At 63.9% G+C, this 58,580-nt stretch overlaps 7 protein-coding genes across 8 annotated transcripts; 4 read left to right on the forward strand and 3 right to left on the reverse strand.

Moving 5' to 3' along the window:
- Positions 1 to 10,049: 10,049 nt before the first annotated feature.
- Positions 10,050 to 15,967, forward strand: FOSL1 (FOS like 1, AP-1 transcription factor subunit). The gene is made up of 4 exons (XM_062195809.1): positions 10,050 to 10,241; positions 12,620 to 12,817; positions 14,233 to 14,340; positions 14,625 to 15,967. The coding sequence occupies exons 1-4, from the start codon at positions 10,140 to 10,142 to the stop codon at positions 15,075 to 15,077; spliced, it is 861 nt and encodes a 286-aa protein (XP_062051793.1). The 5' UTR covers positions 10,050 to 10,139; the 3' UTR covers positions 15,078 to 15,967.
- Positions 15,968 to 15,993: 26 nt separating this feature from the next.
- Positions 15,994 to 17,068, reverse strand: CCDC85B (coiled-coil domain containing 85B). The gene has a single exon (XM_062195810.1). The coding sequence runs from the start codon at positions 16,987 to 16,989 to the stop codon at positions 16,381 to 16,383; it is 609 nt and encodes a 202-aa protein (XP_062051794.1). The 5' UTR covers positions 16,990 to 17,068; the 3' UTR covers positions 15,994 to 16,380.
- Positions 17,069 to 18,251: 1,183 nt separating this feature from the next.
- FIBP (FGF1 intracellular binding protein) lies at positions 18,252 to 21,390 on the forward strand. The gene is made up of 10 exons (XM_062197761.1): positions 18,252 to 18,385; positions 18,472 to 18,670; positions 18,772 to 18,898; positions 19,596 to 19,696; positions 19,977 to 20,110; positions 20,346 to 20,454; positions 20,530 to 20,593; positions 20,779 to 20,865; positions 20,946 to 21,043; positions 21,280 to 21,390. The coding sequence occupies exons 1-10, from the start codon at positions 18,301 to 18,303 to the stop codon at positions 21,347 to 21,349; spliced, it is 1,074 nt and encodes a 357-aa protein (XP_062053745.1). The 5' UTR covers positions 18,252 to 18,300; the 3' UTR covers positions 21,350 to 21,390.
- A 103-nt stretch (positions 21,391 to 21,493) lies between these two features.
- On the reverse strand, positions 21,494 to 25,061 carry CTSW (cathepsin W). Its single transcript, XM_062197762.1, has 10 exons — positions 24,975 to 25,061; positions 24,681 to 24,765; positions 23,253 to 23,366; positions 22,733 to 22,887; positions 22,538 to 22,640; positions 22,361 to 22,441; positions 22,161 to 22,286; positions 22,011 to 22,075; positions 21,731 to 21,940; positions 21,494 to 21,663 (listed from the first exon to the last, which is right to left on the reverse strand). The coding sequence occupies exons 1-10, from the start codon at positions 25,059 to 25,061 to the stop codon at positions 21,553 to 21,555; spliced, it is 1,137 nt and encodes a 378-aa protein (XP_062053746.1). The 3' UTR covers positions 21,494 to 21,552.
- A 4,587-nt stretch (positions 25,062 to 29,648) lies between these two features.
- EFEMP2 (EGF containing fibulin extracellular matrix protein 2) lies at positions 29,649 to 35,962 on the forward strand. Of its 2 annotated transcripts, none has more exons than XM_062195812.1 (11): positions 29,649 to 29,732; positions 30,021 to 30,138; positions 30,355 to 30,403; positions 30,883 to 31,089; positions 31,538 to 31,660; positions 31,987 to 32,103; positions 32,187 to 32,339; positions 33,616 to 33,735; positions 33,811 to 33,937; positions 34,184 to 34,379; positions 35,466 to 35,962. In XM_062195812.1, exons 2-11 carry the CDS (start codon positions 30,028 to 30,030, stop codon positions 35,625 to 35,627), a joined length of 1,365 nt encoding a protein of 454 aa, XP_062051796.1. In that variant the 5' UTR covers positions 29,649 to 29,732; positions 30,021 to 30,027; the 3' UTR covers positions 35,628 to 35,962. The 2 variants fall into 2 exon arrangements, with proteins under 2 accessions (XP_062051796.1, XP_062051797.1); XM_062195813.1 differs by having other exon boundaries at positions 32,220 to 32,339.
- MUS81 (MUS81 structure-specific endonuclease subunit) lies at positions 35,927 to 40,778 on the reverse strand. The gene is made up of 16 exons (XM_062195811.1): positions 40,478 to 40,778; positions 40,263 to 40,392; positions 39,790 to 39,878; positions 39,273 to 39,371; positions 39,099 to 39,167; positions 38,932 to 39,017; positions 38,409 to 38,546; positions 38,183 to 38,278; positions 37,977 to 38,098; positions 37,797 to 37,894; positions 37,386 to 37,502; positions 37,205 to 37,300; positions 36,927 to 37,055; positions 36,748 to 36,851; positions 36,430 to 36,513; positions 35,927 to 36,321 (listed from the first exon to the last, which is right to left on the reverse strand). Exons 1-16 carry the CDS (start codon positions 40,610 to 40,612, stop codon positions 36,255 to 36,257), a joined length of 1,659 nt encoding a protein of 552 aa, XP_062051795.1. The 5' UTR covers positions 40,613 to 40,778; the 3' UTR covers positions 35,927 to 36,254.
- Positions 40,779 to 43,031: 2,253 nt separating this feature from the next.
- Positions 43,032 to 46,015, forward strand: CFL1 (cofilin 1). Its single transcript, XM_062195814.1, has 4 exons — positions 43,032 to 43,143; positions 44,858 to 45,165; positions 45,249 to 45,325; positions 45,413 to 46,015. Exons 1-4 carry the CDS (start codon positions 43,141 to 43,143, stop codon positions 45,523 to 45,525), a joined length of 501 nt encoding a protein of 166 aa, XP_062051798.1. The 5' UTR covers positions 43,032 to 43,140; the 3' UTR covers positions 45,526 to 46,015.
- Positions 46,016 to 58,580: the final 12,565 nt, after the last annotated feature.

Genomic DNA, 58,580 nt, shown 5'->3' on the forward strand with positions numbered 1-58,580 from the left:
GGCTTCGGCCTGGATCGGCCTCAGCTGTTGGGGCCATTGGAGAGTGAACCAGCAATAGAAGATTCTCTCTCTCTCTCTTGTCTCCCTCCCTCTCTCTGCCACTCTGTCACATAAACACATAGATCCTTAAAACAAACCCAGGCCAGCTGACAGCAGAACTCACACCGGAGACCCACCTGCCCCCCGAGCTGTGCTGACCGCGGCAGATACGGGTCTCCCCACACCTCACAGGTCTCCCTGGAAACCTCTGTTTTTGTTTTTTTTTTTAAGATTCATTTATTTATTTGAAAGGCAGAGTTAGAGAGAGAGAGAGAGAGAGAGAGAGAGAGAGAGAGAGAGGTCTTCCATCTGCTGGTTCACTCCCCAGATGGCTGTATTGGCTGGAGCTGAGCTGATCCAAAGCCAGAAGCCAGGAGCTTCTTCCAGGTCTCCCATGTGTGTGCAGGGGCCCAAGCACTTGGGCCATCCTCCACTGCTTTCCCAGGCCATAGCAGAGAGCTATGGAGCAGCCGGGACTCGAACCAGCATCCATACAGGACGCCAGCACTGTAGGCAGCAACTTTACCTACTTTGCCACAGCGCCGGCCCTGGAAGCCTCTGCTGTTAGGAACCACGGTGTGTGAGCCACTGACCGCCACGGAGAATCTGAGACTCCTCGCGCCCAGTGAGAGGGACTGACCAAAACTCATGTAGCAAAACAGGAGTCCTGGCCAGCGCTGGGCCCGTGACCATGATGCTGGCCCCACCACCTCGGGTGGGAGAGGAGGCTGGCGCAGATGAGCAGTGGGGAGCCCCCTTTCCTGTCTGGACTCAGGGTCCTCCTCGGCCCTGTGGGGTCAGTAGGGTGGTTTGAGGCATAGGCACATGTGGGGATCAGAAGCAGTGCAGCATGGCTGCTGGTGACAGCCGGGTCCGGCAGCATCACTAGCCTGGCCATGGCCCCTGGTCCTTGGTCAGCCCAGGCTCCACCAAACAGATCCTCCACCTGCCCTGCAGGGCCCTGGATGGCCAGGCCAGGAACTCCTTCCATGTCCAGCAGACCCGCCCCCTGCTCCCCAGACTCCAGCCCCTTCCCTGTTCACCACCGCTCACCCCCCTCCCCGCCCACAGCGAGCTCCTCAGCGCACCCGTCCAGCTCCCCGCCCCTGCACACCCCCACCGTGTGCCCCCCGGCCCCCCGCCGAGGATCTGTGTCCACTGGCTGCAGCCCCTCTTGTCTCTCCCAACCTCAAGTCCTCCTCTGCCAGGAAGCCTCCCCGACTCACCCCGTTTGAATCCCCTCCTCCCAGCTGTTTTACCACTGAAATGGTCCAGGAGCGCCCACACAGCGGCAGGGACCCAAGCACTGGGTCACCGTCTGCTGCTTTCCCAGGAGCATTAGCAGGAAGCTGCATTGGAAGCAGAGCAGCCGGGACCCAAACCAGGACTCCAACACGGGGTGCAGGCATCACGCGCGGCGGCTTCACCTGCTACTCCCCTTTGGATTGAGTTGATTGAGATGGAGCTGTGACCAGGAAGTGGCGCCCACCACACAGCCACCAGGGGGAAGCTCACAGGCACAAGCCACAAACGCACAGGCTGTGTGACTCCACCACTGTGAGGTTCTGAAGAAGACAAAACAAACCTAGGGGGCTGGCTGTGGCGTAGCGGGTAACACCTCTGCTTGCAGCGCCGGCATCCCACATGGGCTCTGGTCTGTGTCCCGGCTGCTCCACTGCTGATCCAGCTCCCTGTTGATGGCCCGGGAAGGCAACCGAAGATGGCCCAAGTGCTTGGGCCCCTGCACCCACGTGGGAGACCCGGAAGAAGCTCCTGGCTCCTGGCTTCAGCCTGACTCAGCTCTGGCTGTTACAACCATTTGGGGAGTGAACCAGCAGATGGAAGATTTCTGTCTCTGTGTCTCCCTCTTTCTCTCTGTGATTCTGACTTCCAAATAAATAAATAAATCTTCATAAAAAAAAAAAACAACTATGGTAACAGACATTAGTTAAGCGATTTCCCGGTGGGGACGGGGGATGACGGCAGAGGAGCAGGAGGGAAGTTGGCGGGGGAGGGATAAAACGTTCTGTCTCTTAATTGGAATAGTTCTGCTGGGCTAAACACCAGATCGGTGAGGACATATGGCCAGAACATTCACCACGCGTGAATTCTGGATTTTTTTTTTTTTTAAGACAGGACAGAGAGTTCTGTTATATGCTCTTCTCAGTTTCCATTTAAAAAATTTTTTTTTAAGATTTATTTTATCTATTTGAATGGCAGAGTTACAGAGAGAGCGAGAGAGAGACAGAGAGAGAGAGAGAGAGAGCGAGAGAGAGATCTTCTATCCTTGGTTCATTCCCCAGATGGCCACAATGACCAGGGCTGGCCAGGAGCTCCTTCTGGGTGTCCCATGTGGGTGCAGGGGCCCAAGCACTTCGGCCATCCGCTGCTGTTTCCCAGGCACGTTAGCAGGGAGCTGAATCCAGAAGTGGAGCAGCCAGGACTTCAGCCGGCGCCCATATGAGGTGCTGGTGCTGCGGGCAGCGGCTTAATCCGCTGTGCCACAATGCTGGCCCCACATATTTATGTTTTACTTTATCTGAAAGGCAAAGAGGAAGCTCCCATCTGCAGGTTCACTCCCCCAATGCCTGTAACAGCCTGAGCTGGGCCAGGCGGAGGCTGAGAAGGGGGAACCAGTATGGGTCTTCCACCTGTGTGCAGAGACCCGGGCACCTGCGCCAACACTGCTGCCTCCCAAGGTCTGCAAGCAGGAAGCTGCATCAGAAGCAGAGTGGGAGCCGGCGCTGTGGTGCAGCGGGCTAAGCCTTCGCCTGCAGTGCTGGCATCCCTTATGGGCACCGGTTCGAGTCCCGGCTGCCCCACTTCCAAACCAGCTCTCTGCTACGGCCTGGGAAAGCAGTAGAAGATGGCCCATATGCTTGGGCACCTGCACCTGAGTGGGAGACCGGGAAGAAGCTCCTGGCTCCTGGCTTCAGATTGGCTCAGCTCCGGCTTTTGCAGCCACTTGGGGAGTGAACCAGTGGATGGAAGACCTCTCTCTCTCTCTCTCTCTCTCTCTCTCTCTCTCTCTGTAACTCTGCCTTTCAAATAAATAAACCTTAAAATATATAAGAAATGGAATTAAAGATTTCAAATACAGGGAGGAATTTGAAATATTAAGAAAATAATAAGGAAATGAAAGTGCTAATAACCTGATTTGCCCAGTACAGCTCCGTGCCTATGTGAAATGTTACACTGTCTCCATGGAAGTGTATAAATATTACATGTTAATAAAGATGGCTCAGGTACATTTTATGTTACATTTTACCCAATTAAAAAAAAAAAAAAAAAAAGCCAGGGGCCCTGGTGGAGTTCCTGGCTTCACTTCCTGGGGAGTGAAACAGCTTAGAGAATCTTTCTCCCCTCTCCCCCCACCACTACTCCCTGCTTGTGTTCTCTCTCTCTCTCTCTCTCTCTCTCCATCTTTCAGATCAATCCTAAGCCTTTAAAAATAAGCTTGAATGAGCGTTTGGAACCATGGGAAAGATGCCCCTCGGGTGCCCGCATCCGTACTGGAGGACCTGGGTTCCAGTCCCAGCTCTGTTCTCTGCCCAGCTTCCCGCTAGTGGGCGCCCAGGGGGCAGCAGACGAAGACTCGAGGGTTTGCATCTCTGTCCCCGTGGGCAGACCTGGACTGAGTTCCAGGCCCCAGCTGTTGGGGGCATTTGGGGAGAGAACAAGCAGTGAGAAATATCTCTTTCTCTCTCTGCTTTTCAAGTAAAATTATTAATTAATTCTGAAAAGATGTAATTAAAAGGTAATATTCTAAAGGAAAGAATTTAAATATAAAAGAATTGGATTTTTAAAATAATTTATTTATTTGAAAGGCAAAGCTACAGAGAGAGGGAGAGGGAGAGATCTTCCATCCACTGGCTCACTCACTCTCCAAACAGCTGTACCAGCTGGGGCTGGGCCAGGTTGAAGCCAGGAGCCAGGAGCGTCTTCCCGGTCTCCCACGTCAGTGCAGGTGCCCAAGCACTTGGGCCATCTTCCACTGCTTTCCCAGGAACATTAGCAGGGAGCTAGATTGGAAGTGGAACAGCCAGGACTCGAACCAGCAACTGTATGGGATACAATCATTGAAGGTGGCTTTACCAGCTATGCCACAGTGCTGGTGTCTAAAATAATTTCTTCTCCAGACTTCCTTTTATGGCTGCCAAGCTGGGAAACACAGACACAGACCCTGATGTAGGTATAAATGCACACAGACATGAGGATACCTCAAAAAGCCAAAAAGTTCATGGAAAATGGAATTAAAAAGGTTATTTTGGCAAAGAAATATTTGACATCCATGCATAGTTTTTTATGAATTTTTTTCATCCAAAGCCAGGAGCCAGGCGCTTCTTCTGGATCTCCCAGGAGGGTGCAGGGGCCCAAGCACTTGGGCCATCCTCCACTGCCTTCCCAGGCCATAACAGAGAGCAGGATTGGAAGTGGAACAGCTGGGACTCGAACCGGTGCCCATATGAGATGCCAGTACTGCAGTCAGCAGCTTTACCTGCTACACCACAGTGCTGGCCCTAGGCATGGATTTCAGAATTTTTTTTTTTTAATTTGACAAGTAGTTATAGACAATGAGAGAGAGAGACAGAGAGAAAGGTCTTCCTTCCTTTGGTTCATCCCCCAAATGGCTGCCACGGCCGGTGTTGTGCTGATCTGAAGCCAGGAGCCAGGTGCTTCCTCCTGGTCTCCCATGCGGGTGCAGGACCCAAGCACTTAGGCCATCCTCTACTGCCTTCCCGGGCCACAGCAGAGAGCTGAACTGGAAGAGGAGCAACCGGGACTAGAACCCTGCGCCCATATGGGATGCCGGCGCCACAGGCAGAGGATTAGCCAAGTGAGCCAAGGCGCCGGCCCCTCAACATTTGTTTTGCACCAATGGTAAATTTACCTTTTTGGTCAATTTCTCATGATCTTTTGTTTTTTGAAAGACTCTTCTATCTCCAAAATGTACAATCTTTAACAATTTTTCTGAGCAGGGAGAAAAGAGGTAGTCTCCTGCATAGCCCCAGGGATTACGCGGCTGGATTACCTGCAGGAGGGATTACCTGGCTGCAGTCACTGGGGGCTAGCGGAGGGCGGAGGGGGGAGACGCCTGGGCAGGAGCACTGCCTGCAACAGCCTGGCTGGGGCAGAGAGAGCGAGGGTGCAGCTGGAGGGCGACCCAAGGTGCACCGGGTTTGGGAAGACCTGGATTACCACGTGAGGGATTCAGGGTGCTCTGTTCCTCTGCTGCGTGCCTTAGTTCCCCCGTGCATCCAGTTACTCATCTATAAAATGGGTACAATATTTTTAAAGGATTTATTCATTTATTTGAAAATCAGAGTTACAGAGAGAGAGAGAGAGAGAAAGGTCTTCCATCCGCTGGTTCACTCCCCAAATGGCTGCAACAGCTGGAGCTGGGCCCATCCGAAGCCAGGAGTCTGGAGCTTCCTGTGTCTCCCACGCAGGTACAGGGGCCCAAGCACTTGGGTCATCTTCTACTGCTTCCCCAGGCTGTAGCAGAGAGCTGGATCGGAAGTGGAGCAGCCGGGATTTGAACTGGCACCCATATGGGATGCTGGCACTGCAAGCTGTGGCTTTACCCACTACGCCACGTGCCAGTCCTGAAAATGGGCACAACATTATAATATCTATCTCACAGGGTTGTGCTAGGGTAAATAAATGGCTCTGGGGAAGCGGCTAAGACACCACTCGAGACGTCCACATCCCACGCTGGAGTGCCTGGCTCTGCTCGGATTCCAGCTTCCTACTGCTGTGAACCCAGGGAGGCAGCAGGTTCAAGTTCCTGGGTCTCTGTCACCAGATGAGAGACTCGGCTTGTACTACAACTGTTGGGGACTGAATCAGCAGATGGAAGATTCTCTCTCTCTCTCTCTCCTTTTTCAAATGAATCAATTCATTAAAAAGAAGAAGCCAGACCCCAAAGAGTACTAAATCATAAGGTTCCATTTACATGAAATTGAAGAGGCAAGACTAAGCTGTGATGATAGTGTGAGTGTGGGTGGGGGAGACAGCGGGGGCGGCACAAGGAGCCCTGGAGTCCCGGGAGCCCCCTGTCTTGGCGCCAGTGGTGGGGGCTGGGTGAGGTGACAGGTACGGAACAGGCCGCTGAGCTGAGCAGTGGCTGGGTGCGCTTCACCGTGTGTCACACTTCCGGTTCATCCGCCACCGAAGCCTAGGAGCTGAAACCAGAAACAGGAAAGCACGAGGTCCGTCTTTATGATCTGGGCCCTGTGCGGCTCTGCAGTGCACAAGGTTAAACCTCCGTCTGAGTGTGCGGTTCGAGGCCCGGCCACTCCTCTTCCGATCCAGCTCTCTGCTGTGGCCTGGGAAAGCAGTAGAAGATGGCCCAAGTCCTCGGGCCCCTGCACCTGCGTGGGAGACCCAGAAGAAGCTCCTGGCTCCTGGCTCTGGATCGGCACAGCTCTGACCGTTGTGGCCAGCTGGGGAGTGAACCAGCAGATGGACGACCTCTCTCTCTCTCTCTCTCTCTCTCTCTCTCTCTCTCTCTCTCTGTAACTTTGCCTCTCAAATAAATAAATAAAATCTTTTTAGAAAGAAATGACGCACAGGGGAAAATGCTGGTTCCTTGATTTGGTCAGTACACGCCACTTGTGGGTATGAAACACCACACTGTACCCCACAGACGTGTACAATTATGTGTTAGTTCAAAGAAATAAGAATGTCACATAATAAGAAAAACACATAATGTGCTCATACAAATTTAGCTTTTCACTTTCTTTTGTGAAAATATTTATTTATTTGAAAGGCAGAGTGACAAAGAGAGAAAAAGAAACAGAGAGAGAGAGAGAGAGAGAGAAAGAGATCTTTCATCCACTGGTTCTCTCCCCAAATGGTCACAACAGCCAGTTCTGGGCCAGGCAAAGCCAGAAGCTCGAACTCCATCTGGGTCTCCCACTTGGGTGCAGGGCCCAAGCACTCGAGCTGTCTTCTGCTGCCTTCCTGGGCACTTTAGCAGGGAGCTGGACCAGAAGTGGAGCAGCCGGGACTCGAACCGGTGCTCTGGTATGAGATGCTGGTGTCTCCAGTGGAGGTGTAGCCCACTGAACCACACACCAGCCCCCACATTCAATTTTCCTGCCCTGAAGGCCATTGTCACAAATGTGAAAGGACCGCCTACTGATGGGGGGGGGGGGGATTTGCAACTCAGATACCTGTTAAGGCTTTAGTATCCAGAATACATAAACAACTGATACAACCTCAACACACACACACACACACAAATCCAATTACAAATGGGCAAAGGACATGAGAACACCTCTGTCCAAAACAGACACTGTATCCTTTGAGACCAAGAAGAACGTGGGGAATAAAAAATAAGGGTGAGCAAAGGTTTGGGCAAATTCAAACCTTCACCCGCTGCTGGTGGAAATGTATATCGGGGCAGAGCTTTCTCCAACAGCCTGGCCGATGGTCCCCATGGGACCCGGCAAGTTCACACCCAAGAGCAATGAACACACAGCCACACACAGCTTGCCCCTGGGTCCATGCAGTACCAACGGTCACCACCGCCCACAAGGAGACCCAAGGTCCAGCCGCTGACGAACGCCTAAGTGAACCGTGTGGTGGACGTGGCGGGGAGCATCCCTCAGCCATCCAGAGGGGCCGAGCATGACCCACGCGGTCACACGAGAGCCTTGAGAACAGCTCGCCAGGTGGAAGGAGCCGAGTGCAGCTCTGTTGACGGGAGATGCTCAGGCTCAGATCCAGGCTCCTGGTTCTCCGGGAACGGGAGCCGGGCAAATTGGAGCAATTAACATAGGTACGGGGTGCTTTTCTGGAGCGATAAAGTTTTGAAACAAGAGAGAGGTGGTGGTTGCACAACCCGATGGCCGCTGCAGTGCGGTTAATTGTATGTTATGTCAACTTCACCTCCATTAAGAAAGTAAACTTCAATCTAAAAAGAGAACGGGAACTGGAAAACAAACATCGCCTGCCACGCCCCCGCGGCACCGAGATCCTGCTGGCTGCCCCAGCCTCCCTGGCCCCTGTCGCCTCCCCTCACCTCACTGCAGCCTCAAGAGGTGGGGATTCTCGGGGCTCCCACAGAGAGGGACGGAGCCAGGCCCGCTGGGCAGCCCAGGGTCTCTCAGGCCTCCCCGTGCACCCCTCCTCCCAGCCTCCCAGTGCCCCCACCCCCTCTCCTGGCTCCCCTGGGCAGGAGCTGGTGAGCTCAGGGCACGGGCATGTCTCTGTGGCCAGAGGGGGGAGGAGTGACTGAGGGGCTTGGAATGTGCTGCCTCGCACAGGCCCTCCTTGTGGCTCCACTGACCGTTGGAGCAGGAAGGGACTTTCAGAGTTGTCACGTACACACGCACACACACACACACACACGGAGACCTGAGCCCCTGCTCGGCCAGCTGACCCGTCCACACTCGGTGTGCGTGTGCAGGTGCCTGTGTGTGTGTGTGTGTGACCAGAGTCCCAAGGCTCCCACCCCCGGGCTTTTTAGCCACCTGCCGCGGGTTTCATTGCTGCTGTTTGTCAAACGTTCGTCCTGCGTGGTGCTGAGCCTGTACCTCCAACAGCCCTGAGATGCAGTCATGCTGTTTCCCTGTGAGTGACCCAGGATGAGAACCCAGGGACCCCGTGAGACCCTGCGCCTCTTCGAGGTCGCACAGCCCCGCCCCCCATACACACACACCTGCACTTCTCATTCTGGTAAGGGGCTGTGGCTTCTTTTTCTTTTTAGGGGCAGCCAGGAGTTGAGTAGCACCAGGGTGAGCGAGGGGCGGTGGAGCCAGCTCCTGGATCCCAGACAGAAAATGGTCGCTCCCGCCAGGGTGGCCTCCTGGTTCTGAGCCCTTGAGAGCCCTGGTAGACCCCCGGCTGCTGTTCCCAAGGAAGGCCTGGGAACAGAAGCAGAGCTGCCCGCTGATAAGCCGGGGGCACAGCTGGAGAGCCCAGTCCTCCGGCTTCAGTTCCATGGCACTGACAGCCCCGAGCGCTCGCTCGCTCTCTCTGCCTCAGTCGTCTCATCTCTACAATGGGAGCACACCAGGAATGTGTGTCAGGATGCTCCTCCTGGCACTGACATTTTGCCTCTGCGAAGCCCGAGGGCCTTGGAAAATCCTGGCTGAGCTGGGCTAACGGCCATGGCCACTCAATGACCTCCGTGGGCAGTTCTCGGTCCCCGCTTCCCCCTCGGAACAGCGGGCACGATGGCTGACCCTCTCTTCCAAGCACGCCCGACGCTAGCATGGCAGATCTTGCATAGCGCTCCACGCAAGGCTGGCTCCCCCGCCCAGCCCGCAGCGGGTGCTGCCCGCAAGACACCTGCGTCCCACCGGAGACGCCCACTGCCTGCAGGGGCTCTGGATCCACACTTGCGGTAGCTCCTGCGGTCACCCCCAAATAATGCATTTTGTCTGTGGACCGGTCACAGCGCTAGCTGCTTTGCGGGGGGGTGGTTAGGATACCCCACCACGTCGGCGGCCAGGGCCTGTCATTTACCCCCTGGAGCCTAAGGACAGCAGCGGCAGAGGAGCATCACGTGGCCTCCAGCAAATCGGGAGAGCCAGAATTAGGCACCACGTGTTTTGTTTGTTTTTTTCTTTTTCATCCATTTGGCGGCTTCCAGCGGGTCTCATGCTCTGCATCCCAGCCTCCCCGGCGTGGCAAGGTTGCTACGCGCCCGCTCCGTTCTGTTTCGCCGGCCCAGGTCGAGCGGGCTCGCGGGCGCGGCCGGGAGGGGCGCCGGGTTCCCGGCAGGTGCGCAAGTCCGCGGGGGACTCCTCGGCCGCACCTGGGCGCGGCGAGGAACCCGCACCATGTATGGGCAGCTACGTCAGAGGGGCGGCCCCGGCGGGCGGCTGCCCGGGGGACGCCACGGCGGCCCCTTCCCCCCGGAACGGTGGGCGGCGTCGAGGCGCCCAGGGCGCCCTGGCACGGGGCGGCGCGTCCGGAGAGGTGGAGCCCCGCGGGGACCCGCGCCGCCGCGCACGCCCCGCCCCCGCGGTCCCGGCGGCTCAGCCCCACAACTTTTCATTCATAAAACCAAGAGACTCCGCGAGGTGCGCGTGAGTCAGAACGCAAGCCGCCGACGCGGACCCCGCGGAGCAGCCGCCAGCCAGGGCATGTACCGAGACTTCGGGGAAGCCGGACCGAGCTCCGGGGCCGGCGGCGCGTACGGAGGCCCCGCGCAGCCCCCCGCCGCGGCGCAGGCGGCGGCCCCGCAGGTGAGAGGGAGGCACCCCTGGGGTCCCCGGGGACGGGGTGGGGGCGGCGCCTGGGACCCCGCTGTGGAAGCGGCGAAGCCTGGGGCCGGGACCGCGGGTTCTGCCCATTCTCCGCAGCCCGGGGGCCAGCTGCCCCCCAGGACCCAGAGGGACGCGCGCCCGCCCCCTCGCTCCCTGCCGCCGGCCCTTCGCTCCCGGGAACCTTCCTTCGTACCTGCGCTCCACTGCTCATTTGTGCGTCCCGCCCGCCTCGGAGGGGACGTGGGGCGTCCGGGCTAAGTCCCAGCCCCGGCGGTCAGCAGACGTCTCCCCCTTGGCATCCCGCGCCTGGGAGACGTCGGGAACCCCTGGACGCAGCAGGAAGGCGGGATCTGTCGGTGACCGCCTGTGTGTCCGTCCCCGGCTACCGCGACGTCAGGTTCCAGCCCCCTCCTCTGCGCGGTGCAGCGGGCGCTCCGGGGCAGTGGACCCTCTGGGCTCCCGGTCGCCGGCTGTCCACCCCGTGGCGGAAGGACGCAGACAGAGACTGGGCCAGGTGCCGGGGCGGACGCCAGGGACAGCTCGCGCGCCCCTGCCCTCGGCACCGGACGGCGCCCACTGCCGGCCGGGGGCACTTGGGGAGCTGCAGGTGCCCATTTCCTGTCGAGGGGCGGCGAGCACGTGTCGCCAGGGGAGGGCAGGCGCGGCGTCCGTTCCGCCGAGTCACGGCGGCCGAGTCACGGCGGCTGAGTCACCCGCGGCGCCCCTCCCTTCCTGGCCCCGAGTGGCCCGGGCCCGGACAAACTCCGGAGCTGGGGACGCCGCCGGCAGTGCCGCGGGCCCGGAACTGGGGTCGCTGGGCCGCTGGGCTCGCACTGCGAGGACTTGCCTGGGCTTGCGGGGCGCTTCCCGGCCGACTAGGCGCCCACACCCAGGGCCCGTCCGCAGGGCTGGAACCCAGTTCTTCCAGAACAAGGCGCCCCCATCCCAGCCCAGTCCTCAGATTTCTGGTAGAAAGAGAAGGGTCCCAGTTAGCACTGGAAGCACTGACAGCCAACCAACCTTGTGCAGGGCGCTGGGCACTGGGCATCTCCGTTACCGTATTTCGTGGAATCTAAGACCCCGTGGAGTAAAAGATCCACAATTATTTTGTGTCACTAAGTTGTTTACGTCGGTGTCTGATTTCAGAGCTTATTAGATGGTACTTCCTTTAAAAAAAAAAAAAAAGATTTATTGGGCCGGTGCCGCGGCTCAATAGACTAATCCTCCACCTGCGGCACCGGCACCCCAGGTTCTAGTCCCGGTCGGGGCGCCGGATTCTGTCCCGGTTGCTCCTCTTCCAGTCCAGCTCTCTGCTATGGCCCGGGAGGGCAGTGGAGGATGGCCCAAGTGCTTGGGCCCTGCACCTGCATGGGAGACCAGGAGAAGCACCTGGCTCCTGGCTTCGGATCAGCGCAGTGCACCAGCCACAGCGCGCTGGCTGGAGCGGCCATTGCGGGGGTGAACCAACAGAAGGAAGACCTTTCTCTCTGTCTCTCTCTCACTGTCCACTCTGCCTGTCCAAAAAAAAAAAAAAAAAGATTTATTTATTTACTTGAAAGAGAGTTATAGAGAGGCAGAGGCAAAGAGGTCTTCCATCTGCTGGTTCACTCCCCAAACGGCCACCACACCCAGAGCTGAGCCGATCTGAAGCCAGGAGCTTCCTCTGGGTCTCCCACATGGGTGCAGGGGCCCAAGCACTTGGGCCATCTTCCGCTGCTTTCCCAGGCGAGCCGCTGGGACCGGAACCGGCACCCGTATGGGATGCTGGCACTGCAGGCCGGGACTTTACCCACTATGTCCACAACCACAACGCCGGCTCCTAGACTTCTTAGCATCAATGAAATGCTGCGACCCTCCTCTGTGATAACAGCAAAATGGGAAACTGAGGCACACGGGGATGAAATAGCTCGCTGAGTCCCCTGTCAGTGGCTGAGCTGAGCTGAGCACTGTCTCCTGCCCACCAGGGCCCCAGGCTGCCACACACGTTCCCTCACCCCATTCTCGCAGCCACCCCAGGCGCTCTGGGGCTGTCCTTGTCCCCCCGGGGGGGGGATAGGTACAGGAGGGGCCGAGAGCCCAGCTTCTGGAAATGGAGCCGCCGCTGTGCCAAGCACATGGGTCAGTGTTTGTGGCCGGGAAGGGTGTCGCAGTGAGCAGAGAGGTTGTGTGCCCTGCCCACAGTCACACAGCTCGTGAGCAGGGATTTGCCACCCATCAGTGTCTCTGGTTGCCGAGTCGAGCTCCTTCTGGTCTCCCAGAACCGGCATCTGCACGGAGGGTGGACGACGGGAGAGTCTCTCTGCTTGGACCTCCTTGAGCCACAGACTCACCCTGGCCTTCCGTTCCTTCTCCCCCAGAAGTTCCACCTTGTGCCCGGCATCCACGCTGTGAGTGGCAGCCAGGAGGTGCAGTGGATGGTGCAGCCTCACTTCCTGGGGCCAGGCAGTTACGCCAGGCCTCTCGCCTACCCCCAGTACAGCCCCCAACAGCCCAGGCCAGGAGTCATCCAGGCTCTGGGGCCGCCTCCAGGAGCACGTCGCCGGCCCAGCGAGCAGGTGAGGGGCGCTGGTTCTGGGTGCCCAGGCATGCCAGCATGCCAAAGACATGCTCTGGCCACAAAGGAGAACACAGGCTCAGACCGGGGAAGGAAGGGCCACTGCCCGGGGAAGGAGGTGATGCGCGCTTCTGGGGAGGCCTGCAGAGCAAAAAAGGTCACCTCTGCACCAGGGGAAGCTTCCTGGAGGAGGCGGCGCAGGGTTGCCTGTGTGAGATGAAGGGAGGGATATTCCAGGCACGGGGGCTGGCAGGAGCCAAAGGGGAGGTGGGGGAAGGCTAGAGGGTCTCCATGGGCTGCTGTGCACGGAGAGGGTGGGCTTAGGCAGTGCGGCTGCAGCAGCAGCGGGGGTGGTGGTGGTGGTCCCTTCAGTTCCTCCCTGGGTCTGTTTCCCCGTCTCATTTAACCAAGGAAGTGCAGGCACGGAGGTGTCCGTCACCTGGCCGAGATCACGCAGTAGTGAGAACCGGCCCGGGTCTGCCCAGCTGTGACCACCAGGCCACACGTCTCCCTGGGCACTCAGGGAAGGGTCCAGGTAGAGGGCGCTGAGCTGTCCGCCTCCCCAGAGTCCGCACCCAAATAAAGGAACAGAAGGAGGGGCTTGAACAGACCGGCTCTTTCCTCTCCCTGGGGTGTCTGCTACATGGGACCACGGTGGAGAGAGGGCTGTCCCAGCAAAGCTCGCGCTGCAGCCGGGGTGGAGCTCAGGGTCCTGAGAAAGGTGTGAGACCAGCCAGGAACAGGTGGCCAGAGACAGAAGGGCTGGCCTTTGTCGCCACCTGGAGCAGCAGAAGCAAGCCAGCGGACCCCTCCTGTGGCCCCTTCCTTCAACCCTGTCCTGGGTACTCCCAGGTTGGTGCTGCGAGGGGTCCTCTCGGGGGCGTGGTCTCCACTCACTGGCCTCCCACCCAGTGGCTGGAACCGTACACTAGTCATGTCTCCCCCCCTCCGCTCCTTCGGCCCTGGGCTTCAAGTCCCTGACTTGGAATTGGGGCTGAGCTGCAGAGGTCAGGTCCCCCTGAAACTGCGACTTCTGTGGGGTGCTCAGCCCCTCCTAGCGCTCCAGATCCTTGGGGGACAGACTTGGCAGTCTGAACACCAGGAAGATGGGTGCCCCTTGGAAAGGGAAAAGCCCACCCCAGGGGCTGGGGGCAGGAAGGCGTCCTGTAGCGCGGGGCGCCCAGCTGAGCCCTGTGGGAGCAGGAGTGAGCACCTGAGCTAGGGGAGAGTCGGGAATTGGCCATTGCTACGCAGCACCTGAGTACAGGGAACCAGTATGGGTGCAGTGGTGGTCAAATCAGAGACCGGGGTGGGGGGCTCCACAGGGCCAGGGGCTTACCCCTGCAGGGGGCAAGGTCACAGCAGTGACCCGGGGTCTGTCTCACTGCCACCTTCCCCCCCACCCCCACCCCCCAGATCAGCCCAGAGGAAGAGGAGCGACGCCGAGTGAGGCGGGAGCGGAACAAGCTGGCCGCGGCCAAGTGCAGGAACAGGAGGAAGGAACTGACCGACTTCCTGCAGGCGGTGAGCGCTGACCCCTGTGGGGGGCACCCAGGGTCCCCCTGAGCCTCACGGAGGGAGACCCTGGCTGTCCCTCCCCCGGGACAGTCCTGGGAGCAGCAGCACTGAGCCCAAGCCCAGCCAGCAGTCTCTGTCTGAGCCACCCCAGGCCTCATGGGAGTTGTGCCCATGTTTTCCCAGGGGCTCACGGGAGTTGCAGTCCAGCCGTGCTGGAGCCGCCCCACCCCGGCGGGGCCCACGGGGTCTTCAGCCCTCACCCTCCCGACTCCCCTTTGCCACCTCTCCAGGAGACGGACAAGCTGGAGGACGAGAAGTCCGCGCTGCAGCGGGAGATCGAGGAGCTGCAGAAGCAGAAAGAGCGCCTGGAGCTGGTGCTGGAAGCCCACCGCCCCATCTGCAGAATCCCAGCAGCACAGGACAGCGGCGGCCCAGGCAGCCCAGGCGGCCCACAAGCCCAGGACAGTGGCGACCCAGGCGGCCCAGGCGGCTCCAGCAGCCCGCCCGCCCCCTGCCGCCCTGTCCCTCGCATCTCCCTCTCCCCGGGGCCCCTGCTCGAGCCCGAGGCACTGCACACCCCCACGCTCATGACCACGCCCTCCCTCACTCCCTTCACCCCCAGCCTGGTCTTCACCTACCCCAGCACCCCTGAGCCCTGCTCCTCCGCCCATCGCAAGAGCAGCAGCAGCAGTGGGGATCCGTCCTCGGACCCCCTGGGCTCCCCAACCCTCCTGGCCTTGTGAGGCAGCCCAGCCCCCCTCCTGCAAGGCGCCACCCCAGCCGGCATCTCCTGCCCCGCCAGCCCCCGCCCCGTTCCTGGGTCCAGCTGGCCTGGACCGCCCCCGCCCTTCTCCATCCCTCCAGGTGAAACCGAGCACAATTTGCACTAAATCAGAGACCAAACATCCCCCATCTGTGTCAGAAAAACCCAGAGAGACTTTGTATGGCCCCTAGGGGCCCTGTGGAGCCCTCACCCACCACCCACCACCCACGCTGTCCAGGGAACCTGTCTCCCAGCCTAGAACACTAACTCACCAGCCCCACTGCCAGCAGCGCACGGCCACGGGCCGACCCCTCCGACCCCGCACAGCCCACGAGGTGTGTGCCACCGGCGAGCTCACCTGTGGCCCCCAGCTCTGAGAAGCCTTTAGCCCCCAGGGGATCCAGGCCTCCAGAGGGAGGGGCAGCTGCTATTTATTTTCAAGAAGAGTATTTTTATACAAACCTGCCAACATGGAATAAAAGGCTTGAAGCTCTGGCCCGGGGGGTGTGTCCTTGGGCCCAGAGTCACCAGCCCTGGTCTCTGCCCCACAGACTGGCCCGGTGACCTTGGACAAATGGATACTTCTGGATCCCCACTGTCTTATCTGACGCCGGCGCCTCCGCTCGCCTCATTACTAGGACGGAGAGAACAGGGTGCTCCGGGGTGAAGGTGGGGGGGTTATCGGTCCTTCTCCCCGTGGGAGCCAACAGAGCTGGCGCATGTGCCACGGGGGAGGCACTCTTCCGCCCCCTGCTTCCACCCTCAAGACGCGGCCAAGTGGGTTCCAGGCCCCCAACACCTGCTTCCTGCCCCATTGTCTTGCACAGGAAGGGAGCGGGAGCCACTTCAGGGGCCGGATCCGTCCGGCACTGGACGGGGGGGGGGGGGGGGGGGGGAGGGGGGAAGAGTCCCGCATTCCCACCCCAAACTCGAGTTGGTAGGGGAGTCGGCCACCTTAGTTTTGCAGTCGCGTCGGAAGGGATTAGTACCCGGTCCCGAGCCCCGCAAGTCCCAAACAGACGCTGCCCAGGCGGCGGGCTCCGCTTCCGTCCCGGTTTATTAGCCCCCTCCCCACCCCCAGCCAGCTCCTCCGCTCCGGCCCACCGTCCCCCTGCCGCCCCGCCAGCGAGAGCGAGGGGCCCTTCTCCCTGCCGGGGCTTCTCTGGCCACGCCCGAGGCCCCCGGTGCGCAGCCGGGGCGGCGTCCGGCTCCTGGGGTCAGCAGCAGTCCCGGTGCTCGGCGAAGCCCCCCGGGTGGGCGTCGGCGTGGAGGAAGCGGCGCCCTCAGTCGTCGGGGGAGCAGGCCAGGGGCAGCTGATCGGGGCTGCCCACGCTGCCGGTGCTGGAGCTCCCGTCGCCCAGGTCGCGGGGCCCGCAGGGGGGCAGGGCGAGCTCGGGGGCCGGCCCGGCGCCGGAGCCCCCCGCGCCGCCGGGGCCGCTGCGGGGGCCCCACTCCTCGCCCAGCGCCAGGCACAGCTCCTTCAGCGCCAGGTTCTCCCGCAGCAGCTCCTCCTGGCGGCCCTCCAGCTCGGCCAGCTTCTGCCAGCAGCCGCCCAGGTCCTCGCGCACGGCCCGGGACGCCTGGGTCCCGAAGAGCTGCCACTGGCGCGCGGCGCGGCGCCCGCGCTGGCGCTCCGAGTCCAGGAAGCAGCACAGGTCGCGCAGCTCGCGGTTCTCGGCCTGCAGGCGCCGGTTCAGCTGCTTGAGCTCGCGGATCTCGCCCAGGTGACCCTGCAGCTGCCGGTTCACCTCCTGCATGAGGCGGCCGCGCTGCACCAGCGCCGCGAGGCGCGCCGCCTCCTCCCGCCGCAGACGCCGCACCAGCTCCTCCTTGCCCAGAGCCGCCATCTCCTCGTCCGTCAGCTCCTCCAGGCCGCCGGGCTCGGCCTCCATGGCTGCTCGGGCCGCTGCAGCATCGCCCGCCGGCCGCCGCGGCCCAGGCGCCCCGCGTCGGGCCCGGCTGCGGCTCCCGCTCGGCCGGCGGCGGTCAGCGGCCGAGGCAGCGCAGGCTGCAGCAGCCACCCGGGGGTGCGCACGCGGCGGGGCGCGCGCCTGGGCGGGGCCGCGCTACGTCAGGGGAGCGCAGCCAATCCGGGGCCGCCTCCCCGGAACGGGGCGGGGCCGGGGCCGGCGCTCCGCTCGCCCGCCCACGGCGGCCGGCGGTGCGGCGACCCCGGCGGAGGAGGGGCCCCGGGACCCCCGCCCTCGGAGCGGCGTCCCGGGACCCTCGCCCTCGGAGCGGCGTCCGGGGACCCTCGCCCTTGGAGCCGCCCCGGGACCCTCGCCCTCGGAGCGGCGTCTCGGCCGCTTCTCAGTTCCGAGCTCCGGGTCGCCGCTCCAGCTCGAACCTGCGCTCCGGCGTGTGCTCCCGACTCCCGCGCAACCCCACGCGGGTGGCTTCCCGGTCCCCCCCTGCGCTCGCGGAGCTCGGCTGCCGAGTGCTGGAGACCCCGAGCCTCCGCTCGCTCGCGGGGAGCGCCTCCTGCCCGTGGGTGGGGAGGGGGCGCACAGGGGCTCGCCTGTTGGTCCAATAAACCGTCATTCTGTGCAAGGCCCGTGTAGACTTGGCTTAACCGAGGCGCTGACCCTCCCGGGGGGCGAGAGCCCTGCGGGAGACGGGCCCCGAGGCGCCCCGAGAGGGAACAGCGTGGCGGGGCGCTCTGGCACCGTGAGCGCGGCCTCACGTTGTCGGTTTCTCTTGCACGGCGGGGGCGGGGGTGGGGGTGGACGCTCCCACGGGCCGGCACGGAAGCTGAACCGCGCAGTCACGCTGGGGAAGTCGCATTTAAAGCGACCGCTCAGGCTGCGGCAGGGGATGGAGGCGCCCAGAGCCGGGCCTGGGGCGGCCTGCGTGCGGGGGCGAGGCCTGCGGGGAGCCGGCGGGAGTCGGCGCGGGCGCGGGGAAGCAGGGTCGCGGACACGGGGAGAGTGGGGGGCCGCCAGAACTTTCCAGGGGGCTCCGGGAGGCGCGGGCGGCGGCCTAGGGCTCGCGCGGGGCGGGCCCCTCCGGGCCAGCGTCTGTGAAATCCCGAAGTCGCGGGGGGATCCCCGCACTCGCGCGGCCGCCCCGCGCCCCGCCCGGAACGCCTGCGCGCCGGAAGTGGTCCCCTGCTGGGTTTCCGGGTACCCGGAGCGTCATCGCGGCGCTCCCGGAAGTGGCCCGGCGGGGGCGCGCCCGGCCCGTGCGCCCGCCGGGGCGCCGCCATGACCAGCGAGCTGGACATCTTCGTGGGGAACACGACCCTCATCGACGAGGACGTGTATCGCCTCTGGCTGGACGGCTACTCAGGTCTGCGGGGAGCCCGCCCGGGGCCGTGGTTTGCAGGTCGGGGCCGGCCGGCCGGGCGGGAGCTGATGCCGGCGCCCGCTCCGCAGTGAACGATGCGGTGGCCCTGCGGGTGCGCTCGGGGATCCTGGAGCAGACGGGCGCCACGGCGGCCGTGCTGCAGAGCGACACCATGGACCACTACCGCACCTTCCACATGCTGGAGCGCCTGCTGCACGCGCCGCCCAAGCTGCCGCACCAGCTCATCTTCCAGATCCCGCCCTCGCGGCAGGCGCTGCTCATTGAGAGGTGCGCACCGGGGACCCCGGCAGAAGGGGCGGGACCCCGGCCCTGCGGGCGCCCCTTCTCCTCCTCCCTGGAGGGCTCAGGGTGCCCTCTGCTTACACAAGGTACTACGCCTTCGACGAGGCCTTCGTGCGGGAGGTTCTGGGCAAGAAGCTGTCCAAGGGCACCAAGAAAGACCTGGATGACATCAGCACCAAGACGGGCATCACCCTGAAGAGCTGCCGCAGACAGGTGGGCAGCGCACCCCCATGGCGGGGCGGCCCCCGCCCGGCTTCACACTGGTGTCTTCCGCCCCCTTTGTGGCCAAGCCGTTCCCTACCCTGTGGCCAGGGTGAGCTTACAGAGGCCCAGGTCTGACCTGGGCTCCTGTACCTTGATTCGCACTGCCTCCCGCCCAGCAGCTGCTCGCCTCGGCCTCGGCCTCCGGGCTCTCCTGTCGTCCGGTCCGTGCATGCTTCCCCAGCGCGCTCACCTTGCCCTGCCCTGGAGGCACTGGTCTGGGCCCCTGAACACCAGGGCAAGATTCACAGCCTTTCAGCGGTCCAGGGAGCGCCCTGCTCCTGGGCCTCCGATGCCTCTCTGGTGTCTCCTGTGAGCTCCCCCGTGTTCCTGGGGCTCAGCCGGAGCATCGCCTCTGGCTCCGGCTGCTGAAGCACAGGGAGCGTGGTGTCTCCCGTGGGCTGGAACTCAGAGACAGGAGCGAGGCCGCGCTTGTCCAGGGCCAGACGGTGGAAGCTGATAAGCCTGCCGTGCGTGGATGGGCAACTGACCAACGGAGACAAGTTCACTGAAGGACCAAGGGGCAGAGGGGCAGGGAGGTGGGAGAGGGAGGGGCTCAGGGGGGGGCAGGGAGATGGGAGAGGGAGGGGCTCAGTGAGCGGCTCCTTGGGTGGCACCACCGGCTCAGCCCCCCCCCCCCCCCCCGCAGTTCGACAACTTCAAGCGCGTCTTCAAGGTGGTGGAGGAGATGCGGGGCTCCCTGGCTGACAACATCCAGCAGCACTTCCTGCTCTCCGAGCGCCTGGCCAGGTGAGGGGCCAGCCCTCCCCTCCCGCACACACCTGTGACCTGTGACCTCCTGGCTGTGCTGGGGCGGGGGACGTGCTCCCACTTCCCGTCTGCGCTCTGGGTCAGACTGAGCATGGTTCAGCTGCCCGGGGGCTGTTCTCGGATGTTGTCCCCCACCCCCACCCCCGCCATGGCCTCAGCTCTGCAGGGGAGTGGCCTGGACCAGGTCACACCGAGTTGGGGCAGGGGGGGCTGACGTGGGAGTCCAGTCCCGAGGGCACCTGCCCTGCGCTCCATGCAGGGACTATGCAGCCATTGTCTTCTTTGCCAATAACCGCTTTGAGACGGGGAAGAAGAAGCTGCAGTATCTCAGCTTCGGTGACTTTGCCTTCTGTGCCGAGCTCATGATCCAGAACTGGACCCTCGGAGCTGTCGGTGAGCCCCCCACCTGCTTGGGGCCTGCTGCCCTGCCTGCTGTTGGCCCCGAAGGTCCCCAGGTCCCAGCGCGGTCCTGGGGCCTCCACCCACGCGCAGCTGGCCTGCACGCAGGGGGCCGCTGCCTCCCTCCGCCCTGGGGCGCGTTGCTCCGCCCCTGGGACTCCGAGGCAGGGGTGAGGAAGGCACAGCGTGCTCTCGCCCTCCCCACCCCTCCCTCCTGGGCCTCCCACAGACTCCCAGGTGGATGACATGGACATGGACCTAGACAAGGAGTTTCTCCAGGACTTGAAGGAGCTCAAGGTGCTAGTGGCCGACAAGGACCTCCTGGACCTGCACAAGAGGTGACCCTGGGGCCCCCGGGGGCAGTGCCTGAGGTGGGGCTCTGGGGCCCTGGGCGTGACGCTGTCTGCCTGCAGCCTGGTGTGCACTGCCCTCCGGGGGAAGCTGGGCGTCTTCTCGGAGATGGAAGCCAACTTCAAGGTCTGTGGCCCCATCAGCCTGCGGCGCACTGCTCCTGTCCGAGACGGACCGGCAGGTGGCGCTGCTGCCCACTCTGCCCGCCTGTGAGGGGGGCCTTGGTTGACTGAGGGAGATTTGGAGAGGGGCCTGCCCCTCCCCCAGCTCCCGGGGCAGAGGGCAGAACTCCCCGACCCCCTGCCCCACAGAACCTGTCCCGGGGGCTGGTGAACGTGGCCGCCAAGCTGACCCACAACAAGGACGTCAGGGACCTGTTCGTGGACCTCGTGGAGAAGGTAAGTGGGCCTGCCTGCCGTCCTTCCTCCCCTGGCCTGGCCTGGGCTGCCCGGCGCCAAATACTCCCTTGGGCCTACAGTTCGTGGAACCCTGCCGCTCCGACCACTGGCCGCTAAGTGACGTGCGGGTCTTCCTCAACCAGTATTCGGCGTCTGTCCACTCCCTGGATGGCTTCCGGTGAGAGAGCCTGGCCCTCCTGCCCGGCTGGCCTCGCCCAGGCCCTGTCCTCCTGGGGGTGGAAGTAGTGTGGCTCAGAGTCCCAGCCCCGCCCCCGAGAGGCTGTGTGGCCTTGGGGGGGTTACTTAACCCCTCTGATCCCCGTATGTAAACTAGGGCCATAATGAATCAGTTGAGGCCGACTGCGTCCGGGGTGAGGGGCGCACGTCAGCGGTTCTGTGGCTGTCCCGTCACAGGCACCAGGCCCTCTGGGACCGCTACATGAGCACCCTGCGTGGCTGCCTCCTGCGTCTCTACCATGACTGAGCCCCGTCCGGCGCCAACAATAAAGTTGCCATGAGTTTGCAGACTGCTGTCGCTCGCAGGGAGGAGCTCAGGCTGTGCGCGGTGTGCACCTGCGGGCCAGGGAGCCAGTGCGCTCTGCCCGCCCACTGCACTGCTCTGGTTTTATTGAGGCTTGAAAGGAGGCGGGACCTCGGGCGGGCCGGGGGAGGGGGCAGTCGGCGGGCTCACGGAGGGCAGGAGACCGGGTGCTTCTTCACGGGCCGGTCCACGCGGGCCGAGAGCGGGTACTTGGTGATGCCGCAGGCGTTGCTTCCTCGGTGCAGCCGGAAGTAGCCCTAGGAGGCGGGGCGACATCAGGGCCACGCGGTTCTGCCCTGCCCCCTCCCCAGAGATCACACTCACCTCCTCACCCCAGTCGGGCCCCCAGGAATTCTTCAGGATCCAGTAGGGGATGGAGTGGCGGGGGCGGGGGCGGGACGGGGACCGCAGCCTCTCTGCCTGCTGCTCCTCCTCCGCCGTGCTCCGGCCAAAGCCCACCAGCAGGACGGAGTGGTCCACGGTCCGGGGGTCACAGGTGGCGGGCGTGGCCCTGATCACACCCTTCTTGTAGTGCTGTGGGGCCCAGCAGAGGTCAGCGTGGGGCCACCCGTCCTGGGCGCCCCTCCCCCGCCCGCCCCCTTACCTGCAGGAGCGTCTGGTTGATGGTCACGGTGATGGGCCCCTGCGTGGCCAGGTACTGGGCAATTGCTGAGGGCAGAGGGTGGGGTGCGTGAGGCCCTGCCCACTCCCGGCTCGGGGCGTCGCCCCGCCCCTGCCAGCCCGCCTCGCTCACTCTGCTCGTCGTCCCGTAGCATGAGGAAGTCCTGGATCCAGGCCACCTTCTTGTACCTCTTGGCCAGGCACCGGTGGGCTCTGACAGTCCCCTCAAAGGGGTAGTCCTTCTCGCTGGCCAGGCCGCCTGCACGTGGAGGGGACAGAGCGGGAGACTCCGCCCCCGTGCGCCCGCCCCGCCCCCACCCGGCAGGTACTCACTGTTGTTGAGGACGGTGATGAACGCATCCCAGACGAAGCCGCCCTTGCAACCGTCGCCACAGCGGCCACAGTCGAGCATCTCTGGTGCGGGAGGGGACGACGTGTGTGTGTGTGTGTGTGCGCGCGCGTGTGTGCGCGTGCGCACGCCCTCCCCTGTCAGCCACGCCCCGGCCCTACCTTGCACCGACACTTGCACCGAGTGGCTGTGTCTGTGTCTGATGGCCCACAGGGCCTCGATGTTGCCCGCCGCTGCCATGGCCCAGCAGCATCTGCAGTTTCTCTGGGGGGGAAGAGGAGGGGGCCGGGGAGTGGCGTCCAGGCCCTGCCCTCTGCCGCCCCTCAGGTCGGGCTGGGCTGCCAGGGGGCACACACCTGGTCCCTGATGGGCGAGATGACGCCGGCTGCCTTCCGCCAGTCACAGGTGGGGGGCAACAGCGTCCCCTGCTCTTCAGACCCCACCTCTCTGCCCACGCTGGGCACCCCTCGGGCTGCCCTCCGATGCCCGTGGAGCTGGCCAAACTCCTCCTCTGGGGACAGACAGGTCACAGTTTTGACCCCTTCTCCGTAGTCTGTCCCTCCCGCTCCAGCCAGCCACATCATTGCCACTTGGGTCCGTCCCATGGTGCTCAGGAAGGCGAGAAGCGCAGCCCTAGAGAGGCCACGTTCTGGCCGGCCTTTCCCCACACCTCCTGCCTCTGGCCCCAAGCTGCCCTGGGCAGCGGACCAGCGGAGTCCCCGCCCCTGCGCTCTGGGGTTTGGGACAAGCACCCGGGCCTCTGGCCCTCAGGGTCCCTCCCAGGGAAGTGACAGTAGAAGGCCTGTCCACCTGCGGTAGCCCTGGGGGAGACTCTCTTCCCCGACCCCCACCTGTGGGCCGGGAGGGCCGCAGTACCTGTGAGGTCACTGAACCGAGTCACCCCGAACTCGGCTGTGCCCAGGTCCTCCTCCTGCAGCCGCTGAGCCCGGGCCAGGTTGTGGGCGAAGATGTGCAGGCGGCGAGCATGCTCTAGACCAAACGTGGGCTGTCCAAGACTGGCTCGGGGGCCCTCGGGGCAGGAAGTGGCCGCTGCCTGGGCGCCCTCCCCACTGGGGCTTTTCCTGTGGCCTCACAGCACCCACTGCAGACGCCCAGGCTAAGGGGCACCAAGCCCACCCAGGGTCAGGCCTCGGCACCCAGTGCAGACGCCCAGGCTAAGGAAGGGGCACCAAGCCCACCCAGGGTCAGGCCTCACAGCACCCAGTACAGACGCCCAGGCTAAGGAAGGGGCACCAAGCCCACCCAGGGTCAGGCCTCACAGCACCCAGTACAGACGCCCAGGCTAAGGAAGGGGCACCAAGCCCACCCAGGGTCAGGCCTCGGCACCCAGTGCAGACACCCAGGCTAAGGAAGGGGCACCAAGCCCACCCAGGGTCAGGCCTCGGCACCCAGTGCAGACACCCAGGCTAAGGAAGGGGCACCAAGCCCACCCAGGGTCAGGCCTCGGCACCCAGTGCAGACACCCAGGCTAAGGAAGGGGCACCAAGCCCACCCAGGGTCAGGCCTCGGCACCCAGTGCAGACGCCCAGGCTAAGGAAGGGGCACCAAGCCCACCCAGGGTCAGGCCTCACAGCACCCAGTGCAGACGCCCAGGCTAAGGAAGGGGCACCAAGCCCACCCAGGGTCAGGCCTCGGCACCCAGTGCAGACACCCAGGCTAAGGAAGGGGCACCAAGCCCACCAGGGTCAGTTCCCAGAGGCAGGAGTCGCCCAGCCTGGGGCTAAGGCAGGTGGGGGGCATGGGGGCAGGGTGACTCAAAAGGAAAAGGTGGGTGGCTTCCTGCCAGGCCACCACCTCCTCTTCACACTTCTCCCTGCAGGTGTGAGCCCCCACCTGGTGGGGGAGGGGAGGGTGGGGCAGCCTGGACTGAGAGCCCCCGCAGACCCCCTTATGGGGGGGGGGGGTGCGATCCAGCAAGAGGGCAGGAGCAGGGCTGGCAGTTTGGGGGCTGGGGGAGAAGGAAGTCCCCGTCTTGAGGACAAAATGGGTATCCTTGGATGTCCGCTGAGACTGCATGGGTGAATGGTGGTCCCTACCCCTGTCTGGAGTGACAGGGAAGTGGTCTTGGAGCCAGGGGACCCCGGCAGCTGCCACCTGCTCCCCAGGTTCAGAGCAAAGGCATCCAGTACCCACTCATGTGTCCAGGAAACCAGGAAGTGCGCCCTCAGCCCTGCCACCATCTTGCTCAGAGCCCTTGGCTCAGCCAGTTCCCTATCCTGAGCCTCGATTTTTCCATCTGTTGAATGGGGGAAGGGTTGGACTGGAGGCGTGTGCCCAGGATACCTGCTGGGCTCGCGTAGCTGTGGTTGAACTGCATCTGGAACAACATGAAGGCTTCCTTCAGCTCCAGTGGTTGGGGACCGGGGTCCTGGAGAGGAACCGAGGGCAGAAAGGGGTGAGGGGTGGACAAGTCGTTGCTGGGATCAGCTGCCTCCGTCCCCTGCGTGAGCCTGGGCAGCGGGCGAGGCAGCCTCGGCCGCTCAAGACCAGGGATGGCAGCCTGGTTGTTCCTGCAGAGGTGAGCCCAAGCATGGAACTGCCAGGGGAGGGGGAGAAGGGGCGGGTGGGCGCTCCTACCTGGGCCCCGAGGGCATCCTTGACCTGGACTAGGCCTGCCACCCACAGGGCCAGGAGGCAGCAGGAGAGCCGGGCAGCTGGTGCCATGGTGCTGCAGCCTGGAGTGCCTGGGCAGGAAGCTGTGCAGACCAAGCCGGAGAGGTGGGGAGGGCGGAGCTGGAGAAACCACCAAGGGGAAGGCAGGCTGGGGTCGGGGTGGGGGGACCCCGAGAGCACAGGAGCTATTCAGTCCCCGCCCCTCCCTCCCTGCCTGCCTGTCCCCTCCTCCCAGCCCACACCCCTTCCTGGGCAATTCTAGGGATACAGAGAGAAAGCTGCCTTTGGGGGCCAGGAAGGCAGCTCCTAAGCCGGCAGTGACAGGAAGTGCAGGGGCTGCCAGAGCCACAGGCCCCTGACAACTGAGAGAGGCCCCAGGGCAGCCAGTGCCCGCGTCAGCTCAAGGGCCGCCTCCTTTGAAGATTTATTTTATTTATTTTAAAGACAGAGTTAAGGAGAGAGGTAGAGACACAGAGAGAGGTCTTCCATCCGCTGGTTCACTCCCCAGATGGCTGCAACAGCCGGAGCTGAGCCAATCCAGAGCCAGGAACCAGGAGCTTCTTCCAGGTCTCCCATGTGGATACAGGGGCCCAAGCACTTGAGCCATCCTCCACTGCTTTCCCAGGCCATAGCAGAGAGCTGGATGGGAAGAGGAGCAGCCGGGACTAGAACCGGCGCCCACATGGGATGCTGGCACTGCAGGCCAGGGCGTTAACCCACTGCGCCACTGCACCGGCCCCAAGGGGCCGCCTCCTTTGAGAAGCCTTCCCTGCTCCCCATGTGTAACTCGCATGAGCCCGTGTGGCATCTGCCTCCCAATGGCCATGCCACGGCGTCCAGTTCGCCTGTGTCCGAGCGCCCAGGACGAGACAGGGCCTGCAGCAGGCTTGGGGCGGGGGCGCTGGTCGACAGAGCTGTTTGCCAGGGGTTTTGCCCAGGGAAGGGCAAGTCCAGGGAGCAGCACGTGGAGGGGGCACCTGTTACTGCTGCCTGGTGCTAAGCGGATGCCGGGGGGAAATGTCCTCTGACAGCAGAGATGGGTGCGAAAAGCTGCCTATCTAGGGCTCCCCGGGGGTGAGAGAGAGAGGGAGGAGGGAGGACGCTCCAGCCTGAGCTGCGAGGCTGCGCGCCCCATCCTAAGCCAGGGGACTCCTCTGTTCAACCATAGGCAGCGGTGCCTGTGCTGAAGGGTGCTGGGGCCAGGCGCAGCCAGCAGCGGGCTCGGTGTCACGATGCTGCTTGAAGAGGCCTGTGTTCCCCCATCGGTGTCCGGGCTGCGCACCCCGCCCCGGCTTCCTGTGACACACACCCGCGAGGCAGCAGTGACGGCTCGAGCAGCTGGGGCCTGCCGCCCACCAGGACACCTGGGTTGGGCCTCTGGCTCCGGCTGTGGCCTAGCCCAGCCCTGCCCCTCAAGTAAATACATAAAAATTTTCAAAAGAAATGGGTAGACTGCCGGGAGCAGAGCGAGCGGGGTGCCAGCCCCGTGGTTCTATCCAGACGCCAGTCTGGTGCTGTGTGTGGCCTATGATTAAGGCCCTGGGTCCGCCTGCAGAGCTGCAGCGGCGTCATACCACCTGTCTTGTGCGGGGGACGTCCTCTGTGACCCCCTCCTTCCCGCCCTGGAACATGCGCTCTAGGTGGTCCTGGTCCCTTTAGCCAGTGCTGGTCCCTGGTGCCTAGCACAGGGTCTATTTAGTTCTTGATTTATTTAGGTAGAATTAGAGAGAGAGAGAGAGGAGAGAGGTCTTCCATCTGCTGGTTCACTCCGCAAATGGTCACAACAGCCGGAGCCAGGAGCTTCTTCTGGGTCTCCCATGTGGGTGCAGGGGCCCAAGGACTTGGGCCATCTTCTACTCCTTTTCCCAGGCCATAGCAGAGAGCTGGATCGGAAGAGGAGCAACCAGGCCCATATGGGATGCCAGTGCCACAGGTGGAAGCTTAGCCCACTACGCCAGAGTGGTGGCCCCTGACTTAGTCTTTCCCTCGCAGCTCCTGGCTGGCACCCAGAGGCCTCACCGCCTAGGAGGGGTGCCCGACTTCTTAGGAGAGACCCCCAGCAGGGTGAGGCTTGAGAGGGGCCCAGTGCAGAGCTGGTGAGGGCGGGGCCGATCCCTGGGCCCCCAGAGCCTGGGAGGGTCATTCTGCAGAGCCACTTCCAAGAGGCGGGCTCACTTGGGCCTGCAAAGTGCCAAGATGGGGTTCAAGTTCAAGTCTGAGTCATGAACGGTGCACTGAGCCACTCCCGCTGGGCCTGTGCTCCCAGCTCTGAAGTGGCAGTGGCTGTTCTCAGGGGGGCTGGCACGGGAGGGGTGAACCTCGTGGAGCACCCTGGCTAGCACCCAGTGCGCCTTCAGACTGTGCCCTCAATGCTCTGACCTGGGGCAGAGAGACCTGGAGTGCCCGCATCGGCCGGATTTGAGTTCAGATTCTGCCCTGGGCCAGGTCCCTCCGCCTCCCTCACCCGGGACACTGGTGCCTTCCCTGGCTTGGCAGGACCACGGCCCCAGGTCTGTGCAGCTGCCTGGAATGGTTAGTTCTTGATAATCAGGATCTAGTGTTATTTTCAGATTTATTTATTATTTGAAAGGCAGAGTTACAGGGTGTGTGTGTGTGTGGAGGGGAGATCTTCCATCCACTGGTTCACTCTCCAAATGGGGCTGACCAGGCCAAAGCCGGGAGCCTGGAGCTTCATCCGGGTCTCCCACATGGGTGCAGGGGCCCAACCGCTTGGACCATCCTCCACTGCTTTCCCAGGCCATGGCAGAGAGCTGGATCAGAAGCGGAGCAGGCAGGACTGGAACTGGTGCGGTGCTCACAGGGAACGGAGGTCAGGAGGTCACTGCAGGGGGCGGCCTAACCTGCGGGACCATGGCGCCACAGCCAGGAGCTAGTACTGTTTCGGTAACAGCTGTGTTGATCTATGAGTCACACACTACAATGTATGTGCATGGATTTTCAGTATATTTGCTTGGATATGCAAGCATTCACTACTACGTTCAGAACAGTCATCCTTTCAAAAGAAATCGTCTATCGCTAAGTCACTCCCCACTTTCCCGACCAGCATTGATCTGGTTTCTGTCCAGTCTCCCGGGGCGGGTGCGTGCCCGTCGCCCGTCCAGTCTGCGGGGCGGGTGCGTGCCCGTCGTCCGTCCAGTCTCCGGGGCGGCTGCGTGCCCGTCGCCCGTCCAGTCTGGGAGGCGGGTGCGTGCCCGTCGCCCGTCCAGTCTCCGGGGCGGCTGCGTGCCCGTCGTCCGTCCAGTCTCCGGGGCGGCTGCGTGCCCGTCGCCCGTCCAGTCTCCCGGGTGCGGCTGCGTGCCCGTCGTCCGTCCAGTCTCCGGGGGCGGGTGCGTGCCCGTCGCCCGTCCAGTCTGTGGGCGGCTGTGTGCCCGTCGCCCGTCCAGTCTCCCGGGCGCATACCTGGGAGCGAACCTGCCTGGTAACATCTGGGGACACAGCCGGATGGTGCAGCCTAGGAGGGCTGCGAGTTCTCCGCACCCTCACCAACACTCGTGAACGCTAGGTCTCCAAGAATTCGGACTTGCGGCTTCCTTGCCCCAGCCCCTGGGCAGGTGGTAGGAATGTATCAGCCTGAGCCCCACCGGGTCAGTCGTGGGCGATCGAGGGGTCAAGCAGGGATGGGAAAGGGAGGGAAGACCCGACTGTTCCCGCTCGCAGCCTGCGGGGAGCCGGGAGCCCTGCACACGCGGCCCTTTCCCGTCTGGCCCAGCCCTGAGACGTGGGCAGCGCGAAGCCCCGCCCCTTCCTGGGAGTCGAGCCCTCCCGGGCTCCGCCCCGGCCACGCCCTCCGCTGGGGGAGGGGTCGGAAGCCGAGTGGGGGGCGTGGGCAAGAGGAGGGTCGCGAAGGCGTTGGCAGCGGAGCCTGGCGTCCCTCGCCCCCGAGTGCACCCTTTCCCTGCTTCTCGGGGTCCTGCCATTCATTTGGGGCCAAAAGGGACCTGCGCCCCCGCCCCCGACCTCGGCTTGGAGGGCTGAGTGCGGGGGGCGGGGGAGGCCGTGCAGGAGCGCAGGGACCACCTGGCGGGAGATGGCGGGGGGGGGGGGGGGGGATGGGCAGCTCTGCGCCCGGGAGCGTCTCGTGCCGGGGCGAGGGTCCGGGGACCCGGGGTGAAGTTTTGGGGACGTCTGGAGTGACGGTCTGGGGGCACGGAATACAATTCTGGGGGGGGTCGAGTGAGGGGCTGAAGGCCCCAGGGCTGGGTGGGGCCTCGGTTCCCAGTTCCTTCCGGGAGGCGCAGATGAGGGTCTGGGGGTGCGGGACTGAGGAGTGGGTGCGCGGAAAGGAATTCCGCGCGCGTAGGTAGCAGCCAGGTGCGCGGAGTGACGTTTCTGATGAGGGTCTGCCCCCCCCCCCCGAGTGAGTCTGGGGGTTCGGCATCCAGGTCCATGGCACCACGATCGAGCGCTGGGGGACCCTGGCCCGGCGCCGGGAGGCGGCTCCGGGCGGCGCCGCGGGGGACCGGGCGGGGGCCTGCGGCCGGCCGGGGGCGGAGAAGCGGGGGGTCGGGGTCCCTCCCCCTGGCGCGGGCTCAGGAATCCGCCGAAGGGCGGGCGGAGGCGCCGGGGTGGGCCGCACCGCGGCGGGCGGGCGGGCGGGGGGCGCTTCCTGGGGCCGCGCGTCCAGGGAGCTGCGCCGTCCGCCCGTCCGTCCGCCCGCAGGCACTGTTGGAGCCGCCGGAGCCGCGGGGGCGTCGCGGCCGAGTGAGTGGCGGTCCGTGGGAGGAGGGCGCGGGCCGGAGTCTCGGCCGAGTCGGCGGCCGCGGAGCCGAGAGGCCCGCGTCCTCGGCCCGCACCGCTAGGGAACCGGGCGGGGGCGGAGTGGGCCCGGAACCCGGGCCTACGAAACCAGTGGGCCCCGGGTCCTGCGAGGCTGCAGGGCCCCAGGCTCGGACCTGAGCCGGAGCTGTCGGGGCCGGGGCTCGGTGAGGGAGGGGGGGAGGATGGGGCGGCCGTGGCAGAGGCCCCTGACCCCTGCCCGCCACCTCCCAGCCCCAGGATGCTCCCCTGCGCCTCCTGCCTCCCTGGGTCTCTGCTGCTGTGGGCGCTGCTGCTGCTGCTCTTGGGGGCAGCGTCACCGCAGGACTCCGAGGAACCGGACAGCTACACGGTGGGGACAGCGGGGGCGGGTGGCCTGCCACTGGGAGACCAGGGTCCCCGGGAGGCTGTTCTTGGGGTAGATTCACCCCCAACCCCGGCCGGTAGAGCGGCTGGGGGCCATTGTTTGGAACAGACTGGGAGGGTGGCCCAGGCTCAGGCCCTGCTGTTGGCCTGGCCAGTTGGAGGGGACCCTGGGTGACCACTGCAGCCTCCGGTTTCCTTCCAGGAATGCACCGATGGCTACGAGTGGGACCCAGACAGCCAGCACTGCCGGGGTGAGTGTGACGGGGGACCAGCCCCCCAGGAGCAGGGACCAGAGCCCAGGGGGCCTGTGCTCTACCCAGCCCAGCAGGGCAGGGCGGCCCCTCCCTCTCCAAGAACCCGGGAAACCCTGCCCACCGCGGGTAGATGGGAGAACCACTGGGGGAACCCCGAAGCAGCTGGTCCCACGGAAGGCTTTGCCCCATCGCAACCTGGGAGGGCGGTGTCCACGGGGCGGGGGGGCCTGCAGATCACTGCCCGGCTGAGCCAGGGCCGGGGCTTCCAACAGGGCTTAAGACCCCCTTGGAGGCAGCGTGGGGGCAGCAGTGGCAACCCCTACCCACTTCCAGCCCGGGGCGGGGCTGTGTGGAGGGGAGGGGTCCTGGGTACACCAGGCTGCCTTAACTGTGGGGCTCAGGGAGGGCCGAGCGGGCTCCTGCCTTGCACCCCCCGCCCCCGGGATCGGCTGTGCCGAGCAGGCCACCTCCCACAGATGTGAATGAGTGCCTGACCATCCCTGAGGCCTGCAAGGGGGAGATGAAGTGCATCAATCACTACGGGGGCTACCTGTGTCTGCCGCGCTCGGCTGCTGTCATCAACGACCTGCACGGCGAGGGCCCCCCGCCGCCTGTGCCCCCCGCTCAGCACCCCAACTCCTGCCCGCCAGGCTATGAGCCCGACGAACAGGGGAGCTGCGTGGGTGAGTCCCTCTGTGCCCTGGCGTCCCATGCTGTCGCCACGCTTCTCGCAACTTGGGCTCGTGTTCTTGCGTTGCTCCAAGCCCTTAGTGATGGCTTTTGGGGGCCCCCAGAGGACACCCGGCCCCTCATCCAGGCCTTCGCTGTGTCCGAGGCCAGCCCCAGGGGGCCCTCTCCTCACGTGCTGCAGAGACCTGCAGGAGCCCTGATCTGGACTCCACCCCTGGAAGCCACGGGCCCTGGACGGAGGGTGTCCTGGGATCAGGGTCGCTGGGGGCCGAGGGTGTGGACAGGGCCTTGTCTCCTGCTGCCTCCCAGGCTGGCGGGTGGGTGGGAGGGGTCTGGTGTGCCCTCGTGGTGGCTTCTGGACTGTGTCCTCCCATGCTGGGTGCCTGCCACGCTGGATGGCGTGAGCGACCCCAGGCGGAGGCTCAGGGGCGTCTGCCACAGATGTGGACGAGTGTGCCCAGGCCTTGCACGACTGTCGGCCCAGCCAGGACTGCCACAACCTGCCTGGCTCTTACGAGTGCACCTGCCCGGATGGCTACCGCAAGATTGGGCCGGAGTGTGTGGGTGAGTGCGGCCAGCAGCCTGTCTGTTCCCGAGCCCCCAACTCCAGCCCACCTCTGGGCATCACCCCAGTCCCCGGCTCCCTCTGCCTCCCTGCCATCAGACACAGAGGACTGCATGGACACTGTGTGTGTGTGCGCGCATGCGTGTACGTGTTTGTGTGTGTGCGTGTTTGTGTGTGTGTACCTGTGCGTGCGTGCTCTGGCTGGCTGGCCCCGTCCAGTTGCCCAGACACATCCGGGACCATGGGCAGTGAGGCCTCGGGTCCCAGCTGCCGGGGCCCCGCTGACTGGCGCCTTCCGCGGCTTCCCTCCCCGCCTCCATCACAGACGTTGACGAGTGCCGCTACCGCTACTGCCAGCACCGTTGTGTGAACCTGCCCGGCTCCTTCCGCTGCCAGTGTGAACCGGGCTTCCAGCTGGGGCCCAACAACCGCTCCTGTGTGGGTGAGGCTGGGCCAGGCAGGGCTCCTGGGGCCCCCGGGGCTGGGAGGTATGAGGTGGGGGAGCGCCCCTGACGGCCAGCCCAGACTGCTCCTCTGCTTTTGTCCCGGCACCCCCAGATGTGAACGAGTGCGACATGGGCGCCCCGTGTGAGCAGCGCTGCTTCAACTCCTACGGGACCTTCCTGTGTCGCTGCCACCAGGGCTACGAGCTGCACCGTGACGGCTTCTCCTGCAGCGGTGAGCTGAGCCCTGCGCAGGCTCCCCTAGCGGCGGCCAGGGCCGCGGCGCGTGCGCTTCCATTCAGTGCCTCCACGCCCTGTCCACTCCGGAGGGACGCGCGCCCCTGCAGGGTGCTGCACCCAGGCTGGCCGCAGGGCACTCCCAGCCTTGGATGGAGGACAGAGAGGCTCAGGAGTGCTGGTGGCAGCTGTGGTGAGACGGGGGTCAGGCTGCACGGGGGCAGTCGCTGGTCTGAGCCTGTTTCCTCGCCCTAGGGGGTCCTCTCAAGGGTTAAGTGGGACGAGGACAGGTGTTGGAGAGGACGGAAAAGACACTGCTTGAGATGCCCACGCCTCGTACCCGAATACCTGAGTCCCAGCCCAGCTCCACTCACAGTCCCAGCTCCCTGCTAATTGGTACCCTGGGAGGCAGGAGGTGAAGGCCGCTGTGGCCAGGTGTCTGTCACTCACACGGGAGACCTGCACTGAGCTCTGGGCTCCCCTGAGCCCCGGCTGTTGCAGCTCTTTGAGGAGTGAACTATGAATGGAAGGTTTCTGTCTCTATGCCTTTCAAATAAAATGAAAATGAAATAAAAAACAGAAAGAAAGAAAATGGTCTGCATGTGTAGCTCCCTTGTGAGTTTCAGGATTTGTAAACTAGGTCCCTCGTGATCCCTCTAGTCTGACCTGTGCATGTTTTTTAAGAATATTTTTTGTTCATTTGAAAGGCACAGTTGTACACACACAGTGTATATACACTGAGATATTTTCCATTTGCTGTTCATTCCCCAAATGGCTGCAACAGCCAGGGCTGGGCCAGGCTGGGTTAGGAGCCTGGAAGTTCACCCAGGGTTCCTACGTACGTGGGTGCAGGGGCCCGAGCACTTGAGCCATCCTCTGTTGCTTTCCCAAGGGCATTGGCAGGGAGCCGGCTCGGAAGTGGAGCAGCCGGGATTTGAACCGGCACCTGCATGGGAGGCCAGCATTGCGGGTGGTGGCTTTATCCTCTGCACCACAGCGCCAGCCCCTCATTCACTCATTCTAAAGGCAGGGGAAGTGAGGTTCCCCGAAGTGCACCTGAGCCTCCAGACGCCCCGAGCTTCTTTGTCGTGGGGCCGGGCAGGACTGGGAGTCCTTCTGTGACCCCAGTTACCCTTTACTGGGGGGAGGGGGCTTGTCTCATCTCTGCTTCCCCACATTCAGCCCGACACGCGATGGGCCCTGGCAGTAGCCTTTGTGGGGCTGACCCGCGAGGCCTCCCCGGGCCCAGCGTCCTCACCCCCAGCCTTCCTCAGATATCGACGAGTGCAGCTACTCCAGCTACCTCTGCCAGTACCGCTGTGTCAACGAGCCGGGACGCTTCTCCTGCCACTGCCCACAGGGCTACCAGCTGATGGCCTCACGCCTCTGCCAAGGTACGGCCTGCCCAGGTGGGGCAGGCAGGGGCGTTGGGGGCTGGCGGCCTGAAGCTTCTGTCCCCCTCCCCACAGACATCGATGAGTGTGAGTCTGGTGCACACCAGTGCTCTGAGGCCCAAACCTGTGTTAACTTCCACGGGGGTTACCGCTGCGTGGACACGAACCGCTGCGTGGAGCCCTATGTGCAGGTGTCTGACAAGTGAGTCCGTGCTGTGCCAGCAGAAACTACAACACCCAGAGGGCTTTGGGGTGGGCCGCTGTCTGCTTGAGCTGACGAGTGCCAGTGAGGGCTGATGGGAGTTGTAGTCTTTCATGGCTAAACCCTGTCAACAGTTCCAGGGGAATGGGAAGATCTTTTGCAGGTGGGCAAAGTTTCAGGGCCGGGGTGGGGGCGTGGCAAGATGAGCTAGGACTTCATTTGTGTCCCGCACCTTGGGGTCTCTAGCCGCTGCCTCTGTCCGGCTTCCAATCCCCTGTGCCGAGAGCAGCCCTCGTCCATCGTGCACCGCTACATGAGCATCACCTCCGAGCGGAGCGTCCCTGCCGACGTGTTCCAGATCCAGGCCACGTCCGTCTACCCCGGCGCCTACAATGCCTTCCAGATCCGTGCCGGGAACTCACAGGGAGACTTCTACATCAGGGTAAGGCTCTCCCTCACCCCCACCCCTCAACTGAATTCCTGGAAGCCTGATGTGGGAGACGGTTCCCGAGCCGTGCCCCACCCCCGGGGAGGTGGGGCTTCAGGCCTGGTGTGGTTTCTACTATCTGACTGCAACTTCCTCACCCATAAAACAAGGGAATGGTGTTGGGGGCTCGTGCAGGGGTCTGGGGCCAGAGCCCTGCTGGTGGAGCTGTAGCAGGGAGGGGTCCGCAGAGCAGGTCAAGTCTCAAAGCCAGGACCACGTGTGCGGTTTATCTGCTGGCCGTGCTTGGGTTTTACTTATTTTTTCCTCTAAGGATTTATTTATTTATTTGAAAGAGAGACACAGAGAAAAAGATATCCCAGTTGGTTGGGCCAGGCCAAAGCCAGGAGCTTCATGCCGGTCTCCCACACGTGTGCAGGGGCCCAAGCACCTGGGCCACCCTCCACTGTTCTCCCAGGCGCATTAGCAGGGAGCTGGACTGGAAGTGGAGCAGCCGGGTCTCAAACCAGCGCCCATAAGGGATGCCGGCGTCATAGGCAGCTGTTTTGCCTGCTATGGCATGCCAGCTGTTTATCTGAAAGTTAGAGGGAGAGAGAGAGAATCTTCCATCTGCAGGTTCACCCCCTCCCCACATATCTGCAACTGCCAGGGCTGGGCCAGACTGAAGCTAGAAGCCAGGAGCTCCCCTGGGTCTCCCATATGGGCGGCAGAAACCCGTGCACTCAGGCCGTCGTCCGCTGCCTCCCGGGGGATCAGCAGGAGCTGGAACCAGGCACTCCCCTGTGGGACGTGGGTGCCCCCCGCAGGGCCTTCCCCTGCTGTGCCACTGCGCATGCCAGTTTTTATTTCTGGAAAGTGGGTGCTTCAAAGGGGAGTCTGCCTGCTCCAGGTCACCAAAGGCCTCACCACCCCCCAGCGTCACACCTGGCCTTGAGCCCTGGTTGGACAGAACCGGCTGGGGGTGGGGGGGCACCTGTGGCTCTCCGAGGGCAGGAGGGGAGGGGAGGGGAGACGGTGACTGGAGCAGGGTCCTGGAATCGAGGCTGACCCGTCTACACGTCCCCCAACCCGTGTGCCCTGCAGCAAATCAACAATGTCAGCGCCATGTTGGTCCTTGCCCGGCCGGTGACAGGCCCCCGGGAGTACGTGCTGGACCTGGAGATGGTCACCATGAACTCCCTCATGAGCTACCGGGCCAGCTCCGTGCTGAGACTCACCGTCTTCGTGGGGGCCTACGCCTTCTGAGGGGCGGGTGGGGGCCGCGGGGTGACTGAAGATGCTGTTGTGAGGGGCAGACAGGGACAGGCAATAAAGGGAGCAAGAAGGAGCCCTGCTGGCCGAGGCCGCCGGGGAGGGGGCAGGGCTGCCCCCCACCCAGAGGGAAGGAGGGGAATGTGCAGACTTTGAGCGTTAGGCCTGGCTGGCCCCCTGCAGGGGACCCGAGGAACCCCCCGCGACGGACAGCGCCACAGGCCCAGTCCCAGCTCTAGGCCAGGCCTCTGGACAGCCCTCGCCACTCCCTGGGCCTGTGTTCTAAGTTATAAAGAAGGCAACTGCTTGCTGTGGTCTTCCACTCTTCTTTCCCAAGCCAGAGAACCTCGCAGCAGAGGGACTCTGCTCAGGGACCATCCGCTCATGCAAACTAGGTCAAGGTCGCCCGCACACTGCGGCCCCAGGCCCAGGAGCCCCAGGCCTGGAGGACTCCCTCTAACGTGCCCTCCACACACTGCAGACTTCATTTTATTGTGGCCTGAGGCCTTGTTAAGAGGCCTGGGAGGGAGGGAGGGAGGGGGGGGGGGGAAGGGGACCAGGGCAGTTTCCCCGCACAGCTCGGGTCAGCGGGCTCGGGTCAGCCGGCCCGGGTCAGCCAGCTCAGGTCAGCGGGCCGCAGCTGCAGTAGAGCTGGGATAAGGTCCTGCTCAGAACAGGCCCCAGGTTCCTGCAGAAGACAGGCCGGTGAGGGCCTGCCTGGGCCCAGGGCCGCCCGCCCCGCCCCACCCCACCCCTGCCAGGGCCGCCCTGCCCCTGCCCCGCCTCCTGGCCTCACCTCTGCAGACGCCCGCACTTGATGGTGCTGAGCAGCATCTCCTGCTCCTTGGGGCTGCCACAGGCATCATAGGCGGCCAGGAGGCTGCGGGTGCGGGAGGGGGGAGGGGGGATGACGATGGCTGGGCCAGCCCAGTCTCCCTCCCGCCCATGGCCTCCCCAGTGCCTGGGGCCCCGCTGCCTGCTGCAAGATCCCCGGGGTTCAGCTGGATCCGTCCATCCTGGGTCCACACGGCCACACAGCTAGTCCCTCCCAACCCCAGGTGTGAGCTGAACTGGTCTGGGCGTGGGGAGGGCGGGGACCCTCGTGGACACCTGCCTGGACGGGGTGCTGTATCGATCCACCAGCGCCGCTGCCTTCTCCCCACTCACTCCACGCACCTGCATCAGCTGCCGCGCAAAGACCTCTCGCACGGACTGGGCCTGGGGGGGCGGGGGGCGGTGTCAGGGGGCGGGGCGGGGCCGGGCAAGGAGGAGCTGGGTGCGCGGAGGCGGTACCTTGTTCTTGATGGCTCCTGCGTTGAAGTCGCTGAAGGTGAGGAGTGAGCACAGGGGGTTCGGGCTGGGCCTGGTCTCGGATCCCGGGTCCCCGGGGGGCTCCCAGGGGCGGCTGCGTAGGGTGTGGCCCTAGAAGAAGGTGGCACTGAGGCCAGGCTGCAGCCCTCAGGGACCAGCGCCCTGCCAGTCCTTCCCAACCGCAGGCTGCGGGAGCTGGCCTGGAGCACGTGGGGGCCCAGGCCCAAGTACGGGCAGCGGCAGGCAGGTGCCCAGCTCACCTGATAGAGTCTCTGCAGGCCCCGAGTCATGAGGGCCAGGTAGGCAGCTGACTCCTTGATGTCCGCCGTGCGTTTCACAAAGAAGCCGTCGATGACCTAGGGGACGACGGAGAGGCTGGGAGGTTCCCGCCCGAGCCTGGGCCCAGGCGCCCCGCCGGCCGGCCTGCCCGCCCTCGCTCACCTGAGTGTTGGTGACGGCCTGCAGGAGCGTGCTCTCTGGGAGGCTGAGGTTCTGGGCTGAGCCGTGCTCCTCCACCAGGTACACTCGGCGCCCCAGGCCGCAGCGCTTCAGCCGGAACTGGAAGGCAGGGGCGGGCGGGGAGGGTCAGACATGGACGCCGCGCCCTGGGCCCTCTCAGCCTGCCCTGGTCTCCGTGTAGCCTCTGTGGAAATCAGCGTGAGACTCCACTCCCAGACGGCCGGGCCTGGTTCCTTGGAGACCGCAGGGGCTGGGTGCCCTGGGCTCCTGCTGTGTGGCCGGATGGGACCGCGGGGGTCTGACCCCAGGTGGCTCCTGGCAGAGCCCCCGGAGTCCTGGGGGCGAGGCGGCCCTGGGGCGGGCGACGGGCGGGGTGTGCGCAGGCCAAGGAACCTTCTGCTCCCGGAAGCGGCCGTCCACGATGCTGCTGCACAGGTCGTCCAGCCGCTTGCGCTCCACAATGTGGTCCAGCACCAACTCCCCTGGCCTTGCTGCCGAGAAGCCAGGGAGGGCGATCTCGCGGGCGTGTCCCCTGCCCACCTGGCCCCGCCTCTGACACCTGCCCACCTTTACCTGGGTCCCTGGGCTGGGTCTCCTGTGCCACCCACACAAAGTCCCCGACGTGCAGCTTGCGCACCGTGTGGCTCACACGCAGCCGCTGGAGTTCTCGGAGTAGCTCGGGCCTGTGCCCCGCCCTGGTGGTGCAGAGGAGGCCAAGGTCAGGGCAGGCCAGCATCCCCCTCCCCCCACCGGCTCCCAGGCTGCCCCGCCTCACTCACCCCCTGGTCTCCCCAACGTCCACACACAACAGCACCCTGTACTCCCCGGGCCCCAGCTCCAGCGCTGCCTGCTGGACACCCCCTGCGCTGGCGCCACTACAGGAGAGGGGGAGAGAGGGTGTTGGAGGCCAGAGCCCCCAGTGCCCCGGCTCAGCTGCAGGCGACAGAGCCAGGGCGGGGTGGCGGCTTCATTTCCAGGCCCCCACCTCCCCCTGCCCCTGCTCACAGCTCAGCCGGGGCCGCTCCTGGCACTGCCGGCTCCTCCCCGGGAGGCTGCTCGGGCCCCACGCCCGTGTTCACGGAGCATGGTCCCGATTCAGCCAGCTTCCGGGCCAGCTCCAGGCCCTCCGCGGTGAGCGAGTACCTGGGAGGTGGGGGACACACACAGCTCTGGCCCCTGGCCGGCTCTCCGCCTGCCCCACGCTGGGCTGGGCTGGGCTGGCCTCCCGCAAACGAGCCCAGCGGCTCCCTGCGCCCGCCTTCCCGCCCCTGCCCGGTGCCACTTCCCGGGTCTGGGAAAAGCGACCTCGGGCACGCACTCCTCCCTTGTCTTCCCGCTCACCCATTCTAAGGCCTTCGAACGGCTTCTCCAGTTGGCCTCACCGCCCCCCCTCCCTCCCACACTCCCCAGCCTCGGCGTCGGGTCTGGGAACTGCCCACGGGACCCACCAGTTCGCCACGCCCACTGCCCCCGCCACGCTCACCGCCCCCCACGCCCACTGCCGCGGCCCCGCCTCCCCTGTCCGCACCTGGCTGGCTGGTGCGTCCTGAGCACCAGGTTCCTGTGCAGCAGGGAGCGGAGCGCTGGCCAGGACCGAGAGCTCCCGGGGGTGACCTGCGCGGCGGGAGGGGGGCGCTAAGAGAGCCGCGGTGCTGCCACGCGGGGGTCAGCCCCGTGCCCGCGCTCTGCGCTCACCCTGGCGGCCATCTGAGCGCACCGCTGCAGCAGCTCCTCCTTGGTCAGGAAGCCTCGGCCCTCGGGGTTCTACGGCCAGCAGACACGCCGGGGCAGGCTCAGCGCCGGCCGCTCCGCGCCCCGGCCGCGCGGCCCGCCCCCATGCCCGTCCCCTCCCGTGCGGCCCGCACGCACCAGGTGCTCCTGGTAGAGCAGCAGCAGCACCGCCCGGGCCCCTGAGTGCCGAGCCGGCCAGTAGCCACCGGAACCCCCTGCCTGGGGCTGCGCAGAGGCCTGAAAAAGAGGGGGCTCTGACTGGGAAAGGGAGCCAGGCCCCGCGGCGCTGCAGGACCCCGGCCAGGCCACGGCTGCCCCACCTGTAAAACGGGCCGGCAGAGGGGTCGACCCCCTAGAAATCGGGGCAGAGGCGGGGGGGGCGGCAGGGGCAGGGAGTTGCCTGCTGCCCCCCCAGCTCCTCCTCCCACCGAGGGCAGGAAGTCTGCCCCAGCAAGGACCCCAGCGTGGCTTCCCTAAGTGGCTGAGCGTGGAGCTCTCGACAGCTGTTCCCAACATCCCAACTTACAGCTTAAAGCACTAACAGGATGTCGTTCGCCCCAAGCCAGGCAGCCGCGGTGAGAGCCGGACTCAGGCCTGCTAACGCCCCACGCCCCTAGTGCCCGGCTCCCCCTGTGCCCTCCCCTCCCCTCCTCACTGCCACGGGAGGGGCCTGGGCGGGCGGCCCTTCGCCGGGGGGACTCCTCGCTCCGGACGGTGAGCCCTGGCCATCGCCGTCGCCGCCGCCTGCGGGAGCGTGAGAGCGTCAGCCCCGCACCGCAGCTCCGAGGGTCCCGGGGTGCAGCCTGGAGACCCGCCAGCCCCGCACCGCAGCTCCGAGGGTCCCGGGGTGCAGCCTGGAGACCCGCCAGCCCCGCACCGCAGCTCCGAGGGTCCCGGGGTGCAGCCTGGAGACCCGCCAGCCCCGCACCGCAGCTCCGAGGGTCCCGGGGTGCAGCCTGGAGACCCGCCAGCCCCGCACCGCAGCTCCGAGGGTCCCGGGGTGCAGCCTGGAGACCCGCCAGCCCCGCACCGCAGCTCCGAGGGTCCCGGGGTGCAGCCTGGAGACCCGCCAGCCCCGGGGCAAGCGGAAGCCCGAGCCCGCAGCCAGGGCACGCGGCGGGCGCTCACCGCCGGACGCTCGGTGCTGGCGCAGCCGCTCCTCCAGCATCCTGCAGAGCCCGTCTCCAAAGTGCTGCAGGATCTTAGCTTCTTTCCCGCTGCGCAGGGGCAGTGGGTACCGCCGGAGGGAGCGCAGGGCCTGGCGGAGGCGGGCGGGAGGCCCTCGGGTCAGGGCAGGTCGGTCCCGCCGGCCGGCTCGGCCCGCACCTGCCCCCGGCACCCACCTTCTGAAACACGAAGCGCGTGCGGCGCCCCCTGCTGGCCGCCTCGTCGCGCCACTCGGTGAGCCAGCGCACGAAGAGCGGGTTCGGGCACTCGGGCAGCGGGCGCTTCCGGCCCAGGCGGACCGGCGCCGCCATGAGCCCCGGCGCCCGCGGGACCGGGCCGCCGCCGGGTCTTGGCTGGATTCGAACACCTGGCTCGGGTAGGGGCTGAGGGCGGGAACCTCTCCAGTCACGTGGCCCAGCCCGAGAGGCGCCTCCCGCCGCCCTCCCCGCCCCCGCGCGGCCCTCAGTGGCCGGAGCCCAGCGCAGCCGCGGCCACCTCTCGCCCCGGGGCCCCCGCCCGGCCGCGGTCGGCTTTTCGGGCGCGCCCCGCCCAGGCCCCTGAGCCTCGACCCGCCCCTTCCTCCCACGGCAGATTCGAGAGCGGGGGCCCCACGCGCCCGCGGAGGAGGGCGGACAGCGCCCCTAGCGGCGGGGAGGACCGCCAGGCCCTGCCTCACTCCGGCCTAGCGGGGCTGCAGAGGGGGCTCAAAGAGAGTCCAGGAGACTGGGGGCGGGGGACAGCGGAGCGCAGGTGCATCCGTGGGAGGGGGCTCGAGGAGAGTCCAGGAGACTGGGGGCGGGGGACAGCGGAGCGTAGGTGCATCCGTGGGTAGGGGGCTCCAGGAGAGTCCAGGAGACTGGGGGCGGGGGACAGCGGAGCGCAGGTGCATCCGTGGGAGGGGGCTCGAGGAGAGTCCAGGAGACTGGGGGCGGGGGACAGCGGAGCGCAGGTGCATCCGTGGGTAGGGGGCTCCAGGAGAGTCCAGGAGACTGGGGGCGGGGGACAGCGGAGCGCAGGTGCATCCGTGGGAGGGGGCTCGGGCAGAGTCCAGGAGACTGGGGGCGGGCGGGGGACAGCGGAGCGCAGGTGCCTCTGTGGGAGGAGGCTTGGACAGTCCAGGAGGGGCGGGGGACAGCGGAGCGCAGGTGCCTCTGTGGGAGGGGGCTCGGGCAGAGTCCAGGAGACTGGGGGCGGGGGACAGCGGAGCGCAGGTGCATCCGTGGGTAGGGGGCTCGAGGAGAGTCCAGGAGACTGGGGGCGGGGGACAGCGGAGCGCAGGTGCATCTGTGGGAGGGGGACAGCGGAGCGCAGGTGCCTCTGTGGGAGGGGGCTCGGGCAGAGTCCAGGAGACTGGGGGCGGGGGACAGAGGAGCGCAGGTGCCTCTGTGGATAGGGGGCTCGAGGAGAGTCCAGGAGACTGGGGGCGGGGGACAGCGGAGCGCAGGTGCCTCTGTGGGAGGGGGCTCGGGGGTGCGCGGCGGCGGATGCCCCAGCTGGGCGGACTGGGGCGAGAGCAGAGGCGCTGTGTGCATCCCGGCAGGTGTGGCGGCCACAGAGGCGCACGTGAGCCGCTCCGGGGCTGAGGCTCCCCGGCTCGGGGGCTCGGTGGAGGCGCGGGACCCCCTCCCCCCGCGAGGTTTGGAGATGGAACTCGGTGGCCCCAGGTTGAGCGACACGTAAGCAGGTGTTTGGGCGCAGGGAAGGGGAGCGGGCCCTGCTGGCGTCCGCAGCCGTCCCAGGTCGAGAGCGGGCGAACCCCAAGCAGGGGCGTGCGGGGCCCGGGACCCCCCGAGAGGGCCGGAGGGGCGGGCGCCGGGGCCCAGCCCGCCTCCCTCCCAGCACGGCCTTATAAGGAGCCCGAAGCCGGCGCCGCGGCCGGCTCCGCCCCCGCCAGGCTCATGTCCTAATAAGGACATCTAGGGCATCCCGCGGCCGGGGGCGGCCGCGAGCGCGTCTCCGGGGCGACTGCGGCCCCCTCCCCCTCCCGGGAAGCTGCGGGGCGCCCGGGGGCGGCGGGGGCGCGGCCTGGCCCCCGGAGCTCCCCGCGGGCGCCCGGGCCGAGGACATCCTCCGGAGCTCTGCTCTCCCGCTCGCTCGCTCTCTCGCGCCTCGGCTCTGCCCGCGTTAAACCGTGCACCTGTGCACCCGAGAGCCAGGCCCAGGTCTGGCCTCACCCGCGTTTCCTCTCCTCACCGCCTGACAGCCCTGAATTTGCAAAACACCTGAAAATCAGTGACTACACCACGCCGAGTCCTCGCGGCTTCCCCCGCGCTTTCTATTCTTTTTGCCCTGGGAGCCGCATCCGCTTTTCTCTGGGGACGAGCGCAGCTTTGCCGATTCTCCCGGCTGCCGGGCCGGGTCTCAGCCCAGCGAACAGCCGCTTCCTCTCGGAAAAGCAACGTCCCCCGCCACCCTCGGCCGCCCCAGACCCGGAGTCTCCAGACACCCGTCCCGCGCCGGGATCTGGAGCCTCTGAGGGATCCTTTTCGGGTCACTTCGCCAGCGCGCCCGCCTTTCCTGGGACGCTCGGCCAATGGGCGCGCGCTGCGCGCGGAGGCCCCGCCCCTCGCGGCCCCGGCCTACATCTCCCGGCGTGCACCGCGCGGCCGGCCGAGGGAGCCGGCGGGCGCGCCGGGTCGCCCGCCGGCCGCGCGGACTCCATTTCCCGTCGGCCCCGGGAGGGAGCGCCGGAAGCCCGCCCCGCCCCTCATTGTGCGGCTCCTACTAAACGGAAGGGGCCGGGAGAGGCCGCGTTCAGTCGGGTCCAGGCAGCAGCTGCGGCGGCTCTCGTCTCCTCCGCCTTCTGCCCCCTTGCCATCTTCCTCTCGCTTCCGGAAACATGGTGAGCGGCAGGCCGCGGCGGCCGAGGGGAGGCGGCCGAGGGCGACGGCGGAGCGGGAGCTGCAGCGCGGCCCCGAGCGCCCCGGGCGGGATGAGGGGTCTCGCCCCGGGAGGCGGGCGGCGCCGGGACGCGCGTGCGCGCTCGCGGGCGCCGCGGAAGGCCGGCTCGGACGTCGCTCGCGCGCCCCCTGGCCTCCCCTCCCCCACCGCGCTGCTGCGCCCGCGCGGGCCGCGGCGTGGGGGAGGGGGCGCGGGCGCGCGCCCCTCGCGGGGCCGCCGGCGTCGCGCGCCGTCTCGCGGGGGCGCGCGCCCCTGCGGAGCACGCGGCGCCCGAGCCCGGCCCCGGGGGCGGCGAGGAAGAAGGCGCGCGCGCCCCACCCGGCGCGGGCCCGGCCCCGCGCCCCTCCCGCGGCGAGAGCAGGTGGCTGGGGCTGCGGGCCTGCGGCGCGCGGCTCGGAGCGGGGTCCCGCCGGGGCGCGGGCCGGGGCGGCGCTGCTGGCCGGCGCGTGCGCACACGCGCGGTCCCGGCCGCCGGGGGTCGCGGCAGCCCCCCCCCCCCCCGGGCTACGGGGGCTTCGACTCTCCCGGCCGGGCCCGGAAGAGGGAGCCGAGTTTAGGGAAGTGATCCAGGCGGGCGCCGCCTGGAAACCACTCCGCATCCTGGGTCCGGCCCGACGGCGCGGGGACCTCGGTCCCCCGGGCGGGCGGCGGCCCTGGGCGGCTCCGGGGCACGGAGGGCCTGGGAGGCGCCGCTGCCCCTCGGACTCGGTTCTCTGGGCAGAGGGCCGGGGCTCCTCGGTGTCCTCTCCCCGCCCACTCCGGAAGCGGCTGGGTCACGTGGCCAGCTTCCTCTGCAGTTGGGGGGTGCAGACTTCCCCTTCGTGGACAGTCGCTCCCCCTCCTGGCCAGGGCGCCCCGGGCCTGATGCAGAGCTCTCGGGGGCCTGGGCGCCGCAATTGGCTTGTTAATTTAAAAAAATATATATTTGTTTATCTGAAAGGCAGCGAGGTCTTCCATCCGCTGGTTCCCTCCCCAAACGGCCGCCAAATCCGAGTGTGGGCCAGGCTGGAGCCGGGAGCCCGACACGCCGTCCCGGTGCCCTGCGCGGGGGGCCGTGCTCTGCCCCTGCGGGCGGTGGGAGGAAGCTGGCTGGGGGGCGAGCGCTCCCGTGTGGGATGCCGCCACTGCAGCCCTTCGATTCGTGCCCGGGGCCTCTGGGGCCCGTGGCCACCCTCAGAGGCTGGGGCTGTGGGATGGGATCCTGATGGGGCGCTGTGGTTCCTACCCTGGTTGGGAAAGACCCCAGCCCGGAAGCAGATGCCTTCATTCTGTCTGATCCGTTGCCTGGAACGGCAGGGCCTCCGTGGGCGCTCCTGCCGACGTCCTGGGGGCCTGGTCACCTCTCGGAGAGGAGGCGGTGGCTGAAGTGTTTGGGCCTCCTCTCAGCCCTGACGGGCTCGGGGGGCAGCTCTGTTCAGGGCCGAGACGGTGCCGGGAGCAGGACTTGGCGCCCCGGAGCCTCTCTGGACCGGCACCTCGGCAGAGGCTCTGCTCCCACGGATCCTCAGCGTCGAGGCCGTGGAAACGAGGAAGGTGCTGGGCTTGGTCATGACAGGGCTGCTCGGCCGCCGTGCTGGGACCCTCCAGGCCGGACTGACCGCCTGGGGCGTGGGCTGGGAGGGCCCCTCTCACGCAGTCGCCCCCGCCCATCGCAGGCCTCCGGCGTGGCTGTCTCTGACGGCGTCATCAAGGTGTTCAACGACATGAAGGTGCGCAAGTCGTCGACGCCCGAGGAGGTGAAGAAGCGCAAGAAGGCCGTGCTGTTCTGCCTGAGCGAGGACAAGAAGAACATCGTGCTGGAGGAGGGCAAGGAGATCCTGGTGGGCGACGTGGGCCAGACCGTGGAGGACCCCTACGCCACCTTCGTGCAGATGCTGCCCGACAAGGACTGCCGCTACGCCCTGTACGACGCCACCTACGAGACCAAGGAGAGCAAGAAGGAGGACCTGGTGTTCATCTTCTGGTGAGCGGGGCTGCGGAGGGCGGTGCTGGGACGCCTGCCTGGGCGGCGCGCGGGCTGCAAGTCCTGCTCTGGTGTCTCTCCAGGGCCCCCGAGTGCGCGCCCCTCAAGAGCAAAATGATCTACGCCAGCTCCAAGGACGCCATCAAGAAGAAGCTGACAGGTGAGGGCCAGGCCTGGGCTGCTGGGAGCCGAGCGCGGCCCCTCCCGCTGCCCCTCCCGCTGCTCACAGGTGCCCCCTCCCCCACAGGAATCAAGCATGAATTGCAAGCCAACTGCTACGAGGAGGTCAAGGACCGCTGCACCCTGGCGGAGAAGCTGGGGGGCAGCGCCGTCATCTCCCTGGAGGGCAAGCCCTTGTGAGCCCCCGCCCCTGCCCGGCACACTGACAGCCCCAGACCTGCCCTTGGGGGTTGCAGGCTGCCCCCTCCCTGCCAGGCCGGAGGGGCTGGGGGGATCCCAGCAGGGGAGGGCAATTCCTTCGCCCCAGTTGCCAAACAGCCCCCCTCCCCCTGGACCCTCCTCCTCCTCCCATCCCTGCCGGTTCTGGCCCCAAACTGCTTTTGATCTTCTGATTCCTCTTGGGTTGAAACAGACCAAGCCCCCCCCCCCCCCCCGCACCCCAGTTTGGGGGGAGTCCTGTATTTTTTTTAACGACACCCCTACCCCCGCCTGTCCCGCTCCCTTCCCGTGCTGCCAACTTCTAACCACAGTAGTGACTGTGCTCGTCTGTAGTTCTGTGTATAAATGGAATGTCGTGGAGATGCCCCTCCCCTCCCCCGACGACCACTCACATCCACGGAAGCAGGACCAGTAAGGGACCTTCGATTAAAAAAAACGAAAACAACAACAAGGCTTTCCTTCTCTCTCTCTCTTTTTTTAAGATGATTTATTTGAAAAGCAGGCAGACAGATCTTTCATCTGCTGGTTCACTCCTCAGATGCCAGAGCCAGGAGCCAGAAACTCCATCCGAGGCGGCTCTATGGGTGGCAAGAACCCACGGGCTGGAGCCACTTCTGTCTTCCAGGCACATGAGCAAGGGGGTCAGCCCCTGGCTCCACACACCTGCCCCAGAGGGCTCAGACTTGGGCCTTAGGACCTCAAGGGGAGAGAGCAGCGTCTCCTGTACCTTGTCCCCATGACAACATTCCCAGCCCCAGGGTCTGAGACGCCCAGTGGTCACCGCCTTCCTCGTGCTGGTGGCATAGGGCTGCCGGGTAGGCCAGTCTGGGGTGGCAGAGGCCAGGGTGTGTCTGCTGCTGGCGCTGTGAGGACCCACTCGAGGGGGCTTGGCACCGCGCCTGGTTGGTCGTGCAGCTTCTGCTGGGCGGTGAGGGCCACTCTGGTGCGCTGTCCAGTCCTGCCCGGGGGGCCTGCTGAGCTGCCTCCGCCCGCACAGCCCTGGCTCCTGTCTCCAGCACAGCTGACTCATTGACGAGGCCAAGGTGAGCCTTTGGCCTTCCCTGTGGAGGTGGCTGGAGTCCACTCTGGGTGGGGCCGGTCAGATGGAGCCCAGGACTTCAGACCTGGGTACCGGAAGCCTCACCTCCCTGTGTTTAATCAGAAGGGAGTTGCCGGGGCTCTGGGCCTGTGCCGTCTGCAGCCTGTACTTTGGGCTTTCACTGCCCAGCAGGCCAGGGCAGCCAAGTGCGGCCCTAGGGTGGGGTGAGGGACTGCAGGCATGGAGCCTTCTCACGGAAGGGACGGGGACGGAAAGGCTTCCTGGAGTTGGCGCTGCCTCCTGACCACTCAGAGGCAGGCAGAGTTCAGTTTTCCCAGCTGGAGAGTTGGGGATCGGTGTTGAGTCTGCCGCTGCCTCGGGTGGAGGCGACCCTTGAAGACGGCCTGGTTTCCGAGCACCGGTGAAGGGGCCGAGGATGCTGGGGGGTGGGGGGAGTTACCGCTCCCACCTCCACCGAGAAGTCACCAAGATCCCTGCACAGTAGCCTGGTAGAGGGTGTGCCTCGGGGACCCCGGAGCTGTGAGAGAAAGTGAGGAGGGTGGCAGTGAACTCCAAGGCCAAGGCCCCTGGGGCTCTGCTGGCCATGGCCAAGTGTGGTGCCTGTGCTGCCGTGTTTATTCCTCTTGTGGGACCTGTCACCTACGGGGGGTGGGGGGGCCCTGGGCCTGCCCTAGGAGAGTGGGCTGAGGGTGAGGGTGTGCAGTGGCCTCTGGGGGGGAAGGGGGCGTCCTGGAGAGAGGTCTGGTGTCTGGGTCTGCCTGCTAGAGGCTCCCCCTTTAGGGCGATCAAGGAGTGGCGGAGGAGCCGCGAGCTGGTCTGCAGAGTGGGCCTTGAAGTCCCCTGCCCTGACTTGCCCACGCCCTTGCCCACGGCAGCAACTGCAGTTAGCAGAGGGAAGGGTGGATTCTGGCCCAAGATGGGTCTGACCTTGGCTGGGCTGCTTCTGGGTGGCCGGCCCCTCCCTGCTGTGGACACACAGGTGCCTGGGGGAGCTGTGGAGGCCTCGGGGCCCCCCTGGGCGTGTTGGCGCCACAGCTCTGCAAGCTCGGCAGGGTTCTGGAGGGAAGAGGTCCAGCAGCCCTTGAGGTGTGTGAACCTTGCAGGGGAAGTGGTCACCCGTGACCGGCTGGAGGGGGCCGAGGGGTGCTTGGCCGTCTGAGCGGTGTTGGAGGCGCTGCTGGTTCCTGGGGCCTCGTTGGCATGCTTGCCAGCCAGTGCCCGTGACCGCAGGGGCAGCTGTCCTGTCCCAGGGGCCTCCGGCCCTCAGGCTGCCTGGGGCCACCCCTCAGCTTGGCTGCCTGAGCTGCCCACGTGTCCATAGCTTCAGGTGCCCCTCAGAGGCCGCCAGGCCTTCCAGCCTGTGTGTCAGGAGGCGGGGCCGGGGGTGTGGGAGGTCCGTCCGCCTTCATCTTCAGGCAGTTACCCATGGGGACCACCTGGCGTGGTGGGCAGGGGAAGGCCTCAGAGCGGCAGCTGACCTGGATCCCAGGGGTGGAGTTGGAGGCTCTGTAGGTATGGTGTGCCTAGGGAGCCTTAAGGGCTCTTGGGCAAAGCAGGGAGGGGAGGCAGAGGTCAGGGGCCCACTGTGCAAGCTAAGGACTTTGGGCTTTGTGACTTGGGGTGGTTCTGGAAGGGCCCTGGGCAGGGAAGATGTGGTCCAATGGACAGGAGGATTGGGACCACAGGCGCTTTTCCTAGACTTGGCAAGTGTGCACCTGAGCGGGATGTCAACAGCTTGAAGCAGCGCGCCAGAAGCCAGCACCCTCACCACACACCAGGCGCTGGGTCCTGTCTCCACTCCTGTGAAAGCAGCCTGCAGGGTGAGCCCAGGGCGCAGTGCTGATCACCAGTCGGCTCACAAGACTCCCGCAGCTTCCTCCTCTGGCCCCCAGGGCTCGCTGGGGGCACCTTCGGGCCGGGGGGCAGTACCTGCCCTCAGCCCTGCAGAGTGGTCAGGCAGCTTGAGGGAGCACCTATGCCGCAGTGGGGAGGAGTTAGGCAGGGGCCTGGAGCCAGTGCAAGCCCCCCTCCTTAGCCCTCCCTGGAGCTGACTCGGACATCCACGGAGCAACCCCTTGTGGGCAGACCCAGTACTGCAGGTGGGTGAAGGGGAAGGAGGTGCGAAGCCATCTTTGTGGCTTTCGGCTTTGCCGGTCGGGGAACAACACCTGCTCAGAGCCCCTAGGACTGCGTGTCAAGCCCTGCTCCTGGCATTGTCCGTGGGCAGCCCTGTGCGCTCCCTGCTCTCTTTCCCCTAGAGAGTGGGACCAGCGGCGAGGGGGCAGGGGGTCCTGCATTCACCTGTGGGAGTGCCTGGTGTGGCCCTGCTCACGGGCAGGGAGGGCCTCTGCTCAAAGGAGCCGCCCACCTCCTATGGAGGCCGCACAGGACCCTGCTCAGGCTGGGCTGCCGGGCATGGCAGCATGGGCACCCGGGGGGATCTCCTCGGCCAGGCCCTGCTCGCCTCCCCCCAGCCCCCCAGCCAGCTTGGGCTTCAATTCTTGCTGTTGATGTGAGGCCCTGGGTGTCCCTTGAGCCCCGCCATGCTGGCGATGAAGGCTTCATCCGCAGAGCACCATACTCGGAACCCCGCCTACTGCGCTCCTTCCTGGGCCCCTCCAGCCCTTCCCAGCGCTCCCTGAGGTGGTCTAGAGCCTACCTGCAGCCCCTTCTCCAGCCCTGATACCCCAGCCTCCCCTCTCCCCATCTCAGACCCCGACCTCTGGGGCAGCTCACATCCTGGTCATATTCCAAAAAGACAAAGAAGTCGTGGTCTTGTTGCAGAATTGGTTGGGCCACGGAAAGACTTGGTTGGCCCCAGGTGTCCTCCAGGTGGCCAGGTACTCCCTGTAGGGGCGGCAGGTGCTTGGGGGGCCCTCCTTGGCTGTGATCATCCTGCCCCCGACCCCTGTCTTGCTCAGCAGTCCTGGGACCAGTGGCCAGGCCCCTAACAGATGCAGGGGGATGGTCAGGAGGAAATCCTGGCGGCCTGGGCCTTTGCCAGCACCAGCTTCATTGTGGCAAGCCCTTCCTGCGCCACGGAGCTGTCCACTGCCCAGCATTGGCAGCTTCTGCGAAGCCCCAAAGTCTGGCCTTAGAGGGCCTGGGGGAGTCCTGTGCCCCATCCAGCCTCCCGGCTCCACGTTGGGGCCTCCCCAACCCCATACTCCAGGCGAGACCCCGGCTGGGGCTTCGGGTCCTTGGTTTTACTTGAGATGGTGGGTGCGGGATGGTTAGGCCTGGAGCCTCAGGCATGAGACTAGACAAGGTGTTCACCTCCTGAGGGCCCAGGCCGAGGGCCAGGTCCAAGAGCTGAGCCCAGAGGCAGGCCGTGGTCTGCCCACCCACCTCCAAGCCCCCCACCCCCGCCACCACAGCTTGAACAGTGAATTTCCACCCTCCACAGCATCCGAGATCTCTGCCGTCAGGGGCCGTCTCCCTGCGGACCCACCCGCCCAGAGCCTGCCCTCAGAGGCAGGCGGAATCCTCTCCATTTTACAGCTGTCGGAGGGAGAGCACCAGAGAGGTGCAGTAACTTGTCGGAGGCCACACAGCTGCAAAGTGACGGGGCCAGATGGGAACCTCCTTTCTTGATTCCCATCCCACGTGCGTTCTGAGCTACCTGCCCAGCCCTGCCCCTGCTGGCTGCCTGAGGTACCCCCTCCAGGGCTTACCTAGGGAGGGGCTCTCTCCAGGGGCTGCTGAAACCATTCCATCCACTATTTTTCTTTTAAGATTTATTTATTTATTTGAAAGAATTAGAGAGGGGCTGGCGCTGTGGCATGGTGGGTGAAGCCGCTGCCTGCAGTGCCGGCATCCCACATGGGCGCTAGTTCGAGTCCCGGCTGCTCCACTTCTGATCCAGCTCTCTGCTATGGCCTGGGAAAGCAGTAGAAGAGGGCCCAGGTCCTTGGGCTCCTGCACCCGTGTGGGAGACCTGGAGGAAGCTCCTGGCTCCTGGCTTCGGATCGGCGCAGCTTCGCCTGTTGCAGCCTTTTGGGGAGTGAACCAGCGGATGCCTCTCTGCCTCTGCCTTTCAAATAAAATGAATAAATTTTTTTTTAAAGATTTTATTTATTTATTTGAGAGGCAGAGTTACAGGCAGTGAGAGGGAGAGACAGAGAGGGAGATCTTCCTTCCATTGGTTCACTCCCCAAATGGCCGGAGCTGCGCCGATCCAAAGCCAGGAGCCAGGAGCTTCTTCCGGGTCTCCCACATGGGTGCAGGGCCCCAAGGACTTGGGCCATCTTCCACTGCTTTCCCAGGCCATAGCAGAGAGCTAGATCGGAAGAGAAGCAGCCGGGACTAGAACTGGCGCTCATATGGGATGCCGGCGCCACGGCGCCAGCCCCCAAATGAATAAATCTTAAAAAAAAAAATAGTTACAGAGAGAGAGGAAGACAGAGATATTCCATTCGCTGGTTCGCACCCCAGATGGCCACAACAGCCAGAGCTGGGCCAGACAAGCCAGGAGCCAAGAGTTCTGTCCTGGTCTCCCCTGTGTGTGGCAGGGGGCCAAGTACTTGGGCCATCTGCTGCTGCTTTCCCAGGCTCATCAGCAGGGACCTGGAGACCGTGTTGAGTGAAACTGTGTCCTATTATAGGACTGGGTCATAATCTATGCACCTACTGCACTGAGCACGGTCCGCTGGGTTATTTCGAGTTTTCAGTATTATGAATAGAGCTGGCGTGAACACTGTGCGTGTCTTTGGTACGTCCTCATGTCACGTCTGACGGCTCTGAGAGCCGCTAAGTCACGGGGCAGGCGTGTGTGGAAGATGCTTTAGTGGAAGCTGCCAAACGGTCGTCCAAGTGGCTGAGCCCACTCCGAGCCCCGGCGTCACACGGCAGCTCCAGCTGCATCACATCCTGGTGAGCCTTGCAATTGTGAGTCCTTCCTACTTCACCGCGGTGGGGGCTGAGGTAAGAGAGCAGCAGGGGCTCGCGTCACCGGTGAGGAGTGACGCTGGACGGCGCGTTCCCTGCTATCAGCCACCTGCACTTTGATTTTGTCAAGTGCTTCTGCTCCCCCTTTTTCAGACCAGATCATCTTTCCCCTGCTGAGTTGTAGGGACTCTTGGTTCCTGGAGAGGGGCCCTCTGGAGGCTGTAGCATTGCAGCATCTCCTCCTCCTACAGGCTTCGCTTTTTTCCGTCTTAGTGGTTCCAAATGTCACAGCTCAGCTCAGCAGCCTTTCACTGTGAAGGCTTTATTTATTTATTTATTTATTTATTTTTGACAGGCAGAGTGGACAGTGAGAGAGAGAGACAGAGAGAAAGGTCTTCCTTTGCCGTTGGTTCACCCTCCAATGGCCGCCGCGGTAGCGCGCTGCGGCCGGCGCACCGCGCTGATCCGATGGCAGGAGCCAGGTGCTTCTCCTGGTCTCCCATGGGGTGCAGGGCCCAAGCACTTGGGCCATCCTCCACTGCACTCCCTGGCCACAGCAGAGAGCTGGCCTGGAAGAGGGGCAACCGGGACAGGATCGGTGCCCCAACCAGGACTAGAACCCGGTGTGCCGGCGCCGCAAGTAGGAGGATTAGCCTAGTGAGCCGCGGCGCCGGCCTGTGAAGGCATTCTGTAGCCGGTTGAAAAAAGCTTTGCCTGTCTCAAGGTTACGACGATATCCTGCTTTCTGGAAGCCTTGTAGTTACAGCTTTTTCATGTGGGTGTAAAAGATCCTTTTATTTTTTTTAAGATTTGTTTTATTTGAAAGATAATTACGGAGAGAGAGAGAGACTCTCCCATCCACTGATTCTCTCCCGAGATGGCCACAATGACTGGGGCTGGGCCAAGCAGAAGCCAGGAGCCTGAAACTCCATCTGGGTCTCCCATTTGGGTTGCAAGGTCCCAAGCACTTGAGCCATCCTCTGCTGCCTTCCCAGGTGCATTAACAGGGAGCTGGATTAGAAGTGGCGCAGCTGGGACTCGAACCAGGCATTCCAATATAGGATGCCAGTGTTGCAACAGCGGCTTAACCCATGGCACCACAACGCAGTCCCCCTTTTACATTTTTATGGGGTACCATAGAGCCTTTGCATGTCCACATAAAGTCAGCATGTTAATTTCACTCCCCCCAAAAAACCTCCTGGGATTTTGACTGAGATTACATTAAATCTGTAAATCAATGTGGTCAAATAGATTTCTTTACAAAGTTGAAGCTTCCAATCTATAAACATAGAATAGCTTTTCAATTAACAGTGTCTATTTTTTATTAATGTTTTGTAGTTGTGAAAATGTTACACATATTTTGTTGTGTTTATTCCTAGTTGTTTTTTTAAAAAGATTTATTTATTTGAAAGGCAGAGAGAGAGAGAGAGAGAGAGAGAGCCAAAGCCAGGAGCCAGGAGTTTCTTCTGGGTCCTGAATGGGTGCAGGGGCCCAAATACTTGGGCCATCTTCCACCGCTTTTCCAGGGGCATTAGCAGGGAGCTGGATTGGAAGTGGAGCAGCCGGGACTTGAATCAGAGCCCATACGGGATGCTGGTGTTGCAGGCCGAGCTTACCCTGCTGTGCCACAATGCCAACCGCTATTCCTAGGTTGTAATGATCTATTTATTTGAAAGGCAGGGTGACAGAGAGGGAGAAAGAGAAAGAAAGAGGCCTTCCATCCACTGGTTCACTACCCAAATGCCTTCAACAGCCAGACGGAAGTCAGGCCTCTGAAACTTCACGTAGGCCTCCTGTGTGAGTGGCAGGAGCCCAAGCACTTAGGCCGTCATCTGCTGCCTCCCAGGCATGTGAGCAGGAGCTCAACCCACTAGGCCACAGCACAGCCCCACATCTTTCTACTTCCAGTTTCACTTTGGGGAAGTTGTATTTTTCAAAAAAATTTGCCCATTTCATCTAATTTATGTAATCTGGTTGGAATTTGTTCATATAAGCTTTTCTTTTTACTTGAAACAAACTGACAGGAAGAGAGAGAGAGAGAGAGAGAGAGAGGCTCTATTCTGGTCTCCCGTGTTGGCGGCAGGGCTGAAGCACTTGGGTCATCTGCTGTGTCCCAGGCACATTAGCAGGGAGCGGGATCAGAAGCGGAGCCGCCAGGACTCGAACCGGCGCTCTTTTGTGAATTTGAAAGCTGGGACTCAAGCCAGGCACTCAAAATGGGATGGGGGCATTTTAATCAACCACGTAACCCACTCAGCAACAACACCAGCCTCTCCTAATTTGCATTTTCCATGACCTTCATGAAGACTGGGCATATGCATGGATTTAAAAAATTTTTTGCACCAAAATAACTTTTTTTTTTTTTAAATTTGACAGGTAGTTATAGACAGTGAGAGAGAGAGACAGAGAGAAAGGTCCTCTTTCGTTGGTTCACCCCCCAAATGGCTGCCACGGCCAGCGCTGCGCTGATCCGAAGCCAGGAGCCAGGTGCTTCTTCCTGGTCTCCCGTGCGGGTGCAGGGGCCCAAGCACTTGGGCCATCCTTCACTGCACTCCCGGGCCATAGCAGAGAGCTGGACTGGAAGAGGAGCAACCAGGACTAGAATCCAGCGCCCATATGGGATGCTGGTGCTGCAGGCGGAGGATTAACCAAGTGAGTTAAGGCGCCGGCCCCCCAAATAACTTATTTTTAAAACTTTTATTTATTTATTTACTTGAGAGAGAATAACAGATAAAGCTCCCAGCCTCTGATTCACTCTCCAAATGCCCAAAAGGATCAGGGCTGGGCTGGGCTGAAGCTGGGGGCCAGGAACTCCAAGTCTCCATGTGGGTGGCAGGACCCTCACTGCTTGAGCCATCACTGCTGTCTCCCAGGGTCTGAGTTAGCAGGAAGCTGGAGTCGGGAGCCAGCGCTGCGAACAGAACCCAGGTACTCCCGTATCAGATACGGGCATCTCAACCACTAGGCTAACTGCCCCGATTTTTCTTCTAATTCCATTTTCCACAAACATTTTGAATGTTTATGTATGTATCCTCATACATAATGTTTGCAACAGGGCCTCATGTACTATAAGGGTGAATACAGTGTTAGCGATCACATCAGCACTGTTGTTACTGGCTGTTATCGTACGGGATGCTGAGCTGTAGAGATGATGGGTACACCTCGGCTTTCGTAGAAGCCACACGCCCTGATAGACCACTTATCTTTTTTTCTTTTTAATTTTTTTTTTTTATTTGAAAGAGCTGGATCAGAATTGGAGCAGCTGGGACTCGAACTGGCGTCCATATGGGATGCCGGCACTGCAGGCTGCTATGCCACAGCCCCGGCCCCCAAACCACTTATCTTTTAAGTTAAACATTGTCTTCTCTAAGATTCTCCTTTGAATATAGAAATATTCAAAGAACAGTGAAAAAGAAATAAAAATGTAACAGAGGAGAAAATAAGTAATATAAAATACTTGAGTGGGCCAAAGAGAAAATTAAAAAGCAAGTTGGCAAGTTTGGAGCCTGCTGTATTAGTAATTACAATAGCACAAATGAACTAAATCCTACAATTAAAAAACAAATGGTCAGATTGTATTTTGGAAAAGAAAGCACCTATATTCTTTTTTTTTTTTTTTTTTTTTTTTGACAGGCAGAGTGGACAGTGAGAGAGAGAGACAGAGAGAAAGGTCTTCCTTTGCTGTTGGTTCACCCTCCAATGGCTGCCGCGGCCGGCACACTGCGCTGATCCGAAGCCAGGAGCCAGGTGCTTCTCCTGGTCTCCCATGCGGGTGCAGAGCCAAGGACTTGGGCCATCCTCCACTGCACTCCCGGGACACAGCAGAGAGCTGGCTTGGAAGAGGGGCAACCGGGACAGAATCCGGTGCCCCGACCGGGACTAGAACCCGGTGTGCCGGTGCTGCAAGGTGGAGGATTAGCCTAGTGAGCCGCGGCGCCAGCCAAAAGCACCTATATTCTATTAAAAGAGACATACTTGAAATATAAGGACACAGAAAGGTTGAAATAAAATGATGGGACAACAGACACCACGCACAGCCTGCCAGAGAAAGCTCGTGTGGCCAAAGGCGGGAAGAAAAACAACCCCACCAGAAATAAAGGGGGCGTTTCATAACGAGGAAAGAGTCCTAACTTCGTCGGCTCGGGGCTGGTGTGTGGTGCCATGGGTTAAGCTACCACCGGCATCACAGGCTTCCCATATCGGAGTGCTGGTTCAAGTCCTGGCCCTTCCAATCCAAATTCCTGCCAACGCTCCTGAGAAGGAAGTGGAGGATGGCCCAAGAGCCTGGGCCCCTGCCCCCCATGTGGGAGACCTGGATGGAGTCCTGGTCCTGACTTCGGCCTGTCCCCAGCCCTGGTTACTGCGAGCATTTGGGATGTGAAAGAGCGGGTCGAAGTTCTCTCTCTCCCTTCCTCTCTGTCACTCTGCCTTTAAAATAAATAAATACAACTTAAGGAAAACAAGAAAATGCATATTCTGAGAAACTATGCATGAATTTAAACAATTTTTGAACCAAAATAAATTTGCCTTTTAATTCCATTGTCCAAGAACTTTTTTCTTCTTAAGATTTATTTTATTTATTTGAAAGACAGACTTACAGAGAGGAAGAGACAGGGAGAGAGATCTTCCATCTGCTGGTTCACTCCCCAAATGGGCACAACATCTAGGGCCAGGGCTGGGCCAGGCTGAAGCCAGAATGCAGGAGCTTCTTCCAAGTGTCCCATGTGGTGCAGAGGCCCCAGCACTTGGGCCATCTTCCCCTGCTTTCCCAGGTGCATTAGCAGGGAGCTGGATCAGAAGTGGAGCAGCTGGGACTCGAACCAGTGCTGGATGCCAGAGTCACAGGTGGTGGCTTTACCCACTGTGCCACAATGCGGCCCCATTCTAAGAACTTTTTTTAAAGATTTATTTTATTTATTTGAAAGACAGAGTTACAGGCCGGCGCCGTGGCTTAACAGGCTAATCCTCCGCCTTGTGGCGGCAGCACACCAGGTTCTAGTCCCGGTTGGGGCGCCGGATTCTGTCCCGGTTGCCCCTCTTCCAGGCCAGCTGTCTGCTATGGCCCGGGAAGGCAGTGGAGGATGGCTCAAGTGCTTGGGCCCTGCACCCGCATGGGAAACCAGGAGAAGCACCTGGCTCCTGGCTTCGGATTAGCGCGATGCGCCAGCCGCAGCGGCCATTGGAGGGTGAGCCGACGGTAAAGGAAGACCTTTCTCTCTCTCTCTCTCACTATCCACTCTGCCTGTCAAAAAAAAAAAAAAAAAAAAGACAGAGTTACAGAGACAGAGAGAGAGATCTTCCATCCGCTGGTTCACTCCCCAGATGGCCACAACAGCCGGAGCTGCTCTGATCCAAAGCCAGGAGCCAGGAGCTTCTTCCAGGTCTCCCATGTGGGTACAGGGCCCAAGCACTTGGACCATCTTCCACTGCTTTCCCAGGCCACAGCAGAGAGCTGGACTGGAAGTGGAGCAGCCGGGACTAGAACCAGCGCCCATGTGGGATGCCTGCGCTTCAGACCAGGGCTTTAACCCGCTGCGCCACCAAGAACTTTTTGAACTATGCTCGTATATATGCTATAAGCATTACATGTGCATACATAATATTAACTTTTATATTTATTTTTATTTGAAAGCGCAGACACAGAGAGAGGCAGACAGATCTCCCATCTGCTGGTTCACTCCTCAAACGCCAGCAATGGCCAGGGCTGCGCCAGGTCGCGGCCAGGAGTCTGGCACTGGGTCTGGGTCTTCCCACGGGTGGCAGAGACCCCACCACGTGAGCCATCACCTGCCAGAGGGCTGATAGGAAGGGGCACCTGCCGCAGCGCTGCGACCTGAACTGGTGCTGGCATCCAGGCGGCTTCACCTCCGGGCCGGCGCCGGCTCCGCACGACCTCCGGGCCAGCTCCGGGCCAGCCCCGCATGACCTCCCGCCCCGGCCCCGCACGACCTCCGGGCCAGCTCCGGGCCAGCCCCGCACGACCTCCGGCCCCGGCCCCGCACGACCTCCGGCCCCGGCCCCGCACGACCTCCGCCCCGGCCCCGCACGACCTCCGGGCCAGCTCCGGGCCAGCCCCGCACGACCTCCTGGCCAGCTCCGGGCCATCCCCGCACGACCTCCGCCCCGGCCCCGCACGACCTCCAGGCCAGCTCCGGGCCAGCGCCGGCCCCGCACGACCCCGGGCCAGCTCCGGGCCAGCCCCGCACGACCCCGGGCCAGCTCCGGGCCAGCCCCGCACGACCTCCGCCCCGGCCCCGCACGACCCCGGGCCAGCTCCGGGCCAGCCCCGCACGACCTCCGCCCCGGCCCCGCACGACCTCCGCCCCGGCCCCGCACGACCCCGGGCCAGCTCCGGGCCATCCCCGCACGACCTCCGCCCCGGCCCCGCACGACCTCCGCCCCGGCCCCGCACGACCTCCGGCCCCGGCCCCGCACGACCTCCGCCCCGGCCCCGCAAGACCTCCGGGCCAGCTCCGGGCCATCCCCGCACGACCTCCGCCCCGGCCCCGCACGACCTCCGGGCCAGCTCCGGGCCATCCCCGCACGACCTCCGCCCCGGCCCCGCACGACCTGCGGGCCCGGCTCCGTGTCTCCCCGCCCCCCGCCCCCAAACCACGCTCTGCTCCTCCGGTTCTGGAACCGCCAGGCCCCAGCCACCGGCACTGCGGGGCCAGGCGGAGGTCGGGACGGCCCGCGTCCTCCTCTTCCCCGCACCCTCCCTCGGCGCCTCCACCACTCTCCGTCGTCCCCGGGAGCCCCGCACTACAGCTCACACGAGCGGGGGTCCCCCAGCTGACAGAAACCCCGCGCCCCCGGAGGCGGGGGCGGGCCCTCCGCAGCCGCGCCTTTTGATTGGGTGCCAGGTCCACAGTGCGCGTCGCCATTGGCTGCCACGCCTGTCGTTCTGTGCCCGGGCCCCAGCTTGTAGGAGGCCGCCGGCAGCCCGGAGTCGGGATGGCGAGGGCTGGGCTCCGGTGTTAAAGTCGAGGGGGCCGCGTGCCGTGCCTCCCCCGGGCCCCCGGCGGACAGACTCCCTCGGGTCTGGGCTCCGGGCCCCGCTTCCCAACGG

Source organism: Lepus europaeus, chromosome 7 (genome assembly GCF_033115175.1).
Source record: "Lepus europaeus isolate LE1 chromosome 7, mLepTim1.pri, whole genome shotgun sequence".
Classification (NCBI taxonomy): domain Eukaryota; kingdom Metazoa; phylum Chordata; class Mammalia; order Lagomorpha; family Leporidae; genus Lepus; species Lepus europaeus.

Coding starts and splice junctions, on each gene's coding strand:
- FOSL1 (XM_062195809.1), top strand. CDS start 10,140: ATGTACCGAGACTTCGGGGAAGCCGGACCGAGCTCCGGGGCCGGCGGC. Junction 12,818..14,232: donor GTCGCCGGCCCAGCGAGCAG/GTGAGGGGCGCT, acceptor CCCACCCCCCAG/ATCAGCCCAGAGGAAGAGGA. Junction 14,341..14,624: donor TGACCGACTTCCTGCAGGCG/GTGAGCGCTGAC, acceptor CCACCTCTCCAG/GAGACGGACAAGCTGGAGGA.
- CCDC85B (XM_062195810.1), bottom strand. CDS start 16,989: ATGGAGGCCGAGCCCGGCGGCCTGGAGGAGCTGACGGACGAGGAGATG.
- FIBP (XM_062197761.1), top strand. CDS start 18,301: ATGACCAGCGAGCTGGACATCTTCGTGGGGAACACGACCCTCATCGAC. Junction 18,671..18,771: donor CAGGCGCTGCTCATTGAGAG/GTGCGCACCGGG, acceptor TGCTTACACAAG/GTACTACGCCTTCGACGAGG. Junction 19,697..19,976: donor CTCTCCGAGCGCCTGGCCAG/GTGAGGGGCCAG, acceptor CGCTCCATGCAG/GGACTATGCAGCCATTGTCT.
- CTSW (XM_062197762.1), bottom strand. CDS start 25,061: ATGGCACCAGCTGCCCGGCTCTCCTGCTGCCTCCTGGCCCTGTGGGTG. Junction 24,766..24,974: donor AGGATGCCCTCGGGGCCCAG/GTAGGAGCGCCC, acceptor GTTCCTCTCCAG/GACCCCGGTCCCCAACCACT. Junction 22,888..23,252: donor TCGGTTCAGTGACCTCACAG/GTACTGCGGCCC, acceptor GTCTGTCCCCAG/AGGAGGAGTTTGGCCAGCTC.
- EFEMP2 (XM_062195812.1), top strand. CDS start 30,028: ATGCTCCCCTGCGCCTCCTGCCTCCCTGGGTCTCTGCTGCTGTGGGCG. Junction 31,661..31,986: donor GATTGGGCCGGAGTGTGTGG/GTGAGTGCGGCC, acceptor CCTCCATCACAG/ACGTTGACGAGTGCCGCTAC. Junction 32,340..33,615: donor TGACGGCTTCTCCTGCAGCG/GTGAGCTGAGCC, acceptor AGCCTTCCTCAG/ATATCGACGAGTGCAGCTAC.
- MUS81 (XM_062195811.1), bottom strand. CDS start 40,612: ATGGCGGCGCCGGTCCGCCTGGGCCGGAAGCGCCCGCTGCCCGAGTGC. Junction 39,168..39,272: donor TGCTCTACCAGGAGCACCTG/GTGCGTGCGGGC, acceptor TGCTGGCCGTAG/AACCCCGAGGGCCGAGGCTT. Junction 38,099..38,182: donor GACGTTGGGGAGACCAGGGG/GTGAGTGAGGCG, acceptor CTGCACCACCAG/GGCGGGGCACAGGCCCGAGC.
- CFL1 (XM_062195814.1), top strand. Junction 45,166..45,248: donor GACCTGGTGTTCATCTTCTG/GTGAGCGGGGCT, acceptor GTGTCTCTCCAG/GGCCCCCGAGTGCGCGCCCC. Junction 45,326..45,412: donor CATCAAGAAGAAGCTGACAG/GTGAGGGCCAGG, acceptor CCTCCCCCACAG/GAATCAAGCATGAATTGCAA.